We start from the raw sequence: 63,103 nt of genomic DNA, 5'->3' as shown, positions 1-63,103 counted from the left end.
TCCTCTCTGTATATCTGGCTTTGTAATAAAAATAAATAAATCTTTAAAAAAAAAATAAAAAAAGATTTATTTATTTGTATTGCTAAGTCAGACATACAGAGGAGAGACAGGAAGATCTTCCATCCAATGATTCACTCCCCAAGTGACCACAGTGGCCAGAGCTGTGCCGATCCGAAGCCGGGGACCTGGAACTTCCTCTGGGTCTCCCACACGGGTGCAGGGTCCCAAAGCATTGGGCCGTCCTTGACTGCTTTCCCAGGCCACAAACGGAGCTGGATGGAAAGTGGTGCTGCCGGGATTAGAACCAGCGTCCATATGGGATCCTGGGGCATTCAAGGCGAGGACTTCAGCTGCTAGGCCATGCCGCCGGGCCCAGTAAATCAAAAAAGATTCTCCCTGCTGCTTCTCTGCTGCACAGAGAGAAGCATGAGAATTCTGGTGTTCGCCTAGGTCTCCATAGAATGTATGACTGGAGCAGGTGCAGAGCCAGGCTGGAAGGCCGCAGGAACAGTGCTGAAGGGTAGAGGGGTGTGGCTGTTAAAGCTTCCCTAAGGGTGACTGGGTATTTTCACACTACTTTAGTAGCTGATCCAAATGCCATGGCGAACATACAGAAGCTGTTCCTGTCCTACGGAAGTCTTGGGCCCTTTAGATGTGCTTGAGGTAGATGAGTGGATGATTAGGAAGGAATTGAATATTTTTCAGTTCCTAGAAAAACAAACATTTTGGGCCCGGCGGCGTGGCCTAGCGGCTGAAGTCCTCCCCTTGAACGCCCCGGGATCCCATATGGGTGCCGGTTCTAATCCTGGCTGCTCTACTTCCCATCCAGCTCCCCGCTTGTGGCCTGGGAAAGCAGTTGAGGACGGCCCAATGCATTGGGACCCTGCACCCGTGTGGGAGACCTGGGGGCAGTTCCTGGTTCCCAGCTTCGGATCGGCGCGCACTGGCCCGTTGCGGCTCACTTGGGGAGTGAATCATCGGATGGAAGATCTTCCTCTCTGTCTCTCCTCCTCTCTGTATATCTGACTGTAATAAAAATAAATCTTTAAAAAACATTTTTAAGATTTATTCATTTTTACTGGAAAGGCAGATTTACAGAGAAAAGGAGACAGATCTTCCTTCTGCTGGTTCACTCCCCACGTGTCCCCAGTGTCTGGAGCTGAGCCAATGCAAAGCCAGGATCCAGGAGCTGCTTCTAGTTCTCCCACATGAGTGCAGGGACCCAAGGCTTTGGGCCATCTTCCTCTGCTTTCGCGGACTGCAAGCAGCGACCTAGATGAGAAGTGGAGCATCTGGAACGTGAATTGACGCCTATATGGGGTGTTGGTGCTTGCAGGTGGAGGATTAGCATTGACCCCTTTCTGTTATTTTTTTTAAAAAGATATTGGGAAAGTAGATTTACCGAGGGGGGAAAAAACAGCTGCAGCCTGTGAAAATCCACTTGTTGCCTTTAATGGAGGAAATACATCCCTAAACGTGTACAGCAAAACCAACCCCACTGCTGAGACCTACTCTTTGCCTTTTATTCTGTTTTGTACTGGGATTGTCCTTTGGATTAGGTGGTTCTGTAGCCAGCCGTGCTGGCTGTTCCGGGTTAGTGTGAGGAAATCTGCAAGATGCCCTGTGGCTGGCCCTGAGCACGTGGCCCAGAACAGCACAGCTTGAGCACCGAGTGGACTGTGAGCTGCTGCACTGAGCAGGACTTGCGTTTTTACTGTCACTGAGGAGGAAGTAACCGTGAGTAGCTGAGAACACTGTACTGATGTCTAACTTCTCACTGCCAGGCGCTCTGCCCTTCACCAAAGTACGGTTATTTGTTATAGATGGATAATAATCCTTGGTCTATCCAAATTATATTAGCTTTTTAACTCTGGTGTAGCAAGTTAAGCTGCTGCCTGTGACACCAGCATTGCATGAGGCTGCTGGTTCGGATCCCAGCTACTCCAGTTCCATTCCAACTCCCTGTCCATGTCCTGTGAAGCAGTAAAAGATGGCCCAGATGACTGGGCCCCTGCCACCCACATGGGGGACTTGGGTGGAGTTCAGGACTCGTGGCTTTGGCCTGGCCCAGCCCTGACCATTGTGGCCAGTGAAGGATCTAGCTTCGTGTGTGTCCAGGACCAGCTGGCTGTAGATACACGGGTTTACTTACATTCCACTATATGCTACTGTCTCTATGGCAGTAGCATTCTGTTGTGGTTCCATGCCCGTTAGTAGTGTTTCTCCTGGGTCTGTGAGAAGTCTCACTGGTATGTTGATAGCGATTGCCTCGAACTGCTTTTAAAATGGCCTTTTATATAAAGGCAGAGTTACAGGGAGACAGATCTTCCATCTGCTGTTAAACTTCCCAAATGACTGTGAGGGGCTGGGCTGGCTACAGCCAAGAGCCTGGAACTCCACCTGTAGGATATCAAATGCCTTTTCTGATGTATTGAGATAATCCTGAGGTTCTTGTTTCTTTTTACTTGAGTTAGAGCTTCCATCTGCTCATCTACTTCCCAAATAGCTGCAGTGGCCAGAGCCGTGAGTCCGAAGCTGGGAGCCAGCAGCTTCTTTGGGTGTCCTAAGTGGGTGCAGGAGTGGGGCCCAAGGCCTTGAACTAAGCGCTGCTTTCCCAACCCGTAAGCAGGGAGCTGGATTAGAAGTCGAGTAGCCAGGACTAAAATGGTGCCCATCAGGGATGCTGTCACCACAGGTAGAGAAATTAGCCACCACACCACTGTACCTGTCACATGGTTTTTGTCCTTCATCCTGTTGATTGTGTGTATCGTGTTCATTGATTTGCATGTATCATTGAACCCCCAGGATAAATCCCATTTGATCATGGTAAGTAATCTTTTTTTAATGCCCTATTGGATTGTTTGCTTGTGTTTTGTGAAGAGTTTTTATATTCTACAAGGATATTGGCCTGCTGCTTGTCTGGTATCAGGGTAATGCTTGCCTATTAGAATACATTTGGAAGAATTTCTGGGGGCAGGGTTTGGGGAGGGGTGGGGGGAATCCCAGGTGCCTATAAAACTGTCACATAATGCAATGTAATCAATTAGAAAACAAACAAAAAAGAATACATTTGGAAGAATTTCCTCTTGTATTTTTTGGAAAGATTAAGAACTGTCAGGACCTAGAGTGTTTGGTAGGATCCGGCAGCAGCGGGCGTTTGGTCCATGGGAGACCTCTTGCCTTGTTACAGATTCTGTGTCACTGTTACTGGTGTCTCCAGGTGTCCTCCCCCCATGACTTGATCTCAGTGAGGCTATGTGGCCAGGAAACTGCATTCCTTCTAGATCATCCAGCTTGTCGGCATGTCGTGTTCATAATGACCTCAGAGTCCTGTGTGCTGCTGTGCTGTGCCCTGCAGGGTCTCCCTTTCCATCTCTGGTTTTATTGAGCCTTTTTTCCTAATCTACTTCAGGGTTTAGTCAGTCTTTTCCAAGAACCAGCTCTGTTTGGTTCATTTATTTTCAGTCTGCATTACATTTATTTCTGCTCCAATATGTATGTTTTTTACTTCTGCCAATTTTGAAGTTTTTGTTTTCCCTGGCTCCTTGGGATACAACATTAATAATTGGGGATCTTTTCCCTTCATTAATGTGGACATGCATTTTTAAAATTGGAAGTTTATTTGAAAGGTGATGAGATCACAGATGGCGTGGGGTCTGTTTTGGGGGTGGAGGGGTCAGGAAGGGCAAGGTGTCTGAGGGAAGAAAGCACCGCTACGTGTTGCTAGTCTTCATGTGACCTTGGGAAGGGGTGCCCAGTGAGCACAAGTCCTGGTTGAGGGGTCCTCTGACAGGTGGGTGGGATTTACGGAGAAGGCTAGTGTGGCTTCCTGCTTGAGTTGTAGGTTGTACTTGGATTTTGGTAGGTTGTACTTGGGTTTTCCTCAGTTTTATCTCAATCCATTGGTTGGTTAGGAGTAAATGATTTCTGTGTATTTGTTACTGATTTCTAGCTTAATGGCATTATGGTCAGAAAACATACTCCATGTGGTGTCAAGTACCCTGAGGCTGAGGGCAGCGCAGGCCTGAGGGTGTGCGCCCAGTGACAGGCTCCCTGGGCGACAGTCTGTTGTTCCCCATCAGGTCATCTAGGGAATAGTCTGACTCTGGTACCTTTATTTTCTGTCTGCCTGGGGGTGGAGGTGGCATTAAAATCCCCTACCATCTCTCCCTTTAAAAGCCTTTTAGTATTTTCTTTATATTTTTGGGTGCTCCTGTATTGATAACTGCTTGTGTTTATTGAATTGGTCCTTGGTCACAGAAATGATCTTGTCTCTTTACTGCTTTGTTTTATGAAAAGGATTCATTTTTTCCATTGGAAAGGCAGAGTTCCACTTAGCCACCAGCTAGCCACACAACGTACAGAATGTTATGCACATGCTCTGAGACAGATGTGCACACAACCTTCCTATTTTTCAATTAGAATGCATTCCACAATTAGAAATTTCTACAAATAACTTATGTATGTTAAAGAGGAGCAAGCTTCTAGATAGCACTGAAAAAAGCAAAGATGACATAAGGCAAAATATAAACATAGACTTTATTCAATGCTGCTCAGTCCTTCAATGAGGCTCTTTCATTACAAAACCGTTTTCTACACAACTGCAGGTTAAGAGATTGGAATGGTACTCTGATAAAAGATGTGAGACATACTTGACCAAGTAAAAACATACAGGACCCCTACATAGGCAACTTAAGAACTCGACAGATGCAGCCTACTGCGTTGGCTTTCAGTACAGCCAGGCCGTGATGAGGAGCACCGCATCATCACGTGCTGGGACTCCAAGTCCCGTCCTGGGCTCCTGGGCCGGGAAGGGCCTGCCTTCAGCCTTTGAGAGGAGGAGGAATGAATGGAGGCAGGCTCAGGGTTCATCTGGCTGCCTCTACTAATCTGGGTTACCACTTGGGGGAGTTGCAGGGAGATACTCAAGAGGAAGTTTGGTTTACTTTCCTAGCTTTTAATTTTGTGCATTCAAAAGCCTGGAGGTTTAAGGTTTTGCTCAAATTCGAGTACAGTGACCCCTTCTGGGAGACACAGCTGGGAAGGCTGATGCCTTAGTTTACTGTAGGAAAGATTCCTTTTCCTAGGATGTAGCTAAGGGCTGCAGCAATGTTAAAAAGCACATTATAAAAGGGAAAAATATATAGAGCAGTCTACTCTATGTGCAACACAATCAAAAAATAATTCAAGTCATAATTCTTACCAATTCCATAATTATCTCACTCATATGATAAAATTCATTTCTGTGAAACTTCAGAAGTGACACAAATCATTGGCTAAACAAAGTTTACAATATACCGTGGCCATGATATAACACAGGGCTGTTTTTAATTCATATAGCTTTCATTTACAGTTGCCAGGGGGAAAAAATCCCCCTGACTTTTTAATTATATTATACTGATGAGGTTTGCTTTGCAATTTTTACATATTTTAAAAGTGTACAAATCCATCTATCCGGCAGAAGTGCTAGTCTTTTTTTTTTTTTTTTTTTTTGTTACTCGGCATTTGTATTGCTGAGAATATTGTGCATGTTGTAAGCGTTGTTCTGTTTTTCTAGAGCTTTCTTTAGCTTTAGTTCCTCTAATTTTTTCCATAATTCTTCACGTTCCAGTTCCTTCTTTTTCTCTCTGTAGATAAATTGAAATTTTTGTAATTAGCAATCCTTACACTTCAGAACCAGCAGGAAGGCACTTCTGGGCTGTTCTTGGAGGGCACACTTGTTCCCCCACACCCCTAAGGATACTGGATGCAGGATGCATGCGAGTCTGGGTTTCTTCCTGCCGTGCGTCTGACTGCCTCGGCCTTTGCAGTCTGTGTGTCCTCTACACGGTATCACTGCACTGCCACTACACTGCCGTGCTTTAGGACCTGCTAAGCACCTTCACATTAATTTTCTCAGGTTAACGTCTGGCACTCACCACACAGCTCAGTGCCGCACCTCCAGCCACTAACTGGTTTGTCTCTAATGATCTCCTGTGTCTGTCCTTATAAATTGTATCTTACCAGACATCTTAAAGGACTGGCAGGCTTAGGTAGATCCAGGTGGAACACCCCTAATCCAGAAACCCAGAATGCTCCAAAATCTAAAACTTTGAGTGCCAATAATGATGCTCAAAAAATCTCAAGATTTTGTATTTCAGATGTAGGGATGCTCAACAATACAGTTTATACAGGTATTCCAGATTTTGCATAAGGAACAACAACCAGTAGGAAATGATTATTTCTAGTTATGTGAATATATATTTCTCAAATAGAAGTTTGTATGACCCTTGTCTTCCTGGGCTCTTCAGGGCTGCATGATGCCATTAAAGCACTGAGTCAGATACTGACTGGCAAGGCTGGCCTTCAAGGGCTACATCTGCCATTTGACACAGTCAGGATCAGAATAGATTAGCTTTTGTAAATGCAACAATAAATAAATATTTATTAGAAGTAAACACTAACTATTATCCTCAAATCATAAATGGGCCCTGGTACATTGGTGGTTAATCACTATGCTGAAATGGGCTGCTCATTCACTACAATATTAATTATCGCCAGTAGAATATGTCAATAAACTCAGCCATAGACAAGTAGCAGTATGAGTTCCTTCTTCCCAAAGCAGAACTATGCTGATGGTAAAATGCCATTTTCTGATGCTCTGCAATGTAAGCATTAAGCTTATGCAAACAACAGTTCAAATATAATGCCCACTTTGGTGGCACATGTGGGGAAAAAGTTTCCCATTAAATTGTATATATGTTGGTACTTGAAATTCCACATAAAGCGTATTTTATAATGCAAATGCTACCAAGACTGATGAGATCTAAGACTCAGAATGAGACTGGATTTGTGATCCACATTAAAATAGCCTAACCATTATGGCAAGTAAATAATAGCATCAAGTAATGCGCTGTTACCATGTTCCTGTTTAACATACTTATAAAATACTGAGGCTACTTCATTTGGAAATAACTGTTCAGAGTCTCTGACTTCTTAAAATGGTCATTTTACTTCCAAAAAGAGACCTTATTGTATTCAGTTAGTCTGAAGTGTATGGACGATTTTGTAATGCAAAATATCAAATACCTCTGTCTTTCCGCTTTGTATGAGCTAGTAAGGTCATCGAAAAGCTTGCCGTTCATTTCCATGAGGGTCTTCAGCACGTTATACACCAGTGCGACAATGGTTCTGAAATGAAGATGATCATTGGGTTACTGCTGCTGACACTCACAAAGCATAACACTATCAGCTCTGAAATGGCCTAGCTGTTGGCTGATTGTCTTAATCCATTTGGACTATAAAAGCTCAAGAGGGTTTCCGATTTGCTGAGGGTTACACTGCCAGTGGTGGTAGAAAGTGGCATGCTCAGATTTAGACTCTAGCTAACAAGGTGGTCTTGATATTCTCTAGAGCCTCAAGTCTGAGTGACAACATCCAGAGAGCCAGTGACCATAATGTAAGGAGAGTGGGAAGCAGGGTGAGGATGTTAAAGGGAATATATGCTTTCTGACTATCACTGTGAGCCTGACCCTGCCTTTTCCCGGGAACACCGCTGCTAATGGAGGTGAGTGTGTATCTTGGGAGCAGATCCCACTGCTCTGCCTTAGCACACATACTGCACCTGCTGCTGGTCTCCCCAATTCGATCTGACCATACACTGGTAGAGACTGTTGTAAGAGGTCTGTAATTTTTATTGGAAGTAAGGCCATGCATAATAAAGAATATGCTGACACATTCATTTTCAGCTTTATAGCTGTAAGTAAAATACAGGAGAGAATGAAGTCATTAGCCTTGGAATACATTGCAAAAGTGCATAGGATTCATGTATAAGAAAAATGTGGCCAACATAGACGATACTTACGGATTCCAGTGTTCTTTGGAAATTTTGTACAAGCTGGCAAACATAATTGGCAGAATTTTATCAATATTCTCTTCAATCAAACTAAGAATATATTCATTATTCCAGAAGTACAATGCCCTTTCTGCAACCTACAAGATATTTAGAAATGTCAAAACCAAGAGCAAAGAAACAGTATAAAGTAACAGTGGAGTCACTGAATATACCATACCTGAAAATGAGAACTGGAAACACACTTGGATATCTGCTTAAAGAGTGGCTCTTCAATTTTTTTGAACTGTGTTGGTTCAATGACATCTAAGATTTCTTCAATTTCTCCTAAAAACATCACCTAGGTTAAAAAAATTTTCTTTTAATATGGAAAATTATGAACATGAACTATATGAATGCGAAAGCTAATCCTATAACTTACACAGTGGGCAAAAAAAGGGGGGGTAAAGGGGAAAGCGAAAGCGCATCCAATAGCTCTTCTCCCACACACCCTTGCCTTGCCCTTGTCTAGCAGCAGCAGTATAGCCTAGCCCAAAGAAGCAAAGTCACAGCACTGGGAGTGTGAAACTTACATGCACTGCTTTTATAAACAAAACCCACCTCTTTCTGACTGCATGTTTTTGGCCAAAATTTCAGCAGTCCTCTGATCACCTGTCCAAAAAAAAAAAAGTTCAGCTTGAATTAAACAGTGCAGCAAGCTAACATTGGGATACTTTTCAGTAGCGATATTATTCTGAAGGACAATACTACATATCTGTATGCCCAGGTTTTTAAATTTTTAAAAATATTGTTTATCTAGTTGAGGGATGCAGGCCCATGTGGGCCTCTGATTAGGGTGGGCAGGATAAGGTTTGGAGGAAGGTAGGTGGGACAGATGTTTTAGTTCTTTCATTTTTTTTTTTCTCCTGTGTCCCCAGAGTGGGAAGGGAAGGGGATCACTCCTTGCTGTCAAACTACATCAGCACCTGGGGATGTGGGATGCTCATTCAATGACTTCGAGATCCCCAAGTAGGGAAGAGTGTCCTGAGAGTGTTACTTGAGTGGTTTTTGATAGTCCTGTGTGCATCTGGGCATGCTGTCCATTACAAAGACTTTCATTAAGCTTTAAATTTTACAAATTAGACAATAGGTAGGTGCGTATGATGTGAACCAGACAATGTGGTAGACACTGGCAATGCACTGATGAAAAATCAGATTTCATCTGTTTTACTCATGGAGCTTACATTTTAATGGCAGCTGACCAAGCGGGTGAGTAATTACAGTTTTAAACGGTTTTACTAGTTAGGTATTATTAAAGAATGTTGATGACTTAGCAGGGACAGTAAGGGGAGAAACCTTAAGGATCAGGTAATTCTTTAGTATATTAAAAACTTTGTGCTCCATTATAACTGATTCCGTAAATGTTAGGGTGATTAAAAGCAAACAACTGGTGTTACAGTGCGGTGATAAAGCCACCACCTGCAACACTGACCTTCTATTACAGACACTGGTTGGTGCCCTGGCAGCTGTACTCCAGCCTTCTGCTAACATGCCAGGAAAAATAGCAGGAGGAGGCCCAAGTGTTTGGTTCCCTGCCACCCACATGGGATACCAGGATGGAGTTCCTGGCTGTCACTCCGTTTGGGGAATAAACCAGCAAATAGGAGATCTGTTTCGGAATATGCCTTAAAAAAAAGTGGGGGGTGGGAGAAAGCACTACAGTTATCTCAAAAGAATTTGAATAGTCTTCATATTTCCAATTGATCGTTTTCATATAAATCTTAGTTCTAGCTAACTAAATTTCTATTAATTTTTTAGAAGACTAATTTATTTACTTGAAAGGCAGCAAGATTTTCATCTGCTGGTTCATTCCCCCAATGGTGGCAGTGGCCGGAAGTGGGCCAGTGTGCAGCCAGGAGCCTCCTAGGTCCCATCTGGGCTGAAGCACTTGGATCTTGCGCTGCTGTGTTCCATAGTGCATTAGCATGGAGCTAGGGTGCAGAGGTCCCGCCTAGACCTGACCAAGGGCCCACAGGGGATGCTGGTGCTGCAAACAGTGGCCCCCACCTCAATAATTTATTGGAAACAGGCTGTAAAACAACTGAGGCCAAAAATTAACTGCTAAGTTTTCAACAGCTTTAATTTAATGATTGATTGGTGTGCTCTAGGAATGAGGATCAGAGTGAAACTGGGAAGAACACCATTCTGGAAGCAGTCCAGTAACAATGAATAATGTTGAAAAACCAAAAGTGTACTCATTTATCTAGGTATATTTTATCCCCTAAAAATCATTAAATTTTTCTCATTCTAGAAATTTTAAATGACCAGATAATATGTACCTCTATGAAACTATTAGTAGTAATCGGGTACAAATAAGATTCTCATAACTATACATAAGGAATAAAATTTCTAAGATGTTTAAAATTTAGATGAAAATGATGACATTTTACTGAAAGTTAAGATATCTTAAATATTGTGATATTTTTCTCCTATTTCACATGAATTTAATTTCAACCAAATGATAATTTTAAATGATTCTTTAGAGCTTGGAGCATTTATCCGTAAATTCATACATGTAAGCAGTCAAAGATTGCTTTAGGAGTAAGATAGGGCTCAACAGTTAGACAAGATACCGGCTTCAGATAAACGAGCAGAGATCTTAGACTCAAGTTGTTTAAAAAGCTTAAGGCAAAGATGGCCCTTTAGTTCCACAGGAACCAGTCATGGTACTAAGGTGGGATCCACCATTAGGAAAGAAAACACATCTCCATACGCTGGCCATCTCCTAGCTCATCTTCCCACTCCATCCAGTCACTTCAGTGTGTAAGTTACAAGAGTGTGAGTTCTGTCTTCCTGGCAGATGCTTTGATGCCATATTGGAGAGGTCCACATGACAAGGACAGAGGGGGGGCTATGGCCAGCAGGCGGCGAGGGCCTCCAGTCCAATGGCATCTGAGGGCCAGAGCCCTGTGCACTTAGAGGCAAGCCTTTGCCAGTGCTTCTCTGTGACCTCATGGTCCTCTCAGTCTTGTTCCTGACTCAATGACAGTGAGGTTCATGCTTGTTACGTTTATTTTTTTATTGGAAAGGCAGATCTTCCATCTGCTGCTTTGCACCCCAGATGGCCACAATGGCTGGAGCTGAGCTGATCTGCACCCCAGCGCCTTTTCTGGGTTTCCCATGTGGGTGCAGGGTCCCAAGGCTTTCAGCCACCCTCTGCTGCTTTCAAGCCGTAAGAGAGCTGAATGGAAAGCAGAGCAGCCAGGACCCGAACCAGCGCCTATGTGGTGTCCGGGCACTTGCAAGGTGAGGATTTAGCCAGTTGAGCCATGGTGCTGGGCCCATGTGCTTGTTACCTTATCAGAGCCACCAGATTTGTGATAACTTTTTACATAGTAGGAAAAAAAAAGCCTTTGTTTACTACAAAGCATTAACCAGGACACACATCCATTAGGCTTTTCTTCCTTCAGTTTTAATGGGAGTCATGGATTTAGTTTGAATCTATTTTAGAAGTTTTTGTGGTTTTATGTACAAATAATGATTTTCTCCTTCTGATGTGTTTCCAGAACAGCTCCTTGCTACTATATGCCTGAGAAAGCAAGAGGATGGCCCAAGTACTGAGACTACTGCACCATGTGAGAAACCCCAAGGAAGTTTCCCATCATCCCTTGGGCCATTGTGACAGCTGGGGGCGGGGTGGGGTGAACCAGCACATAGATCTGTCTCTCCCTTTACGTAACTCTGCCTTTCAAATCTTTGAAAAAATATTTGTTATTTAAGACACATGTTGTAGTTCAAGAGAATAATTTTCTCTCAGTCCTGTTCTCGTTGAACCCCTTCTATTGACCTCAGTCGAAGGTATATTTTTGCTGTTACTTTAAAGCTACTGTGAAACGCAATTCACACAGACCAATAAAACATGAGAAACACTTACTGGTTCTGTTAGTGTTGTATCTTTCTCCAGGAACTGTACAACACAGTATGCCAGCTAAAAGGTAAGGAAAAGCTTGTAAGTTTTTAAATTAAACATCTAGCCAGCAAAAATTATTTAACAATTTTGACAACTTTTACTATTTTAGTATGGAAACTTGAAAGTAATTTCCAGTTCAAAAGACTTGTAGTAATGAGGACTGAAGCTAGCAATTCAGCTCTCCAGTGCGGATGGCCACAGTATGTATTACATGCATGATTATGCTGATACTGTGTTCTAAGCATTGATGAAGAAGAACAAAATCTCCAAGTCAGCATTGGCTCCGAGGTCGCTTTGCAGATAAGCAGCATGAAAGTCATGGTTAGGTCAAGGCATCTACAAAATAAACTGCTTAACTTAACATGATCTCAGCACTTCTGTTTCTTTTGACTTTGTTAATCCTTGAAACAATATTCATTTAAAAGTTTTCTGAAACTCACCTGAGCATGAAACAAAACTAATCCTTTTGCAGTATGCATAGGAATAAGAACCTTCATTAGAAATTGTTTATGTTCTGCTTTCAGTGGCAGTGCAAAGCCATTGATAATACTGGAGGGAAAAAAAGGCAGGGGCAAGGGTTAAGTAGTCACTACTTTGTTTCTAAAAGTTACACTACCCATGAATACAGAAGGAACAGTGCTATGTGACTATTCATCTACAAACCACTTAGGAAAGACAATTCCTGTAAGGTTTGTTCCTCCTAAGTCATTCAGTGCCACAAGGAGATCATAAGGACTGCCAACTAATGCCCCAGGGAGCGACGCTTATTTTCATTTTGTGTAACTTACATTGTTGCCTTCATCTTCCCTAAAGTCCAAGGCTGGCATTTCATCTTTGCTGGTCTCCGCCCCAGCTGCCAGCTAATGGCCTGGAAGAGCCAGAGGATGCTCCTGGCTGTGGCCCAAGCCTAGCCATCTGGGAAGTGACCAGTGGATGGAAGATTGGTATCTTTTCCCTCTTTCTTTGCAATACTGTCTTTCAAATAAATGGTCCAAATTTTCTAAATTCTAGAAACCCAAATCATTCTCTAGATAGTAACAGGACAACAAAATCCTCTTAAGTTATTCAGTGAACAAGCAAAATGTTCCTGTAAGATATCAAAGACTGAACTCTTCTGAGAACAGAAGGTTAGGAATGGTCTCTGCACCTGAGAGCTCCCGGGACTTCCCTGGCTCACTGTAGCTTACTTCGTCTCTTCTCCCAGCACGCTCTAGGTGTCTGTGCCAGTCTGGAGATCAGGTATCCCTGCCACCTCCAGAAGCCTGTTCTCAACCAGATGACTTACACAACAGTGCTTGCATTTGTGACTCCTAAAAACCTGTAAGAATTCAGTTGAGAAACTGTATCTTGTGCTCTAGTATAAAATACTAACTCATTTCTCTAGCCAAATGTTGATACAAGAAAACATCGTTACTTGATTTTAAAAAGTAGCAAAAAATGACCTACCTGCCTAATATTTCAAGGAGTTCAGCAACACCATTGAAATGTTCTGTTTCATATATAAACCTAAATTTAAAATAAAAAGATGTAATAAAAATCAAGAACCTGGCAGAAAGGTAAAGAAATCAATCCAGAGAACATTTGTAAGAAACACACCAGCACGTTTGTAGGTTTGCTCTGTAGGCTATTTTGTTCCTAATCAGTTAATTCCTGGCAATCTTACAGCAAGTATTTCCTGTGAAATCACACAGGCCTTTGCCAAAACTTCCTGTAGGTGGAGGTAACAATATGGTTTTCAATCGCAGTACTCTATTTTACTTAATAACTTACAGGAAAAGATGGGTTTTCTCAAGTGAATACTTCTCAAAATAGTTCCTCTCTGCTTAGAGGAAAACCCAGGAGGAAAGGCCTCAGGTAAGAAAGCCGCCTCCTTTCAGAACTTCACCAGCCTCCATACCACACAGCTTTGTTTCCAAGATGAGGATCCCCTCTAAGAGAGGTGTGGACAGTCAAGCAAGGAAGCCCACCTCCCCCCGGCTTGACGGTTGCAATGTGGGAATGCCAGCCTGAGTTTACAACTTTGTTTTCAGTGAAATAGGATGCTAGTGTGAAATCTGATTCATAACATGTTACAACAGTGAAATGATGGTTCTGTATAAATGTAACTAACTGTTGGATTATCAACTTTTACCAGCTAGTGATTCAAAAGTAGTTACATATAAATTTTTTAAACCAAAAGCTTAAAGAAGCATCTAGACAAATTCTCCTTTTTGCTGTACTTGAATACCACAGCTACCGCCCACTCAGGACTGCTCATGGTTATCATCACTTAGGTACGTGGGTTACATGTATGAATTCAGATGCAACTGATACAGAAACTAGGGTAAAAATGACAGATTCTACAGTTAAATGTGTCCTGGAGGTGTCCTGGGCTATGGTATAGTAGGCTAAGCCTCTGCCTGTAGCACAGGCATCCCATGTGGATACCATTTCCACTTCCTGCTTCTGGCCTGGGAGGGCAGCAAAGGATGGCTCAAGTCCTTGGGTTGGGACCCAGCACCTGCTGTGGAGACCTGGAAGAAGCTCCTGGCACACCTCCAGCCACTGTGGTCATTTGGGCAGTGAGCCAGTGGGTGGTAAATCTCTAATTCTGTCTTTCAAATAAATCTTTCTGCATATTTTATGTATTAAACATTAATTTTTGAAATTAAAAGTTGAACTTAAATAAAAGGATGATAGGTGGATAGGAAAAGTGCTATGAACATATAACTAATTTACCTGAGGAAAATGTTGTTGATTTGTTTTCTGATGAATGCTCTTAATCCAAGGAATTTCCCATAAATTCGATGCAGAACAGTCTTGAGAAAGTCACGTTCTCTGGGATCTTCACTATCAAAAAGCTCCAGGAGCTTTAAAAGAAATCTGAGAAATTACTTTTAAAAAATAATCGAGCTGAAACTCCACTTTATTTGAAGACTCCATGAAATCTTAAAAGTTTTAAGATTTTCTTTGGCTTTTATTTGGTAAGCCAAAATATTTTTCCTACTAATTTCATTTTTTTGAAAAGAAACAATGCACAAATTATTTGTTTAGTCACATTTTGAAATACTATCCTACTTCTGACATGGCTCACAATTTTGAAGATTAAGATTTGAGAAAATTTTAATGCTAATAGTAAACCAAAATACATGTAAATTTTTTTTTAGATTAAGCTAATAATTTGAAGGCTTGTAAAGAAATTCCTAAGGTATATTAGATTACTAGATGACATGATTTGTATCATACAAACCAATCTACCTCTTCGTTAATTTTATGATGAAAAAATTCCAGAGGGTCACGTTTGGCAACGGCTTAGAAATTCATATTCAGTTTTTAGGATGAATATTGGCAGACACATACTACTGGAAAAGATTTTATTACACTTGAAGTCAGCTAGTGACTGAAACCCTATTAAAGCAGGGGCCCGTGCTGTGGTGCAGTGGTGGCCAGCATCCGATACCAGAGGCTCAGGCGGCAGCAGTTGATGGCCCAGTACCTGGGCCTCTGCCACACAGAGTACCCGACAGAGCTCCAGGCTCCTGGCTTCGAGCTTGCCCAGCCGTAGCTGTTGAAGCCATATGGAGAGTGAACCAGCAGATCTTGACTTCTTCTGTGACAATGCACTTCAAATAAATATACATACATAGTTGAACAACCCAGTCAGCATTCTGCTATAAGGCTATACAACTCTTCAGCAAAGCATGGGGTGAGACCTTAAAGTCAAGATCTAAAATTTCTATTCTAAGGTGGTAAATTTTTTCTGTCGAAACATTACTGTCTTTAAATCAAACACTGGATTTTCTTGACAACACAGACTATGTGAAATAAGCAGAGCTGGTACATTGGGATTGATAATTATACTGAATGGCAAGCTCTGGATCTCATCAGAAGTTTTCATACTATTCTGTCTTAAATTGCACATCTCAAACCCCATAGTGATGGATAACCAGTCATATCAATACACCTTCCAAGCCAATGAGTGCTTAGTTTTTGATCTGTATTCAATAGATTGTTAAAGCATGGCAGACGCTCCAGCAAAAGGTATCTGTAGTATAGGAATTACATTACTATCCCTAATAAATTCAGTTCAAATCATTGTAATTAAAAATGGCAAAATTACACACTTAAGATACTCAAATTCAAGTCTGGATGTTCAGTTTACTTAACTAGGGACATAATTATGAAGGTCAAGGCCATCATGTCCACATCAAGAACAAATGTATTTTAATACAAGTAGTTCTTCAGGGGCAAAACATTAAAAAACCTTTGTCATCTACTTTAAGTCCAAAGAATTTACTTTCAAATATAAATAGATGGAGCACACAAAACTAGGAATTCGGCCCTTGCAAAGCACCAGGATACCATATGGGTGCCAGTTTGTGTTCTAGCTGCTCCATTTCCCATCCAGCGCCCTACTTGGTAATGCATGGCCTGGGAAGGCAGCGGAGGACAACCCAAAGCTTTGACACCCTGCACCCGCGTGGGAGACTCAGAAGAAACTCCTAGTGCCTAGTTTCGGGTCAGCTCAGCTCTGGCTGTTGCAGCCACTTGGAGAGTGAACCAGTGGATGGAAAATCTGTCCTTCTCTATAAATCTGACTTTCAAGTAAAAACAAATCTATTCTGACTCTGATACTTAAATGCTTTTAGGGGGACTCTACTCTGTATGACAAGGAAGAAGGCTAATGCTAGAACACTTAGTAATGATTGATTTCCATAAAAGACGTCAAATATAAAAGTTCAAAACCCAAAAAATCTAAAACGAAAGTTTGACTTTTAGATTAAATGGTCATAGGTAAAATTCTCAAGATATCATGCAAAGTTAGCTTTCCTAGTCTCTATAAAATAACTGAGAATTTAGGATTGCGTAGAATAATTATAAGCTTACTCTTAAAAATACTCTTGCATTCTCAAAGCTGTCTCATTTTTCTAATTGACAAGAACACTAAATGCTGTCAAACTGAGAAAAACCATTAGTTTTTGAAAGACTATCACAATTTTAATAATCCATTGCTACAATGAATATGAGAAAATGTAAGAGTTCCTTACCTGTTGTACAAATTTCTGATCAATGTATCGCTTGGCAACACTAGGCTGGAAATCGGGGCTCTCCAGAAATCTCAAGAAGAATTCATATACCAACTGCAAGAGAAAAACAAAAGCTAAGATGATACCTATAACATTCCACCCTGATTGCTTTATAAGCAAAGCACACCTGCCCCACAGCAATTTAGAAGGGAACTTTCAGATCTCAGCCAAAGGTAAGCTGGTAAAATTTTGTAAAAAACACAATTTAAAAAATCTTTATATTAATAAAGTTTTTCTACTAAACTAGTAAACTTAAAGGTAGGTATATTTATTAGTTTGTACTACTCACTGAAAAATGTTAAATTGCAGAAGCTGAAGATGTGTGTAATATATTGAAACAAAAATACTCCACACACCCATACCAGAGGACTGCTAACCTAGCTCAATTTAATATATATTTAAGCTTACTCTTAACCTTACCGATGTAAATACATAAATAGATTTTTTTTTAAATCCCTAGAGCTCCTTAGATAAATGTAAGGTCACAAAACTCCAGGTAAAAGTAGTTTGCCACTGGAGATTAAAAATTTTCAATCTTCCCATAAAATTACAGTGGGAAAATTAAAATCAGCACAATTTCTTTTCCCTTGGGCAGTGATGAATGAGTTGCTGAAGTCCATGGCACAGGAAGGAATGTGCTGCAGTGGACACACCAGAAGGCACAGCAGGCCCGCAAGCTGTGTTTCTTACACCCTAACAGCTATAAATTATCTTCATTTATTAACTATTAAGCAGTGTATCAATTTAGCATCCTAACATTAAAAAGGGAGGATTAGATCCCAAAGTAAAAGCTGTCATTCAGTAACATCTAGTAACAGACAGTGCGGGGGTGAGAGACAAAGCAGCACATTGAATGTATGGGCTACAGCATATAAAAAGCATGACCAGATGTAGGCCTGTCACTCACCGTAACTACATACTTCTACCACCATTTATTAACAGAAAGCTAATAGCAGGTGGGGGATCTGAGTAAAAAGTTTTGTTTGATGCATTTGCCCAAAGCTTATCTAGTGTTACCTAATTTTTATGAATTAAATATTTAATGAGAAAAACAGAAGTTGATAACAAAGTTTTACTCATAGATGATATATGAACATGTTTTTTAAAATATACACATTTTTATTGGAGAGGCAGGTGAGATTTATAGAGAAGGGAAAGTCCTTCCATTTGCTGGTTCACTCCCCAGCAAAGGTTGGAGCCGAGCTTGATTAGGAGCCATAGGAGCCAGGAGCTTCCTCTGGGTCTCCCACAGGGATACAGGGTCCCAAGCCTTCGGGCCACCTGTTATTGCTTTCCCAGGCAACAAGCAGGTGGGAAATGGAGCAGCCAGGATATGAACTGGCACCTGTATGAGTGAGGATTTAGCCACAGACCCATCATGCTGGGCCCAACGATATGTATTTTTTAAAGTTACACTTTCTTCAAGATTTTTAAAACAGATTTATTCATTTTTATTTAAAAGGCAGATTTTACAGAAAGAGACACACAGAATCTTCCATCCGCCAGTTCACTCCCCCAGTGGCTGCAATGGCCAGAGCTGAGTGATCCAAAGTCCATCTCCTGACTCTTCTTTGAGGTCTCCCACGTGTGTGTAAGAGCCCAAGGACTTCAGCCAACCTTCACTGCCCTCCCAGGCCATAAAGCAGGGAGGCTCTTTCTGTTCTTTATGAAGGAATACTTTGCTCCAAGAATTCAAGAAACAAAATTTCAAAGAATAATATACATTTCAGCAATGGAGTAATAAGTTTACTGATGTAAACTTTACAAATGTTTAATGTATGCCTGGGTCCCTTCATTTTGGTAAATCCCCCAAATATCCTAAAAGGTGAATACTAGGGACCATTTACCTGATTCCACGGCCTAGCTGTTTAAGCTTCTGCTAGCAATGCCTGTATCCCTTAGGAGCAGCCAGTTGGAGTCCCAGCTGTACCACACTGCAGTCCTGGCTAATGTGCCGGGGTAAGCAGCACAAGATGGCCCAGTCACCTGGGCCTTTGCCACTCAGCTGGGAGACCCAGACAGTGTCCAGGTGCCTAGTTTCATCCTAGTGCAACCTAGGCTGTTGCAGGCATTTGGGGAATGAACCAGTGGATGGGAGGTCTCTGCCTTAACAAATGTGCCAATTAAAAAAAAAAAAAAAAAGATGGCTGCAAAAAGGAACGTAGAATGACCTTACCAGGCCACTCGCTTCCGATTATGTCTTTCCTAAGATGGTTAAAATAAAATGTATAGGGGCTGGCACAGTGGTCTAACGGGCTAATCCTCCACCTGTGGCTCTGGCATCCCATATGGGTTCATGTCCTGGCTTCTCCACTTCCAATTCACCTCCCTGCTTACGGTCCCACCCAACATGGGAGACCTGGAAGAAGTTCTTGGTTTCAGATCAGCTCAGCCCTGGCCATTGCAGCTATTTGGAGAGTGAACCAGCAAATGGAAGATCTTTCTGTCTCTCTTTCTCTCTGTAAATCTGCCTTTCCAATGAAGATAAATCTTTTTAAAAAAATAAAACATAAAATCTGTAAAATTCTGGTGTTCACCACTAAAATCTTTAAGAGAAAGTTCTGCAAGTATTAGAAATAAGATCTGTAAGGAAAAGGACTTGAAATGTTTGGCCAAGAGACAAAACTTTAGTTGTGCAAAAGTAAATAAAGGGCACTTTTCAGGGAACATGCATTAACCAATATCAATTAAAAGTAAAATAATGTGCCCAGCATGATGGCTCAGTAGCTAAATCCTCGCCTTGCACACGCCAGGATCCCATGTGTGTGTCGGTCTGTGTCCCACTGCATTACGTCCCATCTAGTTCTCTGCTTGTGGCCTGGGAAAGCAGCAGAGGACGGCCCAGTGCCTTGGGGACCCACACTCCACGTCCCATCCAGCTCCTGCCTGTGGCCTGGGAAAGCAGCAGAGGACAGCCCAGTGCCTTGGGACCCACATTCCACTTCCCATCCAGCTCTCTGCTTGTGGCCTGGGAAAGCAGCAGAGGATGGCCCAGTGCCTCGGGACCCACACCCACATGAGACCTGGAGGAAGCTCCCAGCTCCTGGCTTTCTAGAAGCTAAGCTCTAGACATTGTGGCCACATGGGGAGTGAACCAGTGGATGCAAGATTTTTCTGTCTTTTCCTTTCTGTAAATCTGCCTTTCCAATGAAAATAAATGAATCTTTTTTAAAGTAAAATGTTTTAAAAATTGACTTACTCTAATAAATTGATGAGGATTAACACACTGAACTATGTGGGTTATATATTAAATGGGGGCATTACCTGGAACATGATAAACACTAAAGATTTTATTTACTTAAGGATCTGAAATACAAAATAAAAAAAAAGAAAAAAAAACAAACAAAAAGAATCTGAAATAGACAAAAATAATATTTTTCCCCCATATATAATAATGTGAAAAAAGAACAGGTTTTCATGTGCCTTGAAATGTTAAGTGCAGGGTTTTGCCCTCTCAGCTCTCTGCCCCATTAGAAACTAAAGGATAACAAATTACTGGCTTAAACTGCTACATGCAAAAATGGCATCCCATACTAGATAGCCAGTTTGAGTCTAGCCTGCCCTGCTTTTGTTCCGGCTCCCTGCTGAAGTAGCTAGGAAAGCAGTGAAAGTCTCTGCCACTTGTCCAGATGGAGTTTCTGGCTCCTGGCTTTGGCCTGGACCCAAGTTGGGTGGTGGTGTCATTCGGACAGTGAACCCGCGACAGAAGCACCGTGTCTCCCCTTCTCTCTTTCAGAAATGATAGCTACTTACAACCTAGAAAGTCAAAGCATAATATAAACACTTTCTACCTTATCTGAGGACAAAAGTTAGAGTACTATGGGGACAGCATAGCGAGTAAAGCTGCCACCTGTGTTGGCAGCTGCCTGGAGGAGCACCTGTTTGTGTCTCAGCTGCGTTACTTCCAATACACCCCCCGCTTGTGTTCTGGGAATTGCAGCAAAAGATGTCCCAAGTGTTTGCGACCCTGTCACCCATGTAGGAGACCCAGCTGCGGCTCCTGGCTTGGGCCTGGCCTGGCTCAGCCCTGGCAACTGCAGCCATCTGGGCATCAAACCAGAGGATGGAAGATCTTCTCTCTAGGTCCCTCCACTCTCTAACTTTCAAATAAATAAATCAATCTTCGGATTGGCTCAGCTTCAGCTGTTGTGGTAATTTGGGGAGTGAACCAGCAGATGAAAGATCTTTCTCTGTCTTTCCTTCTCTCTGTAAATTTGACTTTCTAATAAAAATATATAAATCTTTAAAAAAGTGTATTAGGCTGTAATCTTTATTATTCTGGAGTCTTAGCACATGGAAATAGTCAAAATTAAAGTATCTACCCAAGAATTATTAGAATATAAAGATGCATATTGTAAATATTTATGCCGCTAGTCTGAAATTTTAATTATGTAGAATATATGAGACACAGAGAAGAGCCTCCTTATTAAAAAAAATACAGGTTATTACTATAAAAAAATCTATGCTCTAGTCAGTATATCATATTATTAAATCATAATTATATGTGTCACTAAAGTAATTAATAAAAATTAAAACTACATAATTATTTCAGAATAGTATAGCAGCCAAGTATCCTACTTATCTGAAAGCAAGTATACAGAAAATTTACTTTTGGTTCTCAATAAACAGCAATAATAGGAAAGAAAATAATGAACTTATATATTAATAATTACATAATAAATGAAAACATATAACCAATAACCTAGTACTAAAATGATCTTTGTTTTGTTCCTTCCATTTCACTCCATTGCTCATTAGTATTCTGTTACAGTGAACGAAGATATTATAACTTTTATGTTTCTCTTCTACAAAGCAACCACAGAAAGTAATACTTACAAAATTGTGTGGTGGACACAAAATGTATAAAGATGAACCCCGTATGACAATAATACCAAGAAGAAAGGGGAGCAACTAAAGCAGTTTTATACACTATTGAAATCAGAATTAAACCACACTACATTGTTTTAAAATGCTAACTGTAATCCCCAGGGCAACCACAAAGGAAATAATTCAAAAACATACAAAAACAAGGGATTTCAAATGGCACTTTAGAAAATATCTACTCAGCACAAAAAGATGAGAGTAATGAGCAAGTAGAGGAGCAAAAGACGACATAATAAAATTAAGCAATGAGGGAAAATTAAATCATACCTAATCAGTAATGACATTAAACGTAAATGAACTAAAACTCCTATTTGGAAGACACAGACTTTCAAAACTGTTAATGATTCAACTAGATGCTATTTAGAAGACATACCACAGATTCAAAGAGACAAAGAGATTAAAAGTCAATTAATTCCATAATGATGTAAATTTTTGCTGATGGTATGTTGGAGCTTTCAATTGACTGGGATGATACTCTGCTGGCTCTGTCTTCAGACCAGAGAGGGTATACCTAAGAAGCCGTTGAACTTGACTGGACAATAAGATGCTGGACTCTATGTTTGGTGTATGCTTGCAATGGGGGAATCTCAACTGAACTTGAGCTGTGGTTATGCAACAAGGTGGAGGAATCCACCATGGTGGGAGGGTTTGGGGAGGGGTGGGGAGAACCCAAGTACCTATGTAACTGTGTCACATAATACAATGTAATTAATGAAGTAAAATAATAAATAATTAAAAGAAAAAAAAAAGTCAAATGATGGAAAAAAAAATGTATCACTCAAAGAGAGCTAGAATGGCCACACTAATATATGAAATAAACTCAACACAGAATTGTTACTAGACAAAAGGACATGCTTAAGTGATGAAAATCTGATAGTAGGAAGATGTAACTATTATCAACAAACATAGATGGGCCCCAAAATAACTGAAGATATTACAGAATTGAAAAGAGAAATAGGCCATTCTATGTGATATTATCTCACATTCTATGATGATATTATCTCACATTCAACAGACAGAAGATCAACAAGGAAAGTAGAAGAACCCTATGAACCAAATAAATCCAATGGCCTTCAATAGTATAGTCCAACAACAAACATTTTTCACAAGCATACATGAGACATTCTCTGGGACAGGCTAGACGCTGGGCATGGTTTCATCTTAACACATATACAAAGACTGAAATCATACCAACCATATTCTCTAAACACAATACAACATTACAAATCAGCTAGACAAGGAAATCTCGGAATGTCCCAAGTACCTAACTGTCACATTTCCAAGTAATCAGTGATCACATGTACAGTTAGAGAACATTGTGAGATAAATGATAAAAGTAAATTTTGTGTGGGTAATAAGTATTCAAATACAAACTTGTACATGGGAGGTTAGTGCTGTGACACGGCAGGTTAGGCTGCCACCTGCAATGCAGGTATCCCATATGGACTCCAGGTCAAGTCCTGGCTGTTCTACCTGATAGTGTGCCTGGGAAAGCAGTGGACGTCAAGTACTTTAACCCCTGGAGACCAGGATGAAGCTCAGGGCTCCTGGCTTTGGCCTTGCCCAGCCCTGGCTGGCATGGTCATCTGAGGAGTGAACCATCAGATGGAAGATCTCTGTCTAACTCTGCCTTTCAAACAAAAACAAGCAATCTTTGAAAAAGAAAAAAAAAAAAAAACAGTAAAGAAAACACTCTTGCACATCAATGTTATTAACAAGTTCTAGTTACAAGAGCTAAAAATGTCAACTGATGAACAAATAAACATGGCATATTCCCACAATGAAATAGTATTCAGCCTTGAAAAAGAATGAAGTACTGATAAATGCTACCACATTGATGAACCCTGAAAACATTATGATTTCAATTATATTCAACATTGAAAACAGGCAAACTTACATATAAAGCAGATTAGTAGTTGCAGGGGCTGTGAAGATGAATGCATGGGGATTAACTGCTAAATGACAAGTTTTTATTCAGAGGTGATGAAATTCTGGAACTAGACAGCGGTGATGCTTATACCACTTAAATGTACAATTAAAACAATTTGAATGGTAAATTTTTTTAATCATAAAAAAACTATTTAGGGAAAGGAAACAACGCTAAGAAAACAAATGTCAAATATTTTAAATACTAAGCTTTTAAGGAGAAAATAGTGACTTTATCAGAAATAACATGAAAGGTCAAAACATTACGAGTTATGTTCCATACTCGTATGTGAGGCCAGGAGGCTTCAAGCGTGGGCTCATCCTCTTCTGGATCAAAATCCGGATTATCACTTGGAGGAAGAGTACGAAAGATGTTAGCACTGATCTGTAAAGAAAAAATAAATTCAGATTTATCCTGTTGCATAATCAAATTTAACAGTGTAGAACTAAAATTTTTAAAATCACTTTATTTAAAAAGTTACGTGGTGTTAGTAAGCTTCATTCAAAATCCAGAAACCTCTTCCAAGTGTGAAGAAGGCAGATGGCTGCTCTGTTTTCTCTATTTGGTAACTGATACCCTCAGACCCCAGACTCCTGAGATGACAGGTTAACCCTGGATTTTTCTCCCTTAAATTACAAGTCATCCTTTCCAAGTTTTGCTTAAAATAAAGCGGGAAGAGACTGGGAAGAAGAGTGAATTTGGAGAATAAAAGAGTGAAGTTACTATCTCCAACTTGATTGCTTTGTCTTTCTACAACTTCACACATTCAAACTCAGGTCACAGACTACACTTGCCTAATACTTTAGAGTTTGATAAACATGCTTCCATAAATATGTATAGTTCTCCATATTTATGTATGTATACAATGATATTTCAAAAAGTGTAAAATGGGATTGAAAGTTTATTTTGGTGCAAAAAGTTTTGAAATCCATGCATATTTGGTAGTCTTCAAAAAGTTCAAAAAAAATATACGCTATAATAAAGGAGGCATGGGCCTGGCACAGTAGCCTAGCCGCTGAAGTCCTTGCTTTGCATGCACCAGGATCCCATATGGGCACTGGTTCTAATCCCGGCTGCCCTGCTTCCTATCCAGCTCCCTGCTTGTGGCCTGGGAAAGCAGTCAAGGACTGCCCAAGGCCTTGGGACTCTGCACCCATGTGGGAGACCTGGAGGAGGCTCCTGGCTTCAGATCAGCTCAGCTCTGGCCCTTGCGGCCACATGGGGAGTGAACCAAGGGATGGAAGATCTTCCTGGCTTTTTCTTCTTCTCTCTGTATATCTGACTTTCCAATGAAATAAAATAAATCTTTAAAAAAGAGGCATTTCAAATATTTTTTAACATCAAATTTAACTTTTAATTCTGTTTTTCCATTAAGTTTTTGAAGTTCCGTATATATGCCACATCAAGGCACAGGAGGGAAGGGACAAAATGTCTGCACTGTTGTCACCAGCATAAAGCTCACGAGGCCTTAATTTACTGTTTCATCTACTCTGGGACTTTAAGAAAACATACGAACCTCTTGAACCAGGAGCATTTTAATTTATACTCAATAAAATATATCTTATAATTTTAGCCTTCACATTATCTATCTCAGAATGAAGATTTTCTTTAGCAATTGATACACTGTGCCTACAACCCAAATTCTTGCTAAGAGTGTTGAATAGACTGACAGAACTAGCAGGCTTAATAAATCTGTAAGATCAAACTATTGTGGGATTAAGATAAAATTCTCAGAGGACAGAGGGAAATACGAGTGACACCTGATGTTGACACGACAGACAAATTTCCCGCTACTTTTATGAAATGGCGACCACGGCAGGTAAACAGCTAACAGTGACTTACTACAACAGATTCAGCTGGCAATAAGCCAGAATTCAACCAGCCAGAACTCAAAGCCAGTGCTCGAGAGAAATGCCAATCGAGCCTGACAGGACATCAATTTGAGAGTAGCAAAAGCCACAGAAAGAATTTGAAAGAGGAAATAAGTGTCCTAACAAAGCATAATTTGTCCTTGACAGCATACTTATTATTGTCAGTAGTGAAAGACAAAGTTGACCTTGTTGTCAAATAAGAGTAACTGTACAGGACAAATATTCAGAGAGCTTCAAGGACTGAGTGAGACAGGTAGGCTCTCACTTAAAAACTGAGTACATGTGTGCAACACACACACTTTACTTTCAGAATTTATATATAGAAAACTTCTAGCAGCCTGCTGGCTGCTGATGGGTGCCAGGCTGGGGCCATCTCCATGCTCGGAGCCCTGATTCCAGCCACCGCGTACATGTGGTGAGCTGTCCCTGGGGGGCTAGGGCGCCATTTGGCACCTGGCTCCGCCTACTGGCTGCCCAGCGGGGAGCTCTGGGGTTTTGGGGCTTTGAACTGCTGCTTAGGTAGCTCCATGTAGACCCCACTGTGCTTCTGGGATGTGACTCAATCCTAAAGATTCCCAACAACAGAGTAACATTTCCTTTGAAGAGAAGCAAGGGTAATGAGACCTGGTAGGTTGGACAGGAGGGACCAATGGTACTTACGGATAAAACTGATACACCAAATTCCTTCAAATCCTGTGTAGAACTTGTAATCACTGAACAATGCTGACCACCAAACACCAATCCATGCAAAAGCTAAGGCTCAAGGCTTGTCTAGCAGGATCATATCCTATTACCTGACATGATGATGGATCAGGAGACGTGTCTCATTAGGCAGGGCCATGACATTAACTAGCACACGAGAGAACCATATCTGGAAAAGATTCTGCAGGGGGATGTGTGGGCCAAAACCTGTGGAAATACTATCCCCAGTGGTTAGCTCAAGAGTTGGGGTGGTGGTGGACTAAGCTAGGTGTGACCAAGGGGCCTGTCATCACTAACTGGTAAAGGAACCAATAACAGTCTGGACTGGTCAAGGCAGCAGCACCCAAATGTGCATCCTAAACAGGGTGTGGGTTAGGCTGGGCTGGGCTGCAACGTTCACCAGCTCATACAAGGCCAAATGAAAGGCTAGACTATTCCAGGCGCTGGCCTAAAACCCACTGGCATGTATGAAAACTGGGTCAGGGACTGGGACAAGTGGAGGAACTTGGGAAACTCCCCTGGCGGGTCATAGTTTCTGCTGGTGAACACATGGTCCTGACCTGGGGATCGGACAAACTGGGCAAAGTAGCTCCAATGGCTAGCTAATGTGTGGGTTGGTAATGGAACGGGGGAGGACCGGGCAGGGTCAAGCAAACCTTAGTTCACAAGCAAAATTAGAAATCAGGATGGAGCACAGGTCATGCCGAACTGGGCTCTTGTTCCTACCGGTCTGTGTGAGGCAGGGATACTAAGCCACAGCATCTAAGGCCGGGGCTGGGACAGGTGTGGGGCTGTGCCAGGCTGAGTCAGAGCAACCACTGGCATGCACACAATCTATGGCTGGGAACAGGCCTGGTTGGGGAGCTAAGGGGACACCCTAGCTGGGTTGAAGTTCCCACCAAGGAGTGCGTGGGCTGGAATACGGGCTGTGTTCTGATCAGGATACGGTTGTAGTCTCTCTTGGCACAAGTGTGGACTGGGACTGGATGCACCAAGCTGGGCTAGACTCCAACACCATCTTGTGCTCTGGAGGACCAGGGTAGATGTGGGACGGACTAGGCTAGGTCTCAGCCCCTGTTGAGCCAAGTGTGAGCTGTATGTGGGTATGGATGAGCCGTGGCTGAGCTGAAACATCCATCAGTAAGAACCAGATTGGGTTGAAGGTCAGTCAGGAAAGGCCACTGTTCCTGCTAGGACAGGAGGTGAACTGAATAGGGCTGGCTCATGGACACCCTGGTATGTGCAAATTCTGGCATCGGGAGAGGTTCTGATGGAGGAGCCTAGGCAACTCCTCTGGCAGAACACAGTCCCTGCAGTAAGCGCAAGAAGCATGATAGGAAACAGGCCATGGAAAGTTTCCCACTGGCATACATTTGGCATGGGTCAGGGGCAGACCAGGCTGAACCAGTTCATATCACCCACTGGTGAATCTAAGCACCAGAACAGAGTGTGGGTTGGGTCGAGCCAGGTTCAGTCATGACAAAAATCAGTGCACATTATGGAATGCCAAGGTGAGGTGACCTGTACTGGATGTGACCACAGTGCCCAACAGCACAGGTGAAAAACAGGAGGGAGGGGGCAGAGCCGGCAGGGGGGATATGGGGAGGCTCCCCTAGCTGGACAGCTACCCCACTGGAGAGCATGGGCTGGGATGGGGGCAGACCAGGCAGGGCTACAACACCTGTGGGCCTCATGTGGACTAGATCAGGGAAAAGCCAGGCTGGGCTGATTGTTCCTCCTAGTGCAAGCATAAAATAGAGCGGGTGAGGGTTGGTTGGGCTTTGCTGCAGCATCAGCTGGCAGAAGCTGGCATTGGCGGCTAATTCTGTCAAGTTAAACTGCAGAACCACCTGGAGAGTGCATAATCCGGGAGTGGGAGTGGCATAGAAGGGAAATAGTGGGTGCCTCCCTCTTGGGTTACCACCCCACTGGAGGGCATGAAAACCAGAATTGGGGCAGGGGTGGCTAGACAGAAGAGCACCCACCAGCATGTGTGGAGCTGGTTGGGTTGAACTAGGCTTCAATGCCCACTGACATGTATGAGAGCTGAATGGTATGTGGGACAGACTGTCCTAGTCTGCTGCACATAATGGCAAGCATGGGAACCAGGATAGGGGGCGGGCCTGGTGGGGGTTACTGTGGGTCACTCCGACTAGGCTGCAATTCCCACTGGTTTATGTGAGGGCCAAGTGTGTGCTGGGCAGAATCCGGCTGGACTGCAACACCCATTGGTTCCAGTGGAAGACAGGGCTGGAAACAGAACTGACCCAGCAATTGCAACCATCAGCTGATTGGGTGATGGACTGTGCCAGGCCCTGTACTGGCAAGCACACAAGAACCTGGTCTGGGAACACCTCAGACAAAGTTTCTTTAGGGATCCCCTCAATCAAACTGCTGGACTCAGATCCCTAACCATGAAAAGACAGAGGACAGAACAAATTAATCAACTACCCCAGCCATATGTTGGCAGGGAAAAACAGGGCAAACAGAGACTCTAAGATGGACTATGCCAACCAGTGGATTCTGCAGCGATTTCTTCGTGCTTAGAATGGTGAGTTGGCAGCAATTCTGAACTGTTGAACTATCAAAACCTCTTAAGCAAGACCCTCAGAGCATGCCCCACTTCGGGGATGGGTGGGAGACTAGGTGGGGCTTTTCCCTTACCTCCCCTTTCACCCCAGATGTAGAAAAAAATGTGTGGAAATGATAATCTTACCCATTTTCTGTAGCCCTTGAACCTTTGTGCCCTAATTAACTATGTAAAGATTGTCAAAAATATAATTTTAAAAATGGGAAAAAAGGAATTTATATATAAGCAAATTGTAACGCCTTTACAAAATTTAAACTATCTACCCCAGGATTTTCATAACTCCTGAATACGAGGGGAAGGCATTTAGCCTGGTGGCTAGGCCGCTGCTTGGGAACCCACATCCTGTATGAACAGCCTGGCTCTGAGTCTCACTTTCACTTCCGATTCCAGCTTTCTGCTTCTGGCATGGCAGCAGGTAATGGCTCCCAGCATTTGAAATTGGTAATAGTGTGAAATAATGTCCTTTCCCTGAATTTTTAAAAATGATGCAGCAAAACAAAACACAAAAACAAGAGGCTTAAAAAAAAACACAAGAAGTTGATCAAAGCGTAGCATAAAGAGCAGGCGCCGTGGTGCCACAGTCAAGCTGTCACTTCGGACATTCACAGCCCACACTAAAGGGCAGGTGTCAAGTTCTGCCTTCTTCACGTCTCATCCAGCTTTTCCGTGTACCTGGGATGCAGCAACTGATGGAACAAACTGGGTTCCTGACATCTATGTGGGAAACCAGGATAGGGCCTCTGGCTGTCTGGCTGTCCTGTCATTCTGCCTTTCAAATACGTAAATAAATCTTTAAAATAAAACAAAACCCCAGTATTTAGATTTCAAACTGTTACTTCCACTGTCTGGGAGTCTATGAAGCTAACTTCATTTTGGTTCATTTTATCTCTATAGATAACCTTTAAATTTTTTTCAGCCTTTTTAAAAATAAAGAATTTTTAATTTTGATCTAAAGGCAAATTATTACACAGAAAGAAGAGACGAAGAGACAGTTTTCCATTCTTTGGTTCACTCTCAGAGCTGAGCTGCCCCCCAGCAGGGAGTCAGGAGCCTCTTCCAGGCCTCCCACAGGGGTGTTGGGCCCAAGGTCTCAGGCTATCCTCTGTTGCTTTCCCAGGCCACAAGCAGAAAGCTGGATAGGAAGTAGAGCAGCCAGGATACGACCTGGCGCCCGTACAGGATGCTAGTGCTGGCAGGCAGAGTATTAGCTTGCGCCACATCAGCTTCCAGGTGTTTATTTCTATTTTCAAGAACATACACAAAATTCCTTAAGTCCTTGTGATAATTCTTCTTCAAGGCAGTGAGATCAAAGAAAACCCAACCAGTGTATCAGGGGCAAGTTTATCTTTGCTCCTACCCATTTTGCTCTTTCCTCAGAATACACACAAGGCTAGGAGAAAGAAATGAAGGAAACTAGGTTACACTTTATATTTGCTTCCACATACTAGTACAGGTTAAGATAATGTACTCAGTGACTCACGTATCAATCCATTTGCATTTCTGCATTCTGTTAGTATGCAATAAAGTCCAGGTTGCTAAACAAATTTCCACTGTATGATGGAGAATAACATTCAGTTACAGCATCCTAAATAACCTTATTTCAACAATGTTGATAGCAATTAATTTTTTATACCAGATACTCCAAATAGATATTTTACAGTCTGAATATCCCTTACACAAACTGCTTGGGAACAAAAGTGTTTCAGGTGTAGGGTTATTTTCAGATATTTTAGAATATTTGCACATAAATAATGGGGTATCACATGAAATTGTTTCACACACAACTAATATGCATAACCAGAAGGTAATTTTCTGCAATATTTTCAGGGTGCCTGTATTTGGATTGTGATCCGCTTATGAGGCCGAAATTGAAACATTCCACTGTATTGTCCTAATAATATTTTAAAAGTTCTGAATTTTTGAAACATTTCAGTTTGGATTTCAGATTAGGGAAACTCTACCTGCATTATGTAACTTCTTAAAGGTTCTGAACCTTCATGGTTCACAAACATGGCATTAAATGTCCTAGGTAGGAACTTTAAAAACTTGACTCCCTCCCCTAACTTCTTCAGAGTTTTTCCTTGAGCTTCAATTCCCCCTTTACAAATTCTCTCAGCGACTCTTGGCTCCCATGACATTAACGCCCCACCTACACATCCTTCCCCTGAGCTCTGGCTCTGCTCTCCACAGTCACCACTAGCCTTTGAATGACAGCACCAGTGGAATGGATGGAAAAGCCTTCACATGGGTTATTGGACACACCGTTTATTTAGGGCATGTTAATTATTACCGATTCATAACTACACCTCAAGCACTACTTCATTTTGCTTGAGAAACATAAATCCAGAAGCTTACCATTTTTACTATAGCAGAATAGGCTGATTCAACAAGTACACCACGATTAGTTGAAACGTACTCAACCAGTTCGTTCAGTGTTGCTCTTTTAATCTCTTTGCTCCTCAAGTCTGAAACAGAGTCCATGAAATCAAACAGCACGCAACACTGCTGCAGCTTCTGACAGAAAAGCTCCTGCTGTTCATTTGAGGTGGCATCTAGAAACAGAAATAAAGAAAACCTTAGAAACAAACTCACAGCTTACCTGGCGTTAGGAACTTGTGAGTTATTTACACACACACAAATAAATTTTATCTCAAAAGTCTAGTTACAAATGTATCCACCTAATTCTGTTTGTTATGTGGAATCCATCTGCCTGTCATTTTCACTGCCCTAATCACTCCTAATTGTTATAATTGTCCCTCTGGCTAGTCCCATGACCACTGTCACTTCTGATTTATTCCATCCTTTAAACTATTTAAAAGACTAAAATCTTGTTAAAATGAGAATCAATGTGATCATATTAAGAATTTTTCAATGATCCTTTAATAATTAGACAATGAAGTTCAAACTCCTCTGAAATGTATATAAATTTCAGCTGCCTATTTTCAGAGTCTGCTCTCAGTTCATTCTGGCAGGCTCCTCACTCTGGTTAAGTTCTGTTCCCTGCAGTGCCCCGCGCAACGGCTCAATGGTTAAATCCTTGCCTTGCAAGTGCTGGGATCTCATATGGGTTCCATGCGTGTCCCAGGTGCTCCACTTCCCATCCACCTCCCTGCTTGTGGCATGGAAAAGCAGAAGAGGACAGCCCAAAGCCTTGGGACCCTGCACCTGCATGGTAGACCTGAAGAACCTGGCTTTGGATTGGCTCAGCTCTGGCTGTTGTAGCCATTTAGGAAGTGATACTTAGTTCACAATCTGCTCATAAACTACTCCTTCATTTAAAACCAGTACCTAACTTTAAAGTTTTATTTTAAAAAAATTCATTTGAAAAGCAGTTAGAAACAAAGACAAGGAGAGAAGGAGAAGAGTGAGAGGGAGGAAGTGGTGGGAATGGATATATATAGAGAAATCTATTTGCTAGTTCATACCCCACATGGCTGCAATAGCTAGGGCTGGGTGGATTTGAAGCCAGGAGCTTAATTCAGGTCTCCCATGTGGCTGCAGGGACCTAAGGACTTGGCCCATCCTCTGCTGTTTACCCAGGTGCATTAGCAGGGAGCTGGATAGGAAGTACAGCAGCCAGGACTCTAACCAGTGCACATATGGGATGCAGGTATTGCAGGCAGCACACTAACCCATTATACCACAACTCTGTCTCCCCAGTACAGGTAAAAGTCTACGGAAACACGTTAACCCACTCAAGGATGCATGTGCTTATAAACCTCTGGGAGTGGGAAACTACTAAGACTATTCTGCACTTACATGTAAGTTTCTGCCCTTAAAAAGTTGATTTAGGTTTTCAGCATGAAGTGGTGTTGGATTTTGTTAAAAGCAAAAAAAAAAAAAGCTGGTAAGGTATTCCTAAAATTCAGTGATTTGAATATTCTAAGCCCTTTCACACAAAGTCAGAGGATAAACACAGCCTATTTTTCACTGGCTAATCTCACCCACTGATAATTTAAAACATAAGTTTCATAATAAGACAACTATAGATATATTGTAAAGGAAAGTAAAATTCATATGCTGTCTGAAATAAAAGCACGAAGACTCCAAGTAAGTTATTATTTGTGGTTATACAGTAAAAACTATTAGTAAGATATCTCCACTCTTACCACAAACTTTTACAAAATTCTATTCCAGATTCAGTGATAGTTTCTGGTACACAAAGGCTGAGGCTTACAATTCTAAGCCTGATATTCAGAATCCTCATAACATTGACAGATATACGAAATGACTGACTATGATTCTGGTTAAGTTTTGGAATCAGGATCACTTGTTATGAAACTGCTCTGAAGTGGGGACATTTTGATATATCCTTTGCAGTTTTAAAAAAATTTATTTTTATTTGAAAGACAGAGTTAAAAGTGAGAGAGGAGAAACAGGGAGATATCTTCTATCTGCTCTGTAATAGCCAGAGCTGGGCCAGTCTGAGGCTGGAAGCTTCTTCCTGATCTCTAACATGGGTTCAGGGACCCAAGTACTTGAGCCATCCTCTGCAGCTTTCTTAGACATATCAGCAGGGAGCTGGATCAGAAATGAAGCAGCAGAGGCCAGTATGATGGCTCAACCAGCTAATCCTCCACCTGCAACCACCAGTATCCCATATGGGTAGCATTTCATGTCCCAGTTGCTCCACTTCCCATCCTGCTCTCTGATTATGGTCTGGGAAAACAGCAGAGAACGGCTCAGGTCTTTGGACCCCTGCACCTATGTGGAAGATCTGGAAGATGTTCCTGGCTTTAGACTGACTCAGTTCTGACTGTTGTGGCCACTTAGGGAATGAATCAGTGGATGGAAGATCTTTCTGTCTGTCCTTCTCTATGAAAATCTGCTTTTCCAATAATAAAAAAAAAATGGTTCTTTAAAAAGAAGACAACAACAACAACGATGTGGTGCAGCAGCCAGGGCTCAAGTCTCCCCCCATACTGGGAACCGGCACCCATATGAGATGCTGATATCACAGGTGGAGGATTTGCCCACTATACTACAGCATTGGCTCCACTTAAAAAAAAAAAAAACTACATTGTATTTATTTGAAAGGTAGAGTTAACAGATTGAGGAAGAGAGAACAGAGAGAGAGAATGAATCGAGATCTTCCTTTTGCTGGCTCACTTCCCAGATGATATGCCAAAGCCAGGTGCCTGGAGCTTCTTCAGCTCTCCCATGGGACTGCAGAGGCCCAAGCACTTGTGCCATCTCCCAATGCTTTCCCAGCATATCAAGTAGGGAGCTGGATGGGAAGGTGAGTCTTAACCAGTGCCCATAGGGGACGCATATGGCATCATAGGTGGAGGTTTAACTAGCTATACTGCCAATGCCAGCTCAAACAGCTTTTGTTTTTAAAGACTTATTTATTTAAATGCAGAATTAGAAACAGAAGGAGATAGAGAGATCTTCCATGTGCTGATTTAGTCCCTAGATGACTGCAATGTGCAGATCAAAACCAGGAGCTTCATCCGGGTTTCCCAAATAACGAGGCTACATACATGGGCCATTTTCTGCTGCCTTTTCCTGGCTGTAAGCAGGGAGCAGGACAGGAACAGGCACCATATGGGATGGTCAGTCCCATATTAAACAGTTACCTGTTCCTCAGAATAAAATTTCCTTCCACTGGGGGTGGGAATGAAGCACCATCTGACATATGTAATATTCATGTGCTCACTCTTCCAGTTCACACCCAGAAGACTTCAGAGTCAAGGCACAGTTTTGCAGAGAATAAGTAGATCCTGCTTTAAACAACTGCATGGTCATGTTCTTAAATCTTTCAGATTTCTACCATTTTTTAAAAAATCTATTTTATTTTATTATTGCAAAGTCAGATATATAGAGAGGAGGAGAGACAGAGAGGAAGATCATCCGACGACCCACTCCCCAAGTGACCGTAATGGCCGGTGTTGCACTGATCCAAAGCCAGGATCCAGGAGCCTCCTCCAGGTCTCCCATGCGGGTGCAGGGTCCCAAAGCTTTGGGCCGTCCTTGACTGTCCTCTCAGGCCACAAGCAGGGAGCAGGATGGGAAGTGGAGCCGCCGGACCATATGGGATCCCAGAGCATTCTAGGCCAGGAACCTAGCCACTAGGCCATTGCATCAGGCCCAGATTTCCACCAATTTTAAAGCTAAAATGGTTATATGCATTTAATTTCAAGTAACACTGGCACTGGTTGATTTCAATCAATAGCTAAAAGTCTGCTTACTACTGATACTGAGCTTGAAAAACAAAACTTACAAGAGGTATGCTTTTGCTTTCTGCAAGCTGGATTAAAGTTGTACTCATGACAATGGAGATACTCAGGCTGCAAGGGACCTGCTCAGTTTCTGCTCAGTAGCGTGGTCCTGTAGTTCTCCTGCTTACTCGGTCATATCCTTATTTCTAAATACATTTATACCCTTAGTTTCTAGCTTCATTTTATATTTACTGTAATAGACAATATACCTATTGTATCTTTTAAATTAATATAATTCCCAAATAATGGCAATTTTTTGGGGGGGAGAGAACACTCAGTGCTAATAGAGCTTTCAAATTAATTGTTTTTTTTTTTCCCTGCCATTATGCTAAAGGTAATACGAACTTGCACAGTATCCCATTTTAATATGTGACCGTCTTTATAGCCTGTTGAATTCTCTCCTTCCTTCCACTTCATCTGTCATGGGAAGGCAGTTCTCTTCCTGTTCTCTAAAGGTGATGTCTTTGTTCCAAATCTTTTCCCTACCTGAAGGATTTTAAGAGATTTCCTCTTTCATGTTTTCAAAACCAACACATCCTTTAAAAAGTTAATTTTCACATTTTCCATAAAACGTCCATGGGTAATCAGGATATAATAATCTCTCCTTTTCTGCAAACACAGTACTGCTCAAAACCTCAATTATATAGTCAAATATATGTTACCTATAGAGTTATATTAAACAAATGTTTCTTTAAAAACTACCAAAACATTTCAGGCTTAGGATAACTGGAAAAGATTTCAGGGGCCAGGATAATTCATTAAGCAAGTTTTCCTTCTTACTTCTTTTATACTTAGCATAAATTATACAAGGAATTGACAAAAACTGGTCTGAAGAATTAAAAAAAAAACCTTCTGATTTTGAGGATTAAAAATTATACACTACAAACCAGGTCATTAATGAACAAGACATTCAATTAGTCAAACATTATGGCTATGTCTAAGAACTGGTATAATGATCATTTTTATCAATAACTTAACTTTGTGTCAAATTTAGCGATGACTGTGATCAGCAAATGCATAGATTTCAAAATGGAATAAAAGTGGGAGGCATTTTTTCCCTTTCGTCAAAGGCTAGTAACCTGAGGCTAATACGACTGAAGACACAAACTGATTTTCAGGATTGGCAAATGACAGAGTGCCGAGCTTGGGAGTAGGGGAGCCGGTGAGGCTTGGGTCACTTGGCGGGGGATCTGGAGAAGCCTAGGTTGCTTGGCTCCAGCCCTTGGGCCCACCTGTGAGGGGGTTGCTGGGTTTGTGAGCCCCAGGGGTGAGGGATCCAGCGGAACTTGGGTCACCTGGCCTGGGGTCCTGTGCTTATCTGTGAGGTGGGTGCCGGGTTCGTGAGCTCTGGGGGTGGGGGATCTGGCGGGGCTTGGGTCGCTTGGCTTGGGTCCTTGGGCCCACCTGTGGTGGTGGGGTGCCAGGTTTGTGAGCACCGGAGGTGGGGGATTCGGCTGGGCTCAGGTCACCTGGCGCAGGTCTCTTGGCCTGCCTGCAAGGTGGGTGCCAGGTTTGTGAGCCCCAGGGATGGGGAATCTGGCGCGGCTCAGGTCGCCTGGCCTGAGTCCTTGGGCTCACTTGCAAGAACATGCTCTCAGTGAAACAGGCGGAGCAGTGGACACAAACCCTGATGCAAAAGAAGATTATGGCAGCTCACTGGGTACCATAGCAGTAAGAGAAGAGAACAAACTGGACAACTACCCCAGTCAAACAATGGCAGGAAAAAATATGGAGTGGAGACTTGAGGTTTACTGTGTCAGCCAGTGGACACTGGGAGAACTGCATCATCCTTGGATCAGTGAAATAGACGGCATTTCAGAACTATCCAAACTGCTTGGGCAGAACCCTCGGAACACGCACACATCAGGACCCTGGGTTGACATCAGGTGGTGGTTCCTATCCCTGGGTACTTGGGACGTTTGGAAAGTCATGTGTGGCTTCCCCCTTTATCTCTCCCCTTCTCCCAGATACAAGAAGAAATAGCAAATTTGGAAACAGTGAGTTCATCCAATTTTTCCTAAACCTTGATCCTTCCCACCCTGATCAACCATGTAATCATTATAAAAAACAGAAAATTATTTTAAAAAAACCACACACAAGAAAAAAAAACATATTAAATAAAACAAGTTTCTTCTGGACATCTGTAATTCTTGGGTCTTCTCCAGAAACAATGCATCCTATGTTTCAGTCACACTGACACACTTCCATGAATGGCCTATGTGCTTACGCACTGATGGCAATGCACTCTCATTAACATTTTTCATTTTTCTCAGAAACAAATAATGGCAGTGCCCATATGAACACTAACCAATGAGAAAAGGATTGTGAGTGCACCAGGACCAGTAAATATGACTAAACCTCGTGCTGAGGGAGAGGAAATCATGGCATTTTATCCTGGTATCACTAGGCACTTACAAAACTTGCTTTATTTGAATTCCTTGTCCATCCAGTGGCTTAAAAAGTCCCTGTCAAAACTCAGGTGCCTGGATTGTGAGACGTGATGCAGCTGAGGAGGCAGCGAGCAGGCGAGGAGCTGAAGTTGCCAGCCCTGCCAGTGCCACCCAAACTTCGCTGCCCTGCCCCCGCCATCCTACCCCTCCCCACTCCACCCCAGTTTCTGTGACACTAACGCCTACAACTGGTCAGCCCAAAATACCCAACATGACTGCCAGCTGTGTCCCCTTGAGGACTGTTAGCTCATTGCAGGGTCATAATAAAAAAAAATTACTATGGCTGACACTTCCCCTCATGCATCTGACACCACCACAATACTTCAGAGAGTTCCAAAACTGGGCAAGGGAATAGGAGGTACTTCTTCCAGAAAACTAGTCCTCCTCCCACTGTGAACTGCTCAGACCTGGACAACATACTGGAAATAGTATTTTCCGACATTGCCAAACAGGCAGTCAGGGCTGTAATCCTGAGAGAATGAGAAGAAAGTGAACCTCACAAAAGTCACACCAGCTGTCCAGCTGGAGAAACTCAGGGTAGAGAAGCATCAAGACAGCAAGAGGCCTTAGGAGCTCAATCAACAGGCAGAGACCAGGAGATCAAGGACACTCAGGAAGCAGGAATTTGCATAGAAAAGTTACTGAAGAATACTGTACTGAAAACAAACTTCCTAATTTTTTTCATTTATAGTGAAGATACAATGTTTTTAAATTCTATTTGTTTAAGAGTTAGAAAGAGAGAAAGAGCTCCTATCCATTGGTTTACTCACCTAAAATCCTCAGAGGCTCAAGTGAAGAGCCAGAAATTTAAACCAGGTCTCCCACATGGTTGACATGAGCCCAACCATTTGAGCAACACCTGCAACCTCAAAGGGTGAGAGTATCAGGAAGCCAAAATCAAGAGTGGAGCATAATTCAAAGTCAGGCACTCCAATACGGAATGTGGGTGTCTTAACTACAAAGTCAAATACCTGTGCAACAAAACAAATCAATTTTTTTTAAAACATAAAACCAACCTTGCATTCCTGTCATAGAGCCAACATGATCAGGACTGCATCTTCCTTTTAAATATGGCTGAATTCAATCTGCTAATAATTTGTGTAAGATTTTAAAATCAATGCTCATAGGACAAATTAGTGGATGATGTTCTTTGCTTTTAATGTCCTGATCAGGGTTTTTAGTTCGTATTCAATTGAATATATGTGAGTACTAAGAATTGTGTTTTTTTGTGTATGTGTGTGTGTCAGTTTTAGAAGCTGTTTTTGTCAGAGGATTTTCCCATTTTCTCTAAGTTTTCAAATTCACTGCCATGAATTATATACCTGAAAGCTCTAAAGCCCTAAATAAGAGTAAAGAAATAACACTACAATGCAAGGCAAAAGTGTAGTTCAGGGGCTAGCATTCTGCCATAGCAGATAAAAACACTGCCAGCACGTATATGGGTGCCAGTTTGCATCCTAGCTGTTCTAATTCCAATCCATCTCTTTGATAATTCACCTGGGTCAAGCAGCATAAGATGGTCCGTGTTTGGGCCCCTGTCATTCACACAGGAGACCTAGCAGAAGTTCTTGGATCCTTGGCCCCATCCTTGGCCAGTGACACTATATGGGGAATGAACCAGGGCATGGAAGCATAAATCTCAAAAAAAAAAAAAAAAAAAAAATTTAATCCAGAGGGAAATCAACTTCCAGTAAGACAAACTAAGAAGCTCTGAAGACCTGCTTCCCACAGATGAATGATCGGGAACAGGAAATCATCACATAAGGTCTCTGGAAGTGGTTATCAGAGCAGACAGCAAATGAGGAAGCATCTGCCCCTCTACGAAACTTCAGTCAAAACAGCAAGAGCCTGTAGTACTGAACCAAAGTAACTCCTTCTCCCTCCAACGAGCTGTAACCAACAACTCCTCGGCAGCTGCCTACAGGTGAAGAGCACGACACCAGCAGCATTTCTCATGCCATCCACAGTGATCTGCTGCTGAGCCTAAGTTCTAAGAAAGCGTAATGGAGAGGTGCCTTTCTTCTGCCCAAGCTCCACTCAGGGAACAGAGCCTGGCTCTACCCCTTCTGTGGTGCCACAATCATACCAACCTGGCCCACAGTGATTCTGGAAGGTTTTGGAAGAGACAAAAGACCTTAGGCCACTGTCTTCCTAGCATAAACAGCCCTTATCTTTTCTAAAAAGGAACTGACTTCTTTTGCAATACAGCACATAGACGTTCAACCTATGTGTTCTTGAAAACAGCTACGGTGAAAGGCAATGGGGGACAGCTGTAGATTCAATGACAAGAAAGGCTAAATTGTAAGAAAAAGTTTCCAGGAGAAAATCAAGAAAATAAAGAACTTAAAAAAAATAAAAGAAAGCCCTGTCAAACTCACAGTGTCTGGGGATATACCTGGAGCGGCTCCTTCTCTAGGAAACAGCATGAAAAGCTTAACATATTGATGAGGGAAACCGCACCTTGTCACCAAACATCACCACCAATAAGCAGGGGCCAGGACTGCACAGAGTTCCTACAAAATATGTAAAGTGTCCAGTGTACAAGGTCACAAAGAAGCAGTTTCTTAGAAAAAAAGAAAAAAAGAAGGCAGCTGTAGAAACTACCTGTGAAGAGTGAACTCGTTGGATTAACAGAATAGGACCTCACAGTGTTAATTCTAAGTGTGATCAAAGAACCAAAAACTATGATTAAAGAGGTAAAGAAGGATATGACGACAATATCATATCAGAGGTTGTCAATAAAGACAGCTTACAAAAACAGCATGAAATAGTAATCTTGGGATGCCAGCACAGGAGTTGAGAGTGTTAATCCTTCATCTGCAAGTGCTAGCATCCCATATGAGTGTGGGTTTGTGTCCTGGTTGCTCCACTTCCCATTCTGCTCTCTGCTTATGAGCTAGGAAAGCAGTGGAGGATGGCCCGAGTCCTTGGGACCCCTCATCCATGTGGGAGACCTGGAAGAAGCTCCTGGCTCTTGGCTTCAGCTCAGCTCAGCTCAGCTCTAACTGTTGCAGCCATTTTGGAGAGTGAACCAGCAGATGGAAGATCTTTTTTCTCTTATCTCCCCTTCTTTCTGTAAACCTGCCTTTCCAATAAAAATAAATCTTTCAAAACAGAGAAATTGTGCAGTTAAAAAGGTATAACACAATGAAAAAACTTTAAAGGTATCCAACAAAAAAGGTGAATTGGCATCAGAAAGAACTAGGAAACAGTGACATGTAAGACGACACCGAGTATACCAACATGAGCATGAGAATACCAGAAGGATAAAGAAGGGAACAGAAAAAAATATTTAAAGAAATAATAACTGAAAACTTCTCAAATTTATTTAAAACACTAACAGCATGTTAGGAGGGTCAACCAACTCCGGGAATTCACTCAGTGAGATCCAGAGACGGGGAAGCATGGTGACACAGCAAGATAAGCTGCTGCCTGGGACACCTGCATCCTATATCAATGCTGGTTCAAGTCCCAGGTGTGCAACTTCTTCTCCAGATTCCTGATAAGGTGCCTGGGAAGACACTGAATGATGGCCCAAGTACCTGGGTCCCTGCTGCTCACATGGAGACCTGCATGGAATGCCAGAATCTTGATTATGACTAGCGCTAGCCCAGGTTGTGAATAAACAGGAGGATGGAAGATATCTGCCTTTCTCAGCACGCTGCAACCATCATCTACCTCTCAAATAAACAAGGCAATCGAAAAAAGACACACATAGAGAGATCCTAACACATTTTGAAAACTGCAACAGAAAACTGACTAGTCACCTAAAAAGGGCTAAGATTAACGGCTGACTTACCAGCAAGAACAATGGAGATCAGAAAGTCATAAAATATACTAGAAGTGTTTTTTAAAAAAAAAAAAAAAAACCCTGTCAAATGAAAATCCTATATCTAATGAACCTATCTTTTAAAAATGAAGACAAAACACAAAGATATTGCCAGATAAGTAAAAACCGATTAGTCAATACTTGCCAGCCCAACTTAGAAGAAACACTCAAGAAATTCCTGCAGATAGAAAGTAAATCAATACCCAAAGCCAACAAAAATCCAAAAGAGCACGGGTAAAATTATACAAGACATCATAAGCGTGTTTTTTCTTCAGTGGTTTTGTCATTGTATAAAATAGCAAGGATACACTGTACTATTAGGGTATTAACATAAAGAAACAAAATCTACAACAGCACTTTCGAAAAGTGTGGACAATGTAAATTATGAAAAACCATGCAATTGCAATGAGGGAATCTCAACTGAACTTGAACTGTGGTTATGCAACAAGGTGGAGGAATCCACCATGGGGGAGGGTTTGGAGAGGGGTGGGGAGAATCCCAGTACCTATGAAACTGTGTCACATAATACAATGTAATTGGGCCCGGCGGCGTGGCCTAGCGGCTAAAGTCCTTGCCTTGAACGCCCCGGGATCCCACATGGGCACCGGTTCTAATCCCGGCAGCTCCACTTCCCATCCAGGTCCCTGCTTGTGGCCTGGGAAAGCAGTCGAGGATGGCCCAAGGATTTGGGACACTGCACCTGCGTGGGAGACCTGGAAGAGGTTCCTGGTTCCCGGCTTCGGATTGGCGCGCACCGGCCCGTTGCGGCTCACTTGGGGAGTGAATCATCGGATGGAAGATCTTCCTCTCTGTCTCTCCTCCTCTCTGTATATCTGACTTTGTAATAATAAAAAAAAAAATACAATGTAATTAATGAATAATTAAAAAAAAGAAAAACCATGCTATTTAAAAATTTCTGCACCAAAATACATATTTTATTTTCACTTTACATAAATATTTTGAAGTGCCCTTAAAACATAATAAAACCCAAGAGCAAATACTAAGCCCCCAAAATATACAGTAGGGCCCAGCACCATGGTGCTATAGGCTAAGCCTCTGCCTGGGGTGCCAGCACCCCTTATAACTCCCTGCCTGTGACGTGGGAAAAACAGCAGAGGATGGTCTAAATCTTTGGGCCCCTGCACCCACATGAGATCTGGAAGAGGCTCTTGGCTCCTGGTTTTGTATCAGCTCACTTCTGGCCACTGCAACCATTTGAGAAGTAAACTAGCACATGGAAACTCGCTCACTCGCTTTCTTCCTGTAGTCCCTTCTCTTTAACTTTGCCTTTCAAACAAAAATAAATATTTTTTTAAAAAGCCAGAAAAGATCATTAAGCAAATTTATTGCATTAGAAAACATTCATTTTCTACTACTAAAGAAAGCAGGAAAGGAAAAACACAAAACAAAGAGACGAGAGAGGTACAAAGAAAACAAAAAGTAAAGTACCATTAAAAAAAAAAGTACCATTTAATTAAACATCAACAGTAACATTAAATGTGGATAAAGTACATAAGCCAATCAAAGGCAGATATTGTCAGAGGATTCATAAAAAAATCATCTCACTGGGGCAGGCACTTGGGACAGCAGTTAAGATGCCACCAAGGGTATCTGCATCCTGTACTTAAGTGCCTGAGTTCAAGTCCCAGCTAAGCTTTCAATCCAGTTTCCAGCTAACGCACATGTGGGAGGCAGCAGAGGAGAGCTCAAGGACCCGGGTTCCTGCCATCCAGAGCAAAAACTCAGCTCAAGTTCCCAGCTCTTGCTTCAGCCTCACCCATCCCCAACTGCTGTTGAGCTTCTGGGGAGTGAACCAGTACTAGAAGATCTCTGCCTGATTTTTAAATCAAATTTAAATTTCTTTAAACCTCTAATTATTTGCTCTCTTCAGAAGATACAAGCTAGATTTGAAGATACAGCTTAAAAGTAAAAGGATGAAAAATGATACATCATGCAAAAAAAATTGAGAAAGCTGAGGTGACTATGCCAGTATCAGAAGGAAAAAAAAAGGCTTTAAACCCAAATAAAATATTATCAGAGATAAAGTTCATTTTAAAAGATCTTTTTTTTTACACTTATTTGGAAGTCTAAAATGCAGAGTAACTGGGGGCGGGGGGCGAGAGACATCAATCATCTATTCACTGACTCACTTCCCAAATGACCCAGTCCTGGCTAAAGCTGGGAGCCTGAAACAACCTCTGGGGTTTCCCTTGGTCCTTCAGCCACCATCTCATGTATTCCCAGGCATATTAGCAGGGAGCGAGACCAGAAGTGGAGCAGTTGAGACTTCTGGGATATTGGTGTCATAGGAGGCAGCTAATCGACTGCTATAAGACCACTTCCAAGAGGATCATTTTATAAGAGAGAAGTATCAAGTATAAATATATTTGTACCTACTCACATCTAGTAAATATTGACAAATGAAGGGAGAAATAGACAATTTTTAAAATTTATTTGAAAGGTAAAGTGACAGGAGACAGACCATTGAGAGGAGAGGGATAAAGGGAGATCTGTCACCTATTGGTTCACTCCTCAAATATCCGCAAGGGCGGGGCGGGGCTGAGCGAGGCCTGCCTTGGAGCCAGGAAATCCAACTGGGTCCGCAAAACGGATGGAAGAATTCCATGTACTTGGGCCATCATCTGCTGCCTCCCAATGCATTAGCAGAAAGCTGAGTTAGAAGCAGATGCTAGATTCAAGCCCAGACGCTCCAATATGGGATAGAATCACCTAAGAAATGATTTAAACTGCTATACCACAATGCTCACCCAAAAAAGCAGAACAATTCAACAGTAACAGTTGGACACAGTAATGCACTTTCAACAACTAACAGAACAATGAGGCAGAAAATCAACAAAGGGCTTGAGTATACAATGAAATAGACTTTACAAACTTCTGTACGACAGTACAGATTTTGCATTTATTTTAACATTCCACCCAACAGAAAAATATGTACTCTGAATTCCACATGGGACAATCTCCAAGACAGTCAGTGTGACAGATAATAGAACCTCAAAATTTTAAAACCGAAGTAATAAAAAGTATGTTCCTTGATAATAAAGCAGTAACACAAGAAAGAATTGCAGAAGGATGTGGAGATTAAACAACACGCTCCTAAATAATTAAGGGTCAAAAAAGAGTCTTAAAGGAAAATTGGGAAGTACTATGAAACAAATATAAATGAAGACATAACATACAGAAACTTAGGGAATATATCGCGTCTCAGCCTTTTGGCTAAGATCAACTGCAGAAACTTAGGGAATACAGTTAAAATAGTGATTATAGGGAAAGGTGTATGAACAATGATCACACGTAAATAACCTTTCACTGCAAGCCACCCAGAGCATTCTAAACAATCTTGAAAAAGCAGGAAGATTCACATATCACCATTTCAAAATTTACTGAAAAGCAACAGTCGTGAAGACAGAGCAATGACACAAGAACATGAGTATACAGACCAACGGAACAGACTGAGAAATCCAGAAATAAAACCACAAGTCAACACATTTCCGATAAGGGGACCACAACCATCTAACAGAAAAAGCACAACCTTCTCAACAGATAGTTCTAGAACAACTGGATAGTCATACGCAAAAGAATGAACTTGTATTATACCCTGTACAAAAATATAATATGAGGTCAAAGATCTATATTTTAACCAAAGGGTTAAAATTATGAAGTTCTTAGAGAAAAGCATATAGGTAAAACCTTCATGATCAAATCTAGATTTGGAATAGGATTTAGATGTTATGCGACAAGCATAAGTAACAAGAAAAAAAAGCCATTAACTCAAGACTTAATCAAAATGTGAAAGAGCTGTGTTTCCTTCATCAAGAAAACAAAAAGCCCAAGGAACCTGATCAAGATAAGAATTATTGGGGCCAATGTGCTGGCTCAAGAGGCTAATCCTTCATCTGCAAGCTCTGGCATCCCATATGGGTGCCGGTCAGGTCCCAGCTCTCTGACTCTCCTGCCATATGGGTGCTGGTCAGGTCCCAGCTCTCTGCCTCTCCTGGGAAAGCGGCAAAGGATGGCCCAGGCCCTTAGGACCTTGCATCCAAGATGGGATCCAAAAGAAGCTCCTAGCTGCTGGTTTTGAATCAGCTCAGTTCTGGCTGCAGCCATTTGGGAAGTGAACCAGTGGATGGAAGACCTTCTCTCTTTCATTGTTTATCTGCAAAATCTGTCTTTCAAACAAAAACAAAATTTTATTAGAAACAAAAAAAAGAATTCTTGCAGCTAGCACTGTGGCACAGTGGCAGAGCAGGTTAAGCCCAGCTGCTCCACTTCCTATCCGGAAAAGCAGCAAAGAGGGCCTAAGTACATGGGTCCCTGGCACCCATATGGGAACCAGGATGAAGCTCCTAGCTTCAGGATGGCCCAGCCCCAACTGTGGTGGCCATATGCGGAGTGAATCAGAAGATGGAAGGTCTTACTTTTGTCTCTCCTCTCTTCAGCTCTGCCTTTCAAATACACAGATGAATAAATAAAAAAGGATAAGAATTCCTACAATAGCACCACACACATACACTCACAGACAACCCAATTAAAAAATTGGCAAAAGCATTTGAAGAGACTTTTCCAAGAAGGACACACAAATGGACATAAACACATGAAAAGATGTGATTATCATTATGGAAACATACATCATAACCACAGCAAGACATCACCTCACATAGGAGGGCTGTAATTTGAAACCTTTAAGATTTATTTATTTAATTTTTATTGGAAAAGGAGAGACAGATCTTCTGTTCACTGATTCACTCTCCAAGTGGCCTAAAAGGCTGGAGCTGAGCCAGAGTGGAGCCAGGAGCTTCTTCTGGGTCTCCAACACAGGTGCAGGATCTCAAGGCTTTGTGTCATCCTCTACTGCTTTTCCAGGCCACAAGCAGGGAGCTGGATGGGAAGCAGAGTAGCCGGGACACGATCTGGCGCCCATATGGGATCCTGACTGCATGCAAGGCAAGGATTTACCCATTGAGCTATTGCGCCAGGTCCTAGAATGGCTATAATTTAAAAGAAACAACAGGGTTCGGTGAGGTAGGTTAGCAGCTAACCTCCTTGCCTTGAACGCACTGGAATTCCATATGAGTGCCAGTTCTGATCCTGGCAGCTCCACTTCCCAACCAGCTCCCTGCTTGTGGGAGGGCATTCAGGGACATCCCAAAGCCTTGGGACCCTGCACCGACGTGGGAGACCCGGAAGAGGCTCTGGGCTCCTGGCTTTGGATTGGCTCAGTTCTGGCCCTTGTGTCTGCTTGGAAAGTGAATCAACAAACGGAGGAGCTTCCTCTCAGTCTCTTCTTTCAGTATATCTGACTTTCCAATAAAAATAAATACATCTTTAAAAAAAAATTGGGGTAAACAGGAACACCAAAGCAATACATAAAGTAATATTGCCTCTTTCCATTTTGTTAATATGGCTATGTAAGAGGACACTGAATTTTTAAAATTATTTTATTTATTTTATAGATTTGTTTTATTTTCTATTGGAAAGTCCAATATACAGAAAGGAGGAGAGACAGTGAGGAAGATCTTCCATCCGATGGTTCACTGCCCAAGCAGCCGCAACGCCTGGAACTATGCCGATCTAAAGCCAGGAGCCAAGAGCCTCTTCTGGGTCTCCCACGCAGGTACAGGGTTACAAGACCTTGGGCTGTCTTCAACTGCTTTCCCTGGTCACAAGCAGGGAGCTGGCTGGGAAGCGAGGCCGCCAGGATTAGAATCAGCATTCATATGGGATCCCAGCACATATAATGTAAGGACGTTAGCTGCTAGACTACAGCACTGGTCCCCAGGACACTGAATTTTTTAAATATGCAGTGCAGTAAGATACTCTGGAGTGCCACCTGTAACGAGGCACTGACAATACTGTCTTAAACGCACCTTAACAAAAAACCTAATATATGTTCATTTCTTTAAAGATCTCAAGTACCAAGTACAACACTAAAATGTTAATACAGTCCTTATCACAGTCCTCCGCTTCCTGCCCATTCTCATTAAAGTCAATATGGTAAACCAAAGTTAAGAATAACCAAGCTATTTCATGTTATTCATCATTAGTACTCAGTTACACATTTAAAGATAACTGGGAGTAGCAGGTATTATCATTTTAAATGGAAATAATAGCTTTAGAAGCATCTTTCACTAAAGGAAAAATCTACCACATTCCCAATTACTGCTGTTCATATATTTTAAATCTAAAGTAAGATCTCATATAGAATTCATGCTACAGATTACAGAATGAATACTGTATCATAGCAACCCAGCAGCACACTACAGTGACAAGCTGGGGATGCAATCCAAGATTCTAATTTAAGAAACTGGCACAGAATATAGGACATGTAGCTTTTTTTGGCAATATCCCTAAGACATTAATAACGATGAGTCTAAAATCAGATTTATTTGAAACTTTAGAGATGAAGCTATGCTAAATTAACAATGGAAACATTTATTAACAAATGATTCACAGTTCTGTGACTAAATATAACTTAAAGTTTTGTGGCTTCATTAAAATTAAAAATGGTGGGACAAACATAGACATCAAATTATAACTATATCCAGAACAGTACAGCATGGGACACACAGATTTCAAAATTCTTCTTGTATTCCAAACTCATTTCCATGAAGCAGGAAAGAAACCAGGATAGAGAGAAGCTAACAGGGCACATTATACGGATTCTGTGAGTTGTACAAGCTAGGATTTCGGAAGCAAATAGTGACAGTCTCCCAGGAAGTACATGGAATATTTGTCACTTCCTTAATTTAATTTGAATACAAGCCTGGCCACTCATTAAATAAAACAAGTTTTAAGAAGTACTTCTGTTTCTCAACTTGGGACTCTGGGGAAGAAAGCATTACATGGGTTTTTTAATAGATGGATGGAGGACTGCACCGTTGTCAGTTTTGTTGACTGTGAAGATTCCGCTGCTGCAGCTACTCCCACCTGGTCTGTAGAACACCTGCTGCTGTGTTAAGGACTAACTACTTTCACAAGGCATACAAGTCCCCAGGGCAAGACCTGAGCTCTACAGACACATGACCTCCCCACGTCATCACTAAAGATGGGCCTTTCAGGGTGATAGCAGACAAATCTGAGAACCCTGGAATTATATACAAGTAGCATATGTTTTCTGGAATTTTCAAGAGATTTACATATAACTGCTAAATTTAAATACTATTACTCTCAGAAATTATTCTCTCATCTCCTATTAACAAGGAATTTAAAACCAAAGTTATAAACGGGTTAAGTGCTTACAGATATAAAAACTTTGGGAAAAATGCTCAATTGACTGTTATATTTCTTGTCAGAAGTATGCTCCTGGGGTCAGTGCTGTGGTACAGCGTGTAAATCCACCATCTGTGGTGCTGGCAACCCCTTGGGGGCACTGGTCGCAGCTGCTCCATTTATGACCCAGCTCCCTGCTGATGCACCTGTGAAAGCTATGGGGCCACTGCACCCACCCAAGAGGCCCCCATGAAGCTCCTGGCTTTAGACCACTCCCGTTTGGGCCATCTGGGCTGTTGGAGGCATGACCCAGCAAAGGAAAGACCTCTGTGTCTGTCTCTTGCTCTCTTCAGTCCTTTCTTGTCCCACCTTCTGTCTCTCTAATTATGCCTTTCAAATAAATAATCACATCTTTTAAAAAGAGAGAATTACGTTATTTATTTTCCAGTGTTTTGTAACACTACTTTTTGCTAAGATTTATTTATTCAAGAGGCAGAGTGACACACAGAGAGAAACAGAGCTAAATCTTCCCTCCCCTGGTTCATTCACTCTCCAAAATGCCCACAAAAGCTAGCGGTAGGACAGGCTGGAGATGGAAGCCAGAGACTCCTCCAAACTCTCCCCTATGGATGGCAGAAACCCAAGGACTGGAGGTGTTTTCCAGTGTCCCCACAGCACATTCCCAGGATGCTGGATCTGAAGCATGGAGCAGCCAGGACTCAAACTGGCGCTCAGTTATGGAATACAGGCGTCCCAGGCAATAGCTCAATCTAACGTGCCACAATGCCAGACCTGAAATAGTCCTGAGTTATTTTTAAATTAGCCTGAGTTTTTACAAAAAATAATAAAGCCATTATAAAAGAAATGACATCTCATTGCATATTCCTTAAATGAGTTTATTTTAGAAAACCATGAAAACTGAGACTCACTTATGACTCACAGCAAGCATTGTACCCTAAAATAGTCATTCTGATTCCAGAGAAGCTACTTCTCTAGATGTTAAAAAAAAGGTTCTCAAAATATGTTAAAATATATTTTGTGTCAGGTGATGCAGCTGATCTAAATTAAAACATGTTATAATATATATGAAATATCCCAGCAGGCGGCAACACTCGGGTCCCAAAGTGCAGTGATGATTTGCTGCTACTGCGGGGGCCAGGACAGCAGTGAATGGCAGTGGCCCAAGTACCCCCATGGGAGAGCAGAACTGAGTTCCAGGCTCCTGGCTTCATCCTGGCCCAGTCCCGGCTGTTGGAGTAATTTGTGAATCAACTGACCTAAGATCTTGCTTATTTCTGTCATTCTGCCTTTCAAAAAAAAATAAATTGAAATATGTAGAAATATAACAACCAGCACCTGGATATCTGGTAACAGTTGGATTATTTTTACTCCTCCTACATAAATGACTGATCAAAATTTCCTACAAACGAAATATGATTGTGGAAAATGAATGCATCTGAAATGCATCCCCTTGTTATATGTGCTACTTTATTTCCACTTTGAAGTTAATTTCCCTCATTCATTGCAAGTCCAAAGCCATGTGGGAAACTACTGACAGATGACACAGTTGTCTGGAGCTTTTTACTAGGAAAATTAAAACAATAAAGTGGTAAATTAGCTCACATTACCTTTTCTGTTTAAGTCTCAGTTTTCTTGCCCCAACATCTTTTCCTCTCTCAAATTTAAAAAAAAAATTATTAAGACCATATGCTAATATGGTCAGAGTATTTTAAAAAATGTTTTCAAAACTTTAATATAGAGGGAAGTACATACACCCAGCATTTTAAAAGAAGTGGAAATAAGTAGTCTGATCTTGATCACCTACAGTTTCTCCAATATGCTAATTACAAATCATAATTTTGTTGAAATAGATTTCAACTGAGTAGCTAATCACTTCAAATTATAATCCTAGCTATAACAGACACAAGTCCTAACAGTTTGTTTTGTTTCTCAGTACTCATTCATAAACAAATGCTCTGAAAGTTTTGCAGAAAAAAAGGTTATTTAAAGTGGTGGCAGGGGACAATACTAATAGGGAGACAACAAAGACAAACATTTCATCTTGGGAGAATTTAAGCAGCAAAGATTTCCTGCTTTCAGAATTCCTGGAAAAGATGATGCTAAGACACCTCAAGGCTCACAATTACAGGTATTTTTCTTTTGTCATTAGGAAATGTGATGTTCATTTCTGCTTTACTGCAAGCAACACACATCTTCAGTTTAACATTACAGGGGACAAATCAGTAACCAACTTGAAAGATCAAGTTCTAAATTACCTAGCCCAGAAAATAACCTGCTTAGGCTTTTGTTTCTTCATCTACAAAACACTAACAAGTTTGTGCTGCATGTGAACATTGTCCAGTTGTAAATCACTGTAAGATGGTGAATTGGTATATGATATAAGATGATGCTTCTTAAAACCAATTGAATAGCCTTGGCTTTCATTCAGTAAATAACAGAACAACCACAACTGCTTGTGAATCTGAAGTAAAGGCAGAAAGCAGACGGTCCGGTTAGTCTAACTGTATTTTTGTGTACATCCAGTCCATATTTTGTGACTTCTTTCACACATATTCCAAGGACATCAATGGATAGTCCCAATCCCATCAGAAGAACTAAACGGCCAGCAAACCAAACTATGGACATCTTCTAAGAAGCAAACTTTAAAGTCAAGGCAGGCTATTAAAGCTTAAAATAATTATTTGGAAGTCAGGGAAATTATCAAATGGGTACTTTTTGATTCACATATCCGATATTTTAGAACTGGGCTTCTAACAGGCATCTCAAAATTAAAACTAAAGCCTGGCTTTTCCCTCTGCACCAGATTCCTTCTCAGTAGTGAGCTGTATTCCTAACATCTACATTCAAGCTAGAACAATACCCAGGAGTCAAAGACCCTTGAGCACACCTCTCCCTTCCTGACAACTTGGGAACAGTTCCTATCTAACGTATATCTCCAATGTATCTCTTTCTCTCCACATCTACTGCTACCACCTTAGCCCAAGTCACATCCTGTCCCACCTGGCCTAGTAAAGTAATCCCCGAACTGGTCCTCTCTCTAGAATTTATTCTCCACCCATCAGCTACTGCCAAATTTCCTGAGAGATGTCCACACTTACTGACTCTACTTACACAACATATGTTTTCTTGCAGACATTCTACCGACCCTATGAACACCTCTCAAGTCATTGGTGTCATCTAAAAATGACCCAACCCAAGGACATTCTTCGGATCTTGTCTGATTTGTCACTTCTTGTTACAATTCTCGACCCATTTCCCAGTTTCTGGATTATTGCCTTCACTATTTTTCCTCACTCTAGCAGTCTTTTTCCTTTGATCACCATCTGAATGCTGGTAATACCTTGGGCTCTTCTCATTCTGTATTTTCAAGTGGACAGTCACTTTTACTTCCATCACCTCCAATGCCATGGAGAAGCTAGATTCCCACACTCTTGCCTCTAGCACAGATCTCGTGTTAGCTCCAGATCCAAGGCAGCCGCACAGAAGATCTTCCACAGGTTCTTTAGCCCGTTCTCCCAAACCAACCTGTCGTCGTCTTTTCCTTTTCAACAGATTGCTATCACAAATCTGGCTGGTCATCTCAGAATGTTTCATGGTTGGCTGTGCCCTCTCGCCAAGCCCTGTCTGTGGTACCACTCTGCCTGCTTACTGCCACCTCTTCTCTTCCCTGGATCAGTGTGCCAGCATCTAACAAATGTTAGTTTCTCATCTCCCAACAGATGCCTCACATCACTTCAGTTTTCAATGCAGAATAGCCATATCCATTCAAGTTAGCATAGCAGTGTGTCAGAGGTGACAGACGCCAATTATTCTGAGTACTTCACATTGTACATATATGTACTGAAATGTTACAATGTACCCCTTAAATATGTAGTTACTATATGTCAATTTAAAAATTAAAATGTTTTAATACTATGACCTAGATGCTGTTGCTCTTTTCTCAGCTCTAGCCAGTCCACTGTCAGATTCTATATCATGACCACACAAAAAACTGCTGGCTAGTCCCAAACTCACACCATGCTCACTTCTCCATGGCTCTGCACATGTTATTCTTTCTTTAGGTGGACCTTTTAGACTTCACTGTAGTGGGTAAAATCACTGCCACCAGCATCCCACCAGGAAGCCGGTTCCAGTCCCAGCTACTCCACTTCCAATCGAGCGCCCAGCTAACGTAACTAGAAAGCAGTGGAGGATGGCCCAAGCCCTCCTGGTTCTTGGCCGTTAAAAACATTCGGAGACTGAATCAGCAGATCAAAGATACCTCTCTCTCTCCCTCCTTATCTCCCTCCCTCTCCCTCCTTCCTTCCAACTTTGCCTTATAAATAAATAATTACAAAAAAAAATTCAGGGGCTGTAAAATTTTCTATTTCTGACAAGTTACAGGAATGGGATCACTGGTGAGTTCAAGTAATCATCAGTTTGGGGAATCACTATAACCCTTCACCAGTAAATGCAAAATAAAGGCAAAAACAATTAAATATGTAATTGTCAAAGCCTTATTTCAGATTTGGCATTCCGGTCATTAAACCCTTATTTGAGGCATTAAACCTCTTTAACTACTGTATATACAATTCATTCACCAACTAAGCAAAACCTGAGACAGTATCTCAGCTTCTGCCTACTTGCAAGTATGTTTATCTGATGACAAGATGGCTATTTATTCAGAACACGTGTGAACCAGAATGACTCGGGAGTGCCATTCAGCACTGCAAAGCAACCTCACAGTAAGGCTGCAGTAGGTGCAGTTAGCACCGTCCTTCCAGCAGGAGGAGTATGTTCTCTAGAAATCCTTCCTTCGGGCCAAATATAGGTCCTCTGAATCTGAGCTTGAGAACCCATCTTAGTCAGCAAATTATCAACACAAGTTGAAATCTTAGAAATATCATCAAAATTGCAGAATCTGGCACTGTGGCGTGGTGGGTGAAGCTGCTGCCTGTGACACCAGCACGGATCTGTGTCCCTGATGGGCACCCGTTTGTACTTCCGATACTGCACTTGCAATCCAGCTCCTGCTAATGTCTTGGAAAAAACAGACCCACGTGGGAGACCTGGAAGAAGCTGCTGGCTCCCAGCCTTAGCCTGGCCCAGGCCTGGCCACTTCAGCCACCTGGAGAGTGACCAGTGGATGGAAGATCCATCTCTCCATCTCTCACTTTCTCTATGTAACTTTGGAATTTCAAAATAAATAAATCTTTCAAACTTTTTTTCTGGAAGGAAACTACAGAGTTTCTAAAATTCTTCATTATTCACTCAAAATGCCAACATAAACCAATTTCTTTAGGGAAGAGTTCAAAAAGATAAATGCAAAAATTAGGCTTGAAACTGCTTATTAGTCAATTATCCTGCTCAGACAAGTACTGTGTGTTTTGCATAAACCCAGCCTGTCATGCACAACTCTTTCAGCAAAGTATTTAGATTCCTAGTTACATAATAATGCACAACTAGTAATTACATTTTAAATTTGATCCTTTCATCTCCTTCAAGGACAACCTTATAAATAATGACTGCACTTCAAACTTGTAAATTACTGCAAACTAATCATTTCACTTTTTAAAATGCATATGACCATGTTTGGAGAGTAATCAAGTTATTTTTCCACACAAACCTTATACAGTAACTTTCTTAACAATAAATCTATCACTAGTGTTATATCTCACACACTAGTCACTGGCAAAATACACGAATAAATAATCATCTGTTTCAAGTACACATGCACTGTCAAAGTATTAAGAATCCAGAATTCGTTTATTTTAAATTAACTGGAACCAGTTTTAGGTATAAAAATATGAAAACCCAAGGCAAAACAGGAAAGAATCGCTCTCTGGTAGGTAACATGAAACATCTCTGAATAACAAACTATAAATGTTGGCAGGTGTGTGGGCTGGTGACTAGAAGAGACCCAACAGGTAGGTTCTTCCACCAACACAATGATTCCGGCACAGGCATCAGCCTGGTGGCTCAGCACCACTCTGAAGGCCTGGGTCTCGTGTCCCAGTACTCGGGTTGTACACCTGACCCTGGACTCCAACTTCTCCTGCTTAAAGATTGGGAGGCAGTGATCATGGCGCAAGTAACTGGGTTCCTGCCACTCAAGTGAGACCTGGATTGTGTCCATGTTCCACCCTTGCACCCCCCCCAGCCCCCCCTCCCCACAGCTGGGGAGTTTAGCAGCAGTGGAAACTGTCTCTGCCTCTGAAACAAACAAAACCAAGATGTTTTTATTCCGCACAGGATACTGTATTTGGTACCATAATAGGCTACGAAAAGCAGATAATGACTTCTACTTTCACAAAAAAATTTCTTCTCAATCTGGAGAAAGACATCAACTACATAACAACTAAATACTCATCCAAAACAACAAGTCAACAAACCTAAGTGGTCAGCAGAGAGGCCAAAGAGAAATAAGAACTGCTCTGAGGGACCTGTGCAGTAGCCTAGCGGCTAAAATCCTCACCTTGAATGCACTGAGATCTCACATGGGCTCTGGTTCATGTCCCAGTGACCCCACTTCCCATCCAGCTCCCTGCTTGTGGCCTGGGAAAACAGTCAAGGAAGGCCCAAAGCCTTGGGACCCTGCACCCATGTGGGAGACCCGGAAGAGTTCCGGGCTCCTGGCTTCGGCTTGACCGCTGCAGCCACTTGGGGAGTGAATCAACCAACGGAGTATCTTCCTCTCTTTTTCTGGGCTCAGAGTCCAAAGTGCCCACAATTACACCATGGAATCTGTATCTTCCTCTCTCTCCTCCTCTCTGTATATCAGACTTTCCAATAAAAAAAAATTGAATCCTAAAAAAAGAACTGCCGTGAGACCTCACTGCATGACCTTCAATAATGACGTGTGGTCAAAACTAAGCCAAATGTTTCACATGAAAACACTCTGAAGAAGCAAATAGAAGGTTTGCTCAGAAACAGTCAAGTCCAAGATAGTTTATGTTCAGTATCTGTATATAACATATGCAGAAGTAGTTTAGGTAGGTCTAGATCTTCAAGAATCAGAAAAAGGCTATGCGCACAGACAGGAAATCAGTTTTATATTTCAAAGTGGGTGGGATGACCACCTATTCTGCATGAAGGAGTTAAAACAAGGCAAGCTTCTATCATGTGTTGTCAATTTTAGTTAGTAGCTCAACTCCAGCTCTTAAAAAATTTTTCTTTCTTAAAAATCAAAGAAAACTGATTACCTGGTATCAAATGATAACAGTTAAGCTTTCATTAGGTAACTACGGCAAAATCTAATAGATTCATTTTGTCAAATAAAAAATGCCAGAGTCTAACAGCAGCCTCATCACCAGCCACAGGGCGCAGCGTGGTTTAAGAGAGGCAAGTGCAAACAGCAAGGAATGTTAACCGGCTGAGCCATGACCAAGTCTGAATTAGTGAATGAAATCAATAGACAATGCTAAATCAGTGATTCCCAACTCTGGCTGCATATCACCACTCTGGGAGACTTTAAAAACACACACATACACATGGGTTCACCTTAGACCAACTAATTAGAACTACTCTTGAGAATGGGGACACTATTAAAGCTCTCAAGTGTATAGCAAAGATTGAGCAGTGGAGTGTTAAGCACATGACAAAGACAAAAAAAAAATCCTACTCTTGATCTCCAACTACTTACAACTGAAAAAAGCTAAATTTTATAAAAACTAAGTGCAAAAATCCAAAGGCACAATAACTATTAAAGACTAATTCTTAAAAAAGACTAATTCATCTTTGTGATTCTTATCCAAGGGGCAGTGTTATTCTGCAGGTGAGGATGGCTAAGCTGGAGTTCACCGGGTTAAACAATTAGCCCCGAGCAACCGTGAGTCATCTCTGATGCCATAAGACAGCTTACTATTCCAGGATAGAGCACTACTCCAGGGCTCGCACTATTTTACCAAACACATTTTTCTGCATTATCATTTTATTCAATTAGGTTCATAAGACAAAATTAAAGAATCAGAAGCTAACAAAAAGGGGGAGGGGTATGATTCTAAATAGGAATTTTAAAGATGTCAAAAACTCAGACTTTTTAATTTATTTATTTTTATTGGAAAGTCAGATATACACAGAAGAGAAGAGACAGAGAGGAAGATCTTCCATCTGATGATTCACTCCCCAAGCAGCCGCAACGGCCTGAACTAGGCCAATTCGAAGCTTCTTCAAGGTCTCCCACACGGGTGCAGGGTCCCAAGGCTTTGGGCCGTCCTCAACTGCTTTCCCAGGCCACAAGGAGCTGGATGGGAAGTGGGGCCACCAGGACATGACCTGGCACCCATATGGGAGGCGAGGATTTTAGCCACTAGGCTACTGAGCAGGGCCCAAAAACTCAGACTTAAATAGCAAACTTTCTAATTTGAAGACTAGCAACTGACACTAGATTTAGCCAGTTTTTCTAAGACGTATTGTATACAACTATAAAATTATAAAAATGTTTTAAATATGTCTTCAGAAACGATATGACAAGGCTTCCAGGCACAGCTAAAAGGTTATATTCCTTTGTAGCAAATTCTTTTCTTACAGTTCCCTCAATTACAAAAAGGGGTATTGTGTTTAGATAGAATGATGTTAACTCTGAGATCTATAAACCTTAAAAATTGAGTAGTAATATTTCCCCAGCATCAACAAAGAGACTTCAAATTATTCTTATTCCACAATTATCTAAGCAGAACATATACCTCCAGGAAGCGTGCACACATAACTTCCATGTTCCCCCAAAAGCAAGCAAGGCGTTCAACCAACCCCCATTACTGGCTGACTGCAGCGCTTCCAGGGGACCAATTTCTCAGAGCAGATCAGTAAGGCATCTGAGCTGTGGGGAAGCTCTTCACCTTGGCTAAAGGGGACCTGAAAACAGGTTCCAGTCTGTTCTGTCCTATTTACTGGGGGTGTCCTAACAAACACACAGCTACACCAACTGACTCAGCAATTCAAATCCTTTGCTTGGAGGAAAAAATTATTATCACAATTTTTATTATTTTAAAGAGTCTAACTTTACTGTATTTCCACTTTTATATTCATACTAAAAAATGCTGCATCTTCACAATTCATGTAAATCACATTTGAAAACTGATTATAAATAATACTTTATTAATTTACTATTTGAGTAACACTATGAATAATCCTTCAAATCCTTCATTTTAAAATTTATTCCGTATTTTAAAATACGAAATAGGGAAAACAAGGATGCGAACTACTAGTCTATGCCAGTTTTTAGGCATTTATATTATTTCAGTTAATTCTCAAAATCCTGGGGAAGCAGAGGGCATTATCCTGATAATTTTACAGATAAGGAAAATTACTCAGATTAGAAATTTACCTTTTCTGGGCCTGGCGCCATGGCCTAGCAGCTAAAGTCCTCGCCTTGAATGCACCGGGATCCCATATGGGTGCCAGTTGTAATCCTGGCAGCCCCACTTCCCATCCAGCTCCCTGCTTGTGGCCTGGGAAAGCAGTGAAGGATGGCCCAAAGCCTTGGGGCCCTGTACCCATGTGGGAGACCCGGAGGAAGTTCCAGGCTCCTGGCTTCGGATCAGCACAGCACCGGCCTTTGCGGTCACTTGGGGAGTGAATCATTGGATGGAAGATATTTCTGTCTCTTCTCCTCTCTATTATATATCTGACTTTCCAATAAAAATAAATAAATCTTCAAAAAAAAAAAAAAGAAATTTACCTGTTACCCAGGACTAACCCCAGTGAACCAAATCTATTATCATCCTACTTCAAATTTACATAAAACAAATAATTAAAAAAACATGAAATCATGTTTTAATTTTATTATTGTTTTTCAAGATACAGTTCCACAGGCACAGGATCTAGACCTACATTTCCTCCTGCAGTTTCATTCCATATTACAAGGATAGTATAGTTCTTCAGCTACGGTCACAAGTTCAACATTCTGCTATTTAGTGTATCATGCCATTGTAGGTATGGACAATGACCTGAAATAACTGACCCGGGTCCCAGTGTCAGTTGTGACACCATCCAAACAAATAATCACAGGCCTGAAACAAGACTAAACCTCATCAATAAAATGTGACTGATAACGGTCTTGCCAAACTTGCTGAGATAACCTAATGAAGCCCAGTATTTGAGGATGGATATTTGGCATAACAATCAAGACCCAAGTTGAGCCTCTTGAGGCCTGGGTTTGAGTCCCAACTCCACACCTGGTTGCAGCTAAGGAGGACCCTGGAAGGCAGCAGGTTCACAGTTCAAATAGCTGAGTTCCTGCCACACACCTGGGAGAAATGGATCGAGTCTCCAGATTTCCTGCTAACACATGTCCTGTGGGGCAACAGGTGGTGGCTCCAGCAGCTGGGTCCCAGCCACTGACATTGAAGAGCTGGCTTGAGTTCCCAGCCCTTGGCCTGGTCAGGCCTGGCCAGGCCTGGCCCAGCCCAGGTGTCAGGAGCACTCGGAGAGTGGAGAGCGAACCACAAGATGGCAGCTTTCTCTTTTCTCTGCTTCTCAAACAAACTGTAAAAATCTCCTTAAAAGATTCAAAAAGAAATATTAGTAAACTACACTGACCCATGGCTTGTCATATGACACCATTACTTTACAAGGTGTGAAAAAGGAGAGAACAGGGACGAAGGGTTGCACATCTTAGGGCTGTTTCATTTATTACGAAAAATATTGTTTAATACTTAAATGTACAGAAAGATAAAATTATTTAAAAATACAAAACTCTCAAACATAAGGCATCAGGTACTTTACCAAACCAATCCTTAAACAGGTCCAAAAGACTGAAGAAGCTTTCTACTGTGAATAGCAGATTTTCAAAAAGTTAAACATTTCCTAATTGCTGGTTAGGATATGAAAAGTTTAAGGTGGAAAAATTAGGTCCTACGCTAAGACAACTTGTTGTGGTTGCAGAGTAAGGCCCCAACTGCGGGCTCACCACCCAGATCAAACAACTCCACTAGGCCAGGCAGGCGGCCAGCACACAGACACACACCGGTGGAAAGAACTCAATTAGCCATCACTGCTGCCTCCCAGGTCTGCATCGCGGGGAAGCCAAGACCAGGAGCACCGCCAGGAGTTGAATCCAAGAATTTCCATGTGGAGTGTGGGCATCTTAACAGCTAAGATGCACCTCTCACTTCCCTAACATACATTTTAAATATGAGAAAAAAAATGGTAAAATGCTCCTAACTTAATTTTCTAGCTAGTTCTCAAAGGAGTTTACAGAACAGATTTTAATGTGTTTTGAAAAAAAAATTTAAGCTTTACAATATAAAGCAGCCTAATTTTCAGGAGTTTTTCATTAAAAAAAATTAAAGCTAGTTTAGTAAATACTTTCTACAATAAGAATTTATTGCAAACATGCTTGTCACTAAAATCCTAGAACTAACTTACTAAACGATTTTACACAAATAAACTTCTTCCAGAGGAAAAGGTCAAATTATTTTGTTAATCCTCACTCACAGTACACTTTGTGGAAAACTAGCTGGCAACTTTCCAGGTGAGAGCCATGTGGACAAAGTGTAACATAAGTAGGCTGGCATAAACACTTGTAGATCTTGGATGCCCCCAGATTTCTGAATCACTCCACAGGAAGATCCTATTTCAGAGCAGCAAGAAAAAGTCTCTTTCATGCACACAGGGCTTTCCACTGGTTTGGTTTTTTCATTTGTGCTTGTTTTGTCTTTTTGGTTAAGGCCACAAACGGGAAGAACTACCAGTGACAGGAAAAACACAATGCTGTCACAGCAAGTACAATGCCGAAGTACCAAGTCAACCAACTTTTTTTTTTTTTTTTTGAGAATAACTTTTCAAGTATACTGGCTCTGGAGTAAAAGTACTTTTTCCTTTTAGCCAGTTAACCCAAGTAAGCATCTTGCTTTTTCCCATATTTGCTTAAGTTTAGCTTGCAATCATAATTTTCCTTATGATAGCTTTTTAATGAAAATACCCAGAATTTAAATTTCCAACTTTATTTTTTTCTAATACTAACCAAATACCATAAACAAAACACTCATAGCACCTTCAATTTGTTGAACCAGAACCACTTAACCTGGATGATTACTGAGTCTATGCATTTATCTGCCAGGTTTTTAAAAGCAAAGCGTATTAGAGCTACATCTTCTAGTTAAAACTAACCGTATGTTTAATATTATTCTTTTTAAACTGAATATATTAATGAGTATAATATTAAGGAACCAAAACACTTTACTAAAAATCAAGTTAAATAAACACGAAAGAAAAACGTTAACACTAAATCTTGAATATGCAAAAACAATTTGAAAAAAATCAGCATAAAAGCAATCATGATGTTTTAATTAAGTATAAAATTTAAAATCTATGAACAGCAAATCAATGTCCTGATGGGTAAGATGTACATCCTTTAATACAGTCTCGGCAATGCCTATCATTGTGGTATACAACTCACTACCTCATGTACAATTTTAAATTTTTGTATGCTAAAGAGCAGTCAAGTGGCATGCCAGAGCACAGACTAAAGACATGGTAAAATCTCTTTTCAAAAGCCAGTCTGAACTTGGCAGGCAGATGTCCTTGGTTTCTATGCACCCCAAGAGGCAGCACAGCACGTGGACTGAACGGGGTTCCAGAGCCATCTGAAGTCACCTGTGATCCCATCTGGGGTTTTCTTTAAACTCCCTGCCAAGCTAAGGCTGGGCTCACAGGCCCAAAACAAATTCGAATCAGTCTGGCCTTGGAGAAACGTTTTTTTTTTTTCCCAAATAGACTGAGAAATCAGAACATTTATCTATTTTACTATGAACCTTTCATTTTCTCGCCTTGCACGAACTATGCTCTGAGTTCCTTGAGGTTTCTGTTGCAAACATTTTTTAAACATCTAACAGCATGGTCATTTGGTTCCATAGTCAATTGTACCTCACAAGGAACCGGCATTTCAGTTGCAAAATTGAAAGTTAGTAATTCACAATGAATAGGTGAGAACCCTAGAGAAACTTATTGAAAAACCTCTCACTCCAGTGGGAAAAGTGTGTGCGCCAAAAGGAGTGCCAACTACTTCTTCAAGGCATTAGGCACGGACAGCAACTTGAATGACTGTACAAACCCACAAAGTCTCTGCATCGCTGCCAGGCGAACCAAGTTCCCACTGCATCGCAAAGCCACACCACACACTCCTTCCCCCAACCCCGACCCTAAGTGCCGCCTTCAACTTAGGGGGTCTCCTAAACCAACGAACCAATCAAGAAGACGCTATGCTGGCCCCAGCTTGAGCCTTTTCCCTTCGAGATATTCCCACACACGTGAAGGCCATCTAACTTTCAATCGCTGTTAACAATCAGGATTCCAGATACAATCAACGGGATGGGGAGTGGAGGCCCGTGTGGGTGCAGACGGCTTGCTAACAGTAGAAAGTAAAGGACGACGAAGAGTGGCCCAAGAGAGGGGCTGAGATTCGGGAAAGTGAAGAAGACCAGACAACAAAGGCAGGGCGTTAAGGCAAGACCTGTAAAGCACAGGTGTGAGCGAGAGGCGAGGCGCAGGTCCCAATCGGAAGCGCAGGTTAAGCCAGCGCGCAGGTGGGGAGGGTGCTGGCCTCCCCTGAGATGGGAAAGAGTTAAGGTGAAAGACGGAGAAGTGAGAAGCAGGAGTCCTAGCATCCAACCTATCCGGACGGCGGGGACACCCCGGCACTCCGCGAACCCCAAGCAAGGAAATGGCACAGCCGGCGCCGGGGCGAGCCGAGCCAGCCAGCCCCCGCGCTCGCTGCCGCCGCCTTGGCTGCGCCCTCGGACGCGCTTACCTTTGAGCTGGGGCAAGGGGGAAAGCTCCGGCTGGCTGCCCTGGCTGCGGAACTGCGACGAGCCCTGGGAGCGCTTCTGCTTCTGTGCTTTGCGCACCGATTTCCGGGTGAAGCCGTCTACTTTCTCCGAGGCCGAGATGGCGGCGCTGGCAGCCCCCGCCGCCGGAGGCGACGGCGGCGACGACGACATCTCCGCGGCCTTGGCGCTTGGCAGCTCCGGTGGCTGCTTGCACAGCGCGGGCAGCGGGGACGACGACGGCGGCAGCAGCAGCAGCAGGCGGGGAGAGCTCGCGGCCCTGAGCCCCGGACCGCCCCCGACCAAACCGCCGTCCGGCTCCCGGGCGCCGCCGAGCTTCTCCTCGCCGCCCGCCAACGCCTCACGGCCACATCTCAGCACCCGGAGGTTCCTGGTCCCCGCCGCGCGGGCGAGCTCCCGGGCTGACGGAGGTTAGGGCGGGGGCGGAGGGGGGTGAAGAAGTTGTTGACTCCGGGCGCGGAGGGAGGGTGGAAGGGAGCCTGAAGTTTAGACAACTGAGGTGAGGGCGCACGGTGCAGACGCCGAACACGCCTGGCGTCCCTGCAGGCTTGCTCGCCGGCCGGCTGGCCCCTCAGCGGCCGCTGTCAGTCCTTCCCGCTTGGAGCGTTCTCCCGGGGCGCTGCTGCCGACCCCCTCGGAACCGCAGCCGCGGTGCCAATTCTCCCCGGTCAGCGCCAGCCTCTCGCCGCCCGGGGCGGTGACCCGCCGCCCGGGCCCTCGGCTCTCACCAGCTCCCCGCCGCGCCGAGAGCTTCGGACTCCCTCCCCCA

At 42.2% G+C, this 63,103-nt stretch overlaps 1 protein-coding gene across 1 annotated transcript; it reads right to left on the bottom strand.

The window, feature by feature from the left end:
- Positions 1-5,104: 5,104 nt before the first annotated feature.
- On the bottom strand, positions 5,105-62,891 carry PPP2R5A (protein phosphatase 2 regulatory subunit B'alpha). Its single transcript, XM_004578664.4, has 13 exons — positions 62,298-62,891; positions 31,176-31,372; positions 23,940-24,041; positions 16,808-16,900; positions 14,499-14,629; positions 13,227-13,286; positions 12,221-12,329; positions 11,745-11,798; positions 8,432-8,482; positions 8,052-8,171; positions 7,844-7,971; positions 7,069-7,170; positions 5,105-5,627 (listed from the first exon to the last, which is right to left on the bottom strand). The coding sequence occupies exons 1-13, from the start codon at positions 62,485-62,487 to the stop codon at positions 5,495-5,497; spliced, it is 1,470 nt and encodes a 489-aa protein (XP_004578721.3). The 5' UTR covers positions 62,488-62,891; the 3' UTR covers positions 5,105-5,494.
- Positions 62,892-63,103: the final 212 nt, after the last annotated feature.

Source organism: Ochotona princeps, chromosome 10, assembly GCF_030435755.1.
Source record: "Ochotona princeps isolate mOchPri1 chromosome 10, mOchPri1.hap1, whole genome shotgun sequence".
NCBI classification, from domain to species: domain Eukaryota; kingdom Metazoa; phylum Chordata; class Mammalia; order Lagomorpha; family Ochotonidae; genus Ochotona; species Ochotona princeps.
The sequence above is the reverse complement of the archived record's forward strand: the minus strand, read 5'-3'. Positions and strand labels throughout refer to the sequence as shown.

Excerpts from the sequence above, each read along its gene's own strand:
- PPP2R5A (XM_004578664.4), bottom strand. The coding sequence starts at position 62,487 with ATGTCGTCGTCGCCGCCGTCGCCTCCGGCGGCGGGGGCTGCCAGCGCC. Across the intron at positions 16,901-23,939 it reads CCTCCTGGCCTCACATACGA|TTGGTATATGAATTCTTCTT; the intron begins GTATGGAACATA and ends TTTCTCTTGCAG. Across the intron at positions 14,630-16,807 it reads ATCAGAAATTTGTACAACAG|CTCCTGGAGCTTTTTGATAG; the intron begins GTAAGGAACTCT and ends TTTCTTTTAAAG.